We start from the raw sequence: 72,089 nt of genomic DNA on the forward strand, positions 1-72,089 counted from the left end.
TTTTGGGAGAATGTGCTATGGACAGATGAAACAAAATTACAGCTTTTTGGCAAAGCCCATCATTCTACTTGTTTCAGAAAAAGAAATGAGGCCTTTAAAGAAAAGAATACAGTCCCTACAGTCAAACTTGAAGGTTCACTGATGTAATGAGGTTGCTTTGCTACTTCAGGCACTGGATGTCTTGACCGTATGCATGGCATTATGAAATCTGAAGAATACCAAAGAATTCTGGGGTGCAATGTAGGGCCCAGTGTCAGAAAGTTGAGTCTCTGTCAGAGGTCATGGGTCTTACAGCAGGACACTGACCCAAAGCACACGTCAAAGAGCACCCAGAAATGCTTTCAGACAAAGCGCTGGAGACTACTGAACTGTCCAGCAATGATGCCAGATCTCAATCCCATAGTTCACCTGTAGAGAGATCTCAAAACAGAAGTTGGGAAAGGGCACCCTTCCAATCTGAGAGACCTGGAGTAGTTGCCAAAAAAAAGTGGTCCAAAATTCCAATAGAGAGGTGTAAGAAACTCATTGACAGTTACAGGAAGCGATTGATTTCAGTTACTTTTTTCAAGGGGTGTGCTACCAAATTTTAAATTGAGGGTGCAGATAATTTTGTTCAGTTCATTTTCGGGGTTTTGCGTGGAATGTGTCAGTTTTGTATTTTTGTTTCTCTACTTTTTTTGTGTCATACCAATACAAACATATGAAAAAAACATGAGAATGTCTAAACATTTGTCATTGCAACAATTTTCTGGGCAAAGTGGTGCATTATCTGACAGAAATGCAGGAGTGCCAATATTTTTGGCCATGGATGTATAGCAAATTTGTTTGCTGGTGGGCATGTGGGAGCAAGGTCTTCTATAAAAAAAACTATAAGCAAATTCTTAAGAATATATTATATGGTTTAATTAGATTGGGTCTGGCAGCTGTTGCATTCACTGTTATAAAAATAATTGAGACCTGGATGTCTCATTAAATAATGAAAATCCAGACGCACAGTGTATAATGAGATGCAAACTGGTAATGGTGTGGGGGGCCAAATGTGCTTTTGAATGTGGAGAACAACCTTATTCAATGGTGGAATAGCAGGAAATGAGCATGCCAACTAATCACTTTTTGTTCACTAAATATGCCCTTTAAATTGCTTCAGAATAGAAGGTTTTATGTAGTCTAACATCACCTTTAAAGTTTTGAACTTTTCAGCAAATTTTAAAATGTATCCTGAAAAACTGTCACTTAGTTATTACAAAAACAATAAGTAAAGGTTGCCTGACTAATTACTTGACATGATAATTAACCTGGCTGTGTTCAGACAAGGCTATATGAATATCCCGGTTATTCTGGTCCATGCTTCTCATCAAGTGCACAGCAGTCTGATTCTGAGTGATATTTCCAGAAATGATGGCAGGTCATCATCACTGTAAAATCCAATGACAACTCAGCTGAAGAGATTGGACTTTGTGGTGCAATCCTATCATTGTGTTAAATACCACTGAGCTTCATCTGTCATCTTTTCTAAGCTTTCTCTTTGGAGGTCTTGAACAGAACTGAAATTCACCTCATCTGACTCTGTTTACTGTAATATAAATGCTTTTTTTTATCCATGTATGTACTGCAAAATGGTATATCCTTAAAGTGTTACTAAACGCACAACAGTAAAATCAGTCTGTATATGCAGTAAAGCCTGCTTGTTATACTCACTGTGGAACCTAGGGGGTTAATCCTCTGCCTTGTGTAAAAATCCTGTTTGATCCTGACTTATCTGATCCTCCCCTTCTTCCAGTGTTCCCCTATTACTCCTTATAAGACATATTGTGTGGAGTTACTCTGCACACGCTCAATTTGGTGTGTATTGCTAGAGGGGTGTTTTTTTCTTTCTTGGGAGAGTGCATGTGATCGCACAGGGCCAATCAGCACTGTCCAGACAGAGGTCAGGGGTCCTGCATCCTTCTAGATCAGAAAGAAAACACCTCCTTCAAGCTTTAACCAGTGCTTTGCTGGACATTCAGTCACAAGACTGCTCTAACTTGCTGATGAGAAAAGGTATTTAGCAGTTTATATTTACTAAAATAATTTCACTTCCATGCTCTGCGTACTGTGGGAGATCAGATATAGTGAATGCAGGGTCCAGGGTTTAGTAACACTGTAAGTTTAATACACAACTGAAAATAACTGTATGCATTGATGTTAAGTCATATTTTTTACAACTCAGGTACACAGGCAAATTTACCTAAACAGAATAGTTCCTTTACAAAAGAGATTACATCTGTTACAAGAAACTTTGATCTCTACAGGAAGGACAATGATCCATATATATTACTGTACATGGTACACAGAAATACTCCCATGAAAGCCATTTACAGGCACAGGTGAACTTGGCAATCGTCCAGAGAACTCCAACTGAGAGGGAACCAGAGTAGAGTAGGAACACAGTAATTTTGGATGAAGGGGTTAGACCAGACCAGGGACCCACGGACTTTCTAAAGAAAGAGACAGTTTAAAGTCTTTAAGATTTTAGGAGGACCAGGATGTGGCCAGTGGGAATAGAAAAAATGCCCTAACATTAGTTGGAATAAACAATGCCCCAGACTTGGTCATCAGATTAAATACTTCCCCAAAATTGTTGGGCAATGCTAGTAAAAAATCCCCTGAGGTTGGTGGTCAGTGGGAGAGGAGTAATGCCCCATTGTCATTTTTAGTAGAAGGAATAGAGCCCCATTGTTGATAACAGCAGGAGAAATGGTGCTTTATTGTTGGTGTCAGTGGGTGATATTGTCCCTCATCATTTGTGTCAAAGGGAAGAATACTGCTCCATCAATGGTGTCAGAGGGAGGAATAGTGCTCCATCATTACAGGGAAGAATACTGCTCCATCAATGGTGTTAGAGGGAGGAATAGTGCTCCATCATTACAGGGAAGAATTCTGCTCTTATCAATGGTGCCAAAGTGAGGAATACTGCCCCATCATTTGTGTTAAAGGGAAGAATAGTGCTTCATCAATGGTGCCAGAAGGAAGAATAGCACCCCATTATTTGTATCACAGGGAAGAATAGAGTCCCATCAATGGTGTCAGAGGGGGAAATAGTGCTCCATAATTTTTATCACATGAAAGAACAGTGCTTCATCAATGGCATCAGAAGGAAGAATAGTGCCCCATCATTTTTGTCACAGGGAAGAATAGTGCTCCATCGATAGTGTCAGAGAGAGGAATAGTGCCCCATCATTTGCATCACAGGGAAAAATAATGCTCCATCAATGGTGTCAGAGAGAGGAATAGTGCCCCATCATTTGCATCACTGGGAAGAATAGTGCCCCATCACTGGTACCAGATGGAAGAATAGTGCCCCATCATTTGTGTCACAGGGAAGAATACTGTTCTATCAATGGTGTCAAAGAGAGGAATAGTGCCCCATCATTTGCGTCAAAGGGAATAATATTGCTCCATCAATGGTGTCAGAGAGAGGAATAGTGCCCCATCATTTGTGTCAAGGGGAAGAATACTGCTCCATAAATGGTGTCAAAGGGAGCAATACTGCCCCACCATTTGTGTCACAGGGAAGAATAGTGCCCCATCAATGGTGCCAGGTGGAGGAATAGTGCTCCATCATTTGTGTCACAGGGAACGATTGTACCTCATCAGTAGTGTCAGAGAGAGGAATAATGCCCCTTCAGTTGTGTCACAGGGAAGAATAGTGCCCCATCAATAGTGTCAAAAAGAGGAATAGTGCCCCATCATTTGCATTACAGGGAAGAATAATGCTCCATCAATGGTGTCAGAGAGAGGAATAGTGCCCCATCATTTGCATCGCTGGGAAGAATAGTGCCCCATCACTGGTGCCAGATGGAAGAATAGTGCCCCATCATTTGCATCACTAGGAAGAATAATGCTCCATCAATGGTGTCAGTGGGAGGAATAGTGCCCCAGCATTTGTGTCACAGGGAAGAATAGTGTCCCAGCAATGGTGTCAGTGGGAGGAATAGTACCTCAAGAGCCAATTTAAAAAGCATATACATTTGTTTAAAAATAAACATTTTAATAGCTATGTTAACCTTAGGTGTCAGAAATGAATGCGATTGGATAATTATATAGGTTATATATTGCAGATGAGAGGAATGAACAAAGCCTGCCAAAGGAAAACTATATTAAGCCTGCAATAACCTTGGCAAGATGGCTTGAAAATATAGGAAAGAAAAAGAAAATATTGCCAACTGTAAAAGTGTAATGTGTAGAGTAATGAGCTGTAAATCAAATAACTGACACATTCTGTACACCTATAAATCACTGAGTAAAGTGATGAAGCAATGATCTTCAAGTTGGAAAACTGGGGTCTAGAATATTCTCTTAGTAGACAAAGATTCAGAGATCTGAACTCAAGTCTGACCCGCATATTATCAGTAAGGGGCTTTCAGCATCTCCCCGTGTATCCTGACCCTGATGCTCACCACACACGTTACGATCTGACTGTACAATCTCCTTTAGATCTACCAGCAAAAATGTAGTGCAAGGGCTGACTGATTGGATACGGCTGATTGGATAGTGTAAGTAGATCCTCATTTTACATAGTTTTGGTTAATCTAAAATTGTTTGTACAAAGAGTGTAACCTGTATGTATAACCCTTAGGGCCATGCCACACTAGCAACTTTGTAGCAACTACAAATCTCTCTGCTTGCTTTCTCTAGAGATCTAGATGACTAGAGAGTTGCTGCTGTATCTCACTACAATGTGTATCTAAGCAGCTTTGAATCAATATGCCATGATCTTTACTAGCTGGATTGGAAAATATGAGTAGCTACTGAAATGCTGAAAAAAGTCAATCACTCTGCGACAGAGTTACAAGTCACTTGGAATTTCAGTGGTACAGACCTTTCATAGACTGCAATTCATTTTTTTCTAAAAACAATGCTGACATATTCACTTCCTATAGACAGAACCAGGGGCGGAGTGACCATTTGGGGTCTCCGGCACCGCCCAAGGGCCTAGGGTCAGTAGGGGGCCCTGTGAGATGCCCCTGGTACCTTTCATAGGCTTTTTTGGGTGTGGTTTGAGTGTGGGCGAGGATACAGGGGCCCCATGATTCCCTATTGCCCGGGGGCCCCATGAGTTGTCAGTCCGCCCCTGGACAGAGCAAAACTTCAATCATCATTGACAACATTGAAATTTGGAAAACTTTTCTTGATCAGCAGTGTTTGTCTAAATGGAGGAATCTGTTCTTATCTATGATCAGCTTTATACTTAACTTTCCCTTCAGCCTAGCCCTGTAACATAACCACTTAGAATTGGTGCTAGTAGTTATTTACACTTACTAGGAGGGAATGTGATGTCCTTATGATGCCATGGGAAGGTTGTGCATAGTTACATAGTAGGTAAGATTCAATAAAGACACCAGTCCATCCAGTTCAGCCTGTGTGGGTGTGTGTGCGCCCATATAAAAAACTTATATCCCATATCCTTTTATATTGTATTCACTAAGATGCCCATCCAAGAGGTTTTTTTTTAAACTATCGATACTTCCTGCTGACACCACCGATTGTGGAAGAGAGCGCCACATCCTTACCGCCCTGGCAGTGACCCCCTACACAGTTTAAGGCTAAACCATTTCTCCAGTTTTTTCATTGAGTGGCCCGTGTCTTTCCTGAGACAGAATAGTTTATTCCTTATGCTAGAATCACCACTGAAGTATTTGTATATCAATATCATATCTCATCTCAAGCATCCCTTCTCCAGGGAGAAAACATTTAATATTTGTAGTCTTTCCTTATAACTGAGGTCCCCCAGGCCGCTTATTAACTTTGTAACTGAGATTGGTCTATTTATACCAACCTCTATATCATTTATGAATACATTAAATAGAATTGGTCCCAGGACAGAGCCCTGGGGAACCCCATTTACCACTCTAGACCAGTCTGAATATACACTATTTATCACCACCTTTTGAACGCACCCTTGTAACCAGTTTTATATCCATGAACAAACCCTACGGGCCATGCCTATAGTCTTCAATTTATAAATTAAGCATTTATGGGGAACTGTGTCAAATTCTTTAGCAAAATCCAGGTATACCACATGCACAGGCCATCCTTTATCTAGATGGCAGCTTACATCCTCATAGAATGTTAACATATTGGTTTGGCAAGAACGACCCTTTGCAAAGCCATGCTGATTACTACTAATGATACTTTTTTTAACAGCAAAATCTTGGATATAGTCCCTTATCATCCCCTCCAATAGTTTACATACTATCGATGTTATACTGACTGGCCTATAGTTTCCAGGAATATATATCTGCCCTTTTTTAAATATTGGTACCACATTGGCCTTTTGCTAATCAGTTGGTATCATTCCTGTCAGTATGCTATCCTTAAAAATTAGGAATAGCGGTCTGCCTATAACCAGACTGAGTTCTTTGAGGACTCTGGGGTGTCAGTCATCTGGTCCTTGAGATTTATTTGTGTTAAGCTTTTGAAGTCTTTTTCAGACATCGGCTTCTTTAAGCCACAAGGGTACACTCTGTGATGTGCTACTAATGATACAGTCATGATTACAATACCTCTCCTTTTCCTTAGTAAAACTGAAGAGAAGAATTAATTAAGTGCAGTTGCCTTCTAATCCTTGTAATTTGTAACCAACTTCCCTTTAGCATCTTTTATGGGGCCAATATGTTCTGACCTCACTTTTTTACTATTATAACATTTAAAGAATTTTTGCGGGATTTATTTTACTCTCCTCTGCTCTATCTCTTGTAGTCTATCTTAGCTGTCCTGATTGCGTTCTTACGTGTCTTATTGCCTTCCCTGTAGTGTTGACATGCTGAGCATGACCTCTCTGCCTTATATTTTTAAAGGCCATTTTTTTCTCATTAAAATTTCTTTTAACAATAACGTTTAGCCACCCAGTTTTAACCTTTGCTGTTTTATATTTGTTGCCCATTGGAATACTTTGGATGATACCTCTATTTAGTATGTTCCTAAATTACTTCCATTTTTCCTCAGTGTTCAATGTTTCTAGGATTTGGTCCTATTTAATATCTTCTGTACTAAGCACAGTTTAGAAAAGTTGGCTCTTTTGAAATTCAGTGTTCTTGTACTACCCATGTGTCTCCTCTTCCTATGATTAATGCTGAATGTAATTATCCTGTGATCACTGGTTCCCAAGTTGTCCTGTATTTCCATATCTGCAATCAGATCAGAGCTATTTGCAATTAATAAGTCTAACAATGCATTCTTTCTAGTCGGGGCATCCACCAATTAACACCTGAAGTTGTCCTGTAAGACATTTAAAAAATTATGAACCTTAAGTGAGTGGGCTTTTCCTTCTGTCCAATCAATATCTGCATAGTAGAGGTCCCCCATTATGATGACGTTGCCCTGCCTAGCTGCCATGTCTAACTGTGATAGGAGATCCAACTCTTCCTCATCCTTCAGATTAGGGGGACTGTAACATACCCCCATTATTAATTTCCCACTTGCTTCTTCTCTTTGAAGTTCCACCCACAGGGAATCCATCTCCCCCCTTGCTTCATTTGTAATGTTGTCCCTCACATTCACTTGCAAATCATTCTTTATGTACAGGCATACCCCTCCTTCCCTTCTACCCTCCCTGTCCCTCTGATACAAGCAATATCCCTGGATAGTTGTGCATGATTAAGCCCTGTGGGTGGGGCAAAATGCATCAGAGGTGTGGCCTGGGTGGAGTCAGGTTGAAGCCATCTTGTTGATTCACCTTTTGGGGCTGGGTTGGTGTGTGGCATGTGGCGTTGATACTCATACTCGTGAAACTACTATCGTTACCTTAACCAATACTTTGTGGTGTGATTTGTGGATTTGTGTTATTTGACACAAATTGCACCACAAAGATTAGCATGCAATTTGAACAGGAATTTGATTCCTGTCCAAATTGCATGTGGTTTCCCCTCTGCTCCAGTGTGTACCCAGGCTTGTTCACACAGGAACCGTGCAAGAAACCTCCCTGCAGGCATCCCATGCTGAGTGTCAGTAGTAGGAGAGGAAAGAAAGCGGCCAGGACTATTGATGTCAGTGTCAGTTAGTGCACCCCCCAGCCAACGTCACCTAGTGTCAGATTGGCCGTCACACTAAGTTGCTAGTCACTGCCATTACTAGTATAAAAAAAAAATTCCAGTATACATACCATAGTTTGTAGATAGCTTTCACGCAAACCACATAAAATACACTTATTGAGATATTTTTTTTTACCAAAGACATGTAGCAGAATACATTTTGGCCTAAATTTATTAAGAAATTTGATTTTTTTTTTAATGGGTTATGTTTTATAGCAGAAAGTAAAAAATATGTTTTTTTTTTAAATTGTCTTTTTTCATTTATATAATAAAATATATAAAAAACCTGGTGGTGATCAAATACCACCAAAAGAAAGCTCTATTTGTGTGAAAAAAATGATATAAATGTCATTTACAGTGTTACACGACTGCGCAAATTGTCAGTTTAATTAGCACAGCAAAAAATGAACTTTTTACAAAGGGGGGTAAAATCTTCTAGAGGGCAAGCGGATATACAGTAAATGTGTAAGCTAAGCTATTTGAATTTGAGCATGGACATATCTTATTTCTGACTTTACAATAAGACACAGAAGTTGAATCCAATGCAATTTTAGGTGGCTAAATTGGGCCAATTTAGACAGGAGACCATTCACCTACCAGCATGTCTTTGGAGTGTGGGAGGAAACCAGAGTGCCCGGAGGAAACCCACGCAGGCACGGGGAGAACATGCAAACTCCAGGCAGGTGGTGCCGTGGTTAGGATTTGAACCAACTACCCTAGTACTGCCAGGCGGAAGTGCTAACCATTTAGCCACTGTGCTGCCACATTGCTTAGGCTCATTTAACATTTTAAAATGTTCCCTATAACATGGCAAATCCTCATTTTTTGAATTAAGTTCCACTTTAACTGTGAGATACAACAAGGCAATAAATTCTTTTTTTAATACTATATTTGTGTCAGTTTTATAGAAGCACTTAAAGTTGATGATCCAATAGAGGACACTCCAGTAGGTTCAGTGCCAGTCTGACACTGGATACTTGCCCAGTATGGTCACTTTCAACTGAAACGATCCCCATGCCATATTCAATTATTATTTTTTTAATTATTGTATCACAACATTTTCACTTAGCTGAGAAAGGGAGAGCATATACGACTGGCTATAAACAAATTAAGTACTTTGTTTAGATCTAAATAGTAAAAGTGACTCAGAAATGGAAAAAAATGCAATAAATGAAAATTTATATTAATTTAGTAATAGAATAAACATTAAGATTACAGAGTGCTTAAACTACTGTTAAGGAGTCTCATCATCAGTAAATTTCAAGTATACAATTCCCATGTATCCGTATCCGCAGCTGGGTTTACATTGCTGCTACAGTGACATACTGATAAATTATTAGATATTATCAGCTGCAGGGTTTTCACAGTGAGATAATACACATCTAAACCCAGTACAGAAAGACTTATTAAAAATTCAATGCCATCACTTCATCATGGCAATGGGTAGCGCCATGCAAGTCATTTCTTCATTGTCCTAGTAGCCAAAAATTGTTGCTGGGGAAAACTAACACATCTTTCCATTCTCCTTCATGTTTTTAATTAAGTGGTAATTAAGAAATGTTAAAACAAGATCAGCTTACAAAAGGGCTTTAACCTAGCCAAGAGACTTAGTGTCCCCTAGCATGATATTATGACACTTTCTTAAAGCTGAACTCCACCCTTCCCTCCTTCAGCCTTGCACAGTTATACAAGCTCCTCTCCTTTACCGAAAATACTTACTCTGATTTCATTGCACACAGTGAGCTTCTCACAGTGTACATTAGAAACTATAGCTAGTCAGGTGCAGCCTGCTTCATTTCCTGGCTGGAGGACATCCAGAATCATCTAGCCATTTCCTTCCTAGACTTACTGTCCATGGACCACTCCTTTTATTTGTTGGAGTTCAGTTCTTAGAGGCTCACCATCACAAGTGGGTATCACCTAGGGTGGTATGCATGCAAATACAACCCGCTTAGCAATGCCCACTGCTCTACATTTACACCTACTTATCAAAGAATTTTGATATTTGCATAAATTCTCCCACCAGCCACGATCTGCTTGCATTGCATAAAGAAGCAAAGAGACCCAGTAATAACATCACTGGGTCTACAATTAAGTATATAATGAAAACAGAAAGGTTTTATTTAAAAGATGTCATTAGCATGTTGATGAGGAAGGGGGGAAAAAGGAACCAGGGAAGGCAAATTATAGGCAGATTAAATGTCAGCTTTGTTAGTGGTAAATTATTTTATAGTAATGCAGATGCTTATTTATTCATGGATGTGGTCTTTTTATAAAATGTCTTCATTTATATTTTGCCATTTTTTGTGAAATATGAGCTCTGACATCTCCTATTTGTAAAGCTGCTTTGGGCAATTTCGCTGCTCATTTTCAACATATTTCAACAAGAGTGGAAATAATCTATTGAAAGTTCTTTTGTGAGCTGATTTCTAAAACCCCGGGAGAAAGAAACTTTTCTCAGTGTGACCATTTTCTATTGTTTTTTCGGCATTTTGCACTTGCACTTGGACACCGCAGCTTCTCGGTAAAAGCAATCCTAAATTTAAAGAACATTTGTAAACTTCTTTAAAAAGCAATTATTTTGCCATCCTTTATAAATAGGTATTCATTTTATGACTGTAGGAATCTAGTATGGGGTTAACTTGCAATTAGGTTAAGGTCAAGTTAAAGCGTATGTTACCCCAACATTTCATATTCCTGATATGTGCCTGTTGTATCATGTAAAAAGTCTTTGTATTGCTTCCTTTGTGTGAAATGCCTAGTGATCCTGCCTCTCCCGCAGATTTCCTATTTCAAACTGACCACGCTAGGCAAAGAACCACATTTCTCCCAGCGTGGTCAGTTTTCTGGCTGTGCTGGGAGAACAGCCTGTTTGTCCTCCAATGGTCAGACTTCTGCTGACACGCTCCCCTTACACAGCCATTCACTGGGAAGGTCAGTGTGCTGCTGCTTCTCCACCCCCACTCTCTAAGCCCCTTATGCAGCTGAGAACAGAGATTATGAGATATAAAAAAGGGTATTTGGAATGTTTATATATATATTTAATTTCTATTTCAACCTGAATGGTTGTTTTACAAGGTGAGGGTTTACATAGACTTTAAGTATTAAGAGTTTGCTTAAAGAGTAAGTGCTGGCTGATATAAAAGCTTCCCATTTTATCCAGTTCAATGGAGATTAGAAATGTTTTAATGGATTTTAAAATGTACTTTTGCATAGACTGTGGAGGGATTAGATCCACTGTCAAGTTTTAACTGCTGTCTGGGGCTCTGTCAGAGATATTGCCTTTCACTTACTGTTCTGATTGCAACAGACAGAAAGTGAAAAAAAAAAACAAAATAGGAACACAGTCATAAATAAAAAGGTAAGGGTCTTGAGACTTCCCCTACTATGCTAAAAACATTTGCTCTCCCTTCTGCTCTGATGAAACTGCTGTCACTGGCCCGGGACAGTAAGTTGTGGGAAATCTTTTTTTTTTTTTTTAAATCTTTTCCCACTGTATCGTAAACTGAAGCTATTCATAACACTGCCCCAAACTACATCACCGACCTGATATCCAAATACCACCCAAAACGTACTCTCCGCTCCTCGCAAGGCCTCCTACTCTCTGGTTCTCTGGTCTCCTCCTCCCATGCCCATCTCCAGGACTTCTCCAGGGCCTCCCCCATCCTCTGGAACTCCCTACCCCATCCATCAGACTATCACCTACCTTCATCTCCTTTAGGCACACCCTGAAAACCCATCTCTTCAGAGAAGCCTACCCCGCCCTCAGCTAATTGCTGATCTCCTCCACTCTTCCTACCACTCCATCCCCCACAACTATTTCCTCCTGTACCACTATCCCCTCCCTCCTAGATTGTAAGCTCCAAGGAGCAGGGCCCTCGAACCTCTCGTGTATCGAATTGTATTGTTACTGTACTGTCTCGTGTACTGTCTCCCATTGTAAGACAATGGGAGATGTTGAATGTCCCCACAGGGTCCTGCCCTCCATGCTGATTTATAGCAGACATTAGGCTGCTGCAGAAAATGCCTAATAGAGTTGGTCCAGAGGGTCCAGAATTCACTCATGGCTGACACCACCATCGGCAGAGTCCCAAAGCAAGGAACCCATGATAGCTGCAAGCATTGGTGTTGTCCCCATAACTTGTCTCTGTCAGAGCTGAATGATTAAAAGAAGACACTGCATAGGAAGTACAGTTGGCTGTGACAGTCCAAGAGGGATTGTGAGAGAATGCCCCAAGCTCCAGGGAGAAAGCTAAAATCGAGAATGGCTCTAAGGCTCTGGAGTACCAGGGAGGTGCACTTGGTGGACTTGATGCTCCTGGGAGACATCAGATAGGCTTTCAAAGGACCAAAAGCAATTGGACAGTTGAATCAAAAACTGTTTCATGGCCAGGTGTGGGCTACTCATTCATTTCTTCATCAATTAAGCAGGTAAAAGGTCTGGATTTGACTTTAAGTGGGGTATTTGGATTTGGAATCTATTGCTGTGAACCTACATCATGCTTTTAAAGGAGCTGTCCATGCAAGTGAAACAGGCCATTGTAAGGCTTCAAAAATGAAACAAATCCATCAGAGAGATAGCAGCAACATTACGAGTGCATAAAGCTCTACGGAATGAGCTTACTTGAAGGGGAAAGCCATGGCTTATGCCTAAATCCCCATGTACTTCAAGGTGCATTGAGCCCAGAGGATCTCAGCATGGTTAGTGGATCCACTGTCATGTCCAAGCACAAGTGAGTAAAGATTACATTTGCCGATCATGAAGCCCAGCATGTGGCCCCCCCCACCATTACACAACACTAGCAACAGCAAATGTTGGTTAAATTGTGAAGCCTCATGTTAGTTCCACAAAGTAACACTATAGCAGGTAATAGAGTTGCATTTCTCACTCTATATACCCAGTACTGCTTAGTATGGAGGAGCATGTGACTCATTCCTTTTTCCTTTCATGTGACAGCGCTGGGGCATTGTGATTGACCCAGCTCTCTCACAGTGGGTTGCATGGACAAAGACCCTGTGTAAGCTCTGATTAGACTGACTCTGTGCTTATTCAAAGCTTCTTTTCTTTACTGCCAGTGGCCCAACAGCAGTGGAGAGGGTGAAGGGTAAGTGAGTATGTGCTGCTGGAATAGGGAAACTGCTTGCTTTACCCTGTGCCTGCAAAATATAGGCTTACTTTAAGGTTAACATTTTTAAACACTAGCTTTATAGATAACAGAAACATTCCAAGAGAAGTCAGAGGTCAGGAATTGAAATGCTTCTTGAAATTATGTCTCTGTCACAAGGCTAACTAGTTAATTGAGGCCAGTTTCATTCACAGACATGACTCTGATTGTTATAATGTAAATTCTGAAAGCTGGCATAACCACAACACATTCTCAAGTTCACTCCATGATCTTTGGCACTATCTACTTAGTTATGATAATTTACAGATATTATTTTTAGAAGCCTGCCTGGTACACAGTGTAATACAATGCATAATTATAGAGTCCCAGCTCTAAAGAGGAGTCTTTATCATTTATTGTACCAAACAAGTGGAAAAAGGCTTAACTTACCAAGGACACATAGGGTAAGGTAGAATTTAAAATGCATCTACAACATACACAGTGGCTTTGTTGGCAGCACCACAAATCAGATTATGGTCTTCTAAACAGACTGCCAATAAATATATTACTTTGAATGGTGAGACTTCTTATTTAAACTAGCAATTAATGCATTCATAAATATACATGCTCAATACCTAATATATAGCCATTTTAATAAGCACTTAGATCTAATAATACACAAGCTGTCCAAACCAATATATGGACCATCAATCAAAGCTGAACTCCAGGCAGATGTAAAAGACAACATTGTTATCCACCTATGTATCTATTAAAGTTCAGCACTTTTACTGAGACAGAAACAATCCTGCTAAACTTCACCAAACATTCACTATAGGGGAAATGATCACTATAATTTAAAGAACATGCACCAGGAAAATTAATTTGCAGTAAATGTTGGTGAAAGTCACATTCTTTGCTTTATAAATAAACCTCATTATCTTTGCAAAGCCCTGCATGCTGCAGCTTGCGTGGGAACATTCCTTTTTTTCTACTTTAAGAAAATAATAGCCGGCTGTATTAATATATATATATATATATATATATACACACACACACGCTATATTGCCAAAAGTATTGGAACATCTTTACACGCACATAAACTTTGATGGCATCCCTGCCCTGGTCTGTAGGGTTCAATATTGAGTTGGCCCACCCTTTGCAGCTATAACAGCTTCATCTCTTCTGGGAAGGCTGTCCACAACGTTTACGAGTTTGTCTATGGGAATGTTTTACCATTCTTCTAGGAGCGCATTTGTGAGGTCAGGCACTGATGTCAGACAAGAAGGCCTGGCTCACAGTCTCCGCTATAATTCATCCCAAAGGTGTTCTTTTGGTTTGAAGTCAGGACTCTGTGCAGCCAGTCAAGTTCTTCCACCCCAAACTCGCTCATCCATGTCTTTATGGACCTTGCTTTGTGCACTGGTGTGCAGTCATGTTGGAACAGGAAGGGACCATCCCCAAACTGTTCCCACACAGTTGGGAGCAGGAAAGTGTCCAAAATGGCTTGGTATGCTGATGCCTTAAGAGTTCCTTTCACTGGAATAAGGAGCCAAGCCCAACCCCTGAAACACAACCCCACACCATAATCCTCTATCCACCAAACTTTACACTTGCCACAATGCAGTCAGGCAAGTACCGCTCTCCTGGCAACCGCTAAACCCAGACAGGTCCATTTAATTGTCAGACAGAAAAGTGTTATTCGTCACTCCAGTGAACACGTCTCCGGTGCTCTAGAGTCCAGTGGTGGCGTGCTTTACACCACTGCATCCATCGCTTTGCATTGTACTTGGTGATGTAAGGCTGGGAGGCAGCTGGGAGGCCATGGAAACCAATCCCATGAAGCCCTTTATGAACTGTTGTGTGAATTTGAAGGTTGCACGAAGTTTGGAGATCTTTAGCTATTTACTCTGCAGACAGTTGGCAACTTCTGTGCACTGTGCTCTTCAGCATGCGCTGATCCCGCTCTGTCATTTTCGTGGCCTACCACTTTGTGGCTAAGTTGTTGTTGCTCTCAGTTGCTTCCTCTTTGTTATAATACCACTAACAGTTTACCGTGGAATATTTAGTAGCAAGGTCTACTGCCTATGAGGAAGTCAATTTGATGACGAAATGTGTCAGTGTACGTGATGTCAGACGTAACCAGAAGTACCGTGGCAGCCATTTTTGAACAGGTTGTTTGTAATGCTGTTTCATGTAAGTGCAATTTTACCATTAAATTGACCATTTTATATTACTGCTACACTATGGGCTTGTATGTCTGCTTTCACATGGTCACTGAGAATTTTTGAAGAGTGGATGAGGAGAACACAGAGCGAAGAGTATATTGGGTATTGAAAAACGTTTATTGCAGCATGCAGGGTAAGGTGCATGCCTGAAGGGGAAGGGAACGAGCACATTTATCTCTTTGCACATTGGAGGTGGATAGAGCATCGTCACATTTGTATTTGGATGTCAATTTTGGAGATGGAGAGTTATATGCACATTTTCACTATGTGAGGGTAAGAGTATTTAGTATGGTGAGTGGTGGACATGTTTTGCATAGTGTTTCATATTGTGCACGGGTGTATCACGTACTATACTTTATGTGATAAAGAGAGGAGAGAGGAGACCATATGATATACAACGCACTTTGATTGAGGAGTTTCTGGTGACGATATATGAATATCTGTGTGGGATTGCTGTGCGCTGTTTATGTATATGTGAATTTGAAGGTTGCACGAAGTTTGGAAAACTAAAATAATATGGCTGCATAAGTGTGCACACCCTTAAACTAATACTTTGTTGAAGCACCTTTTGATGTGATTCCAGCACTCAGTCTTTTTGGGTATGAATCTATCAGCATGATACATCTTGACTTGGCAATATTTGCCCACTCTTCCTTGCAAAAACACTCCAAATCTGTCAGAAGTACATCTCCTGTGCACAGTCCACTTCAGATCACCCCACAGATTTTCCATCAGATTCAGGTCTGGGCTCTGGCTGGGCCATTTCATCTTCTTCTGGTGATGCCATTCCTTTCTTGATTTGGATGTATGCTTTGGGTCGTTGTCATGCTGAAAGATGAAGTTCCTCTTTATGTTCAGCTTTCTAGCAGAAGCCTGAAGGTTTTTTGTAAATATTGACTGGTATTTGGAACTGTTCAAAATTCCCTCTACCTTGACTAAGGCCCCAGTTCCAGCTGAAGAAAAACAGCTTGCTACCGTGCTACCACCACCATGCTTCACTGTGGGTATGGTTATCTTTTGGCGATCATTACACCTAACCCTGGTTTTATACTTGTTGTTATGATTTTCTTAAGAAATGCTCCTTTTTCCTCCTACTTATTTCTGTGTGGTTGGGTGCTGTATTGTACAGGCTTTTTCAGCATTGATACATATATTGTATTTATTTTTGGCCTTTGTCTGGGATAGATTCTTTGTGTAATTCTTCTGCGTGATTGTATTTTGTCATCCCGTGCATTCCTTTTGTAATGCTGTACAGTGCGGACACCTCATTTCTATTGCCTTGTCTTTTCTCTGTAATTATTTTTTCTTTTTTAAAATGAATAAACTTTTATTATACTAAAAAAATTATATATTGCGGAATAACAAACACATTCTGCTACTTTTCTCGAGTATGGGGAGGGTTTTGAAAAAGGAAACAAATTTAAAAAATACATTTTTGTGTTCCTTCTTCATTTTCCAAAAACTTGTGGCAACAAATGAGATCTGCAAAATACTCACCATGCCCCTTAGCAAATACCTTTCCAAAAAGGGGTCATTTGTTTTTGGTTATATTGACAAACAAGTATGAGTATGTGTATGGTGTAGGCGACCCACTTCAGTTATTTAGTATATATAGAAACTGGATCAATGAAAAATCAGCGAGCGCTTATAGAAAAAAAGCAACTGTACACTAAAAGGAAATGATAAAACCTTCAGAAAAACATATATAAAATTTGTGCAGCGCTAAAATAATAAAACAAATCATATAATGAAATGATGTCCTGATTTGTGTCAATTAAATAGCAATATATAATGTTAAATTTAATCAATGAATAAATTATACTCCTGATATATTAAAGTCTGTATAAAAAATATAACTTAATATAATTGAGGCCGAAGGTGACACAATTATTCCTGGTAGTGTATCGATCAGCAGAAGTGATGTGAGCGGCAACAAATAGATAAAATGCGCACTCACCAGATGCGCAAAGATAATGCGTAATGTATTAATCAATGGAGGTCTGCCCAGAATCCCTCTTTAAGGTGGTGCAGGAAAAACAACCCAGTTCCAGCTGAAGAAAAACAGCTTGCTACCGTGCTACCACCACCATGCTTCACTGTGGGTATGGTTATCTTTTGGCGATCATTACACCTAACCCTGGTTTTATACTTGTTGTTATGATTTTCTTAAGAAATGCTCCTTTTTCCTCCTACTTATTTCTGTGTGGTTGGGTGCTGTATTGTACAGGCTTTTTCAGCATTGATACATATATTGTATTTATTTTTGGCCTTTGTCTGGGATAGATTCTTTGTGTAATTCTTCTGCGTGATTGTATTTTGTCATCCCGTGCATTCCTTTTGTAATGCTGTACAGTGCGGACACCTCATTTCTATTGCCTTGTCTTTTCTCTGTAATTATTTTTTCTTTTTTAAAATGAATAAACTTTTATTATACTAAAAAAATTATATATTGCGGAATAACAAACACATTCTGCTACTTTTCTCGAGTATGGGGAGGGTTTTGAAAAAGGAAACAAATTTAAAAAATACATTTTTGTGTTCCTTCTTCATTTTCCAAAAACTTGTGGCAACAAATGAGATCTGCAAAATACTCACCATGCCCCTTAGCAAATACCTTTCCAAAAAGGGGTCATTTGTTTTTGGTTATATTGACAAACAAGTATGAGTATGTGTATGGTGTAGGCGACCCACTTCAGTTATTTAGTATATATAGAAACTGGATCAATGAAAAATCAGCGAGCGCTTATAGAAAAAAAGCAACTGTACACTAAAAGGAAATGATAAAACCTTCAGAAAAACATATATAAAATTTGTGCAGCGCTAAAATAATAAAACAAATCATATAATGAAATGATGTCCTGATTTGTGTCAATTAAATAGCAATATATAATGTTAAATTTAATCAATGAATAAATTATACTCCTGATATATTAAAGTCTGTATAAAAAATATAACTTAATATAATTGAGGCCGAAGGTGACACAATTATTCCTGGTAGTGTATCGATCAGCAGAAGTGATGTGAGCGGCAACAAATAGATAAAATGCGCACTCACCAGATGCGCAAAGATAATGCGTAATGTATTAATCAATGGAGGTCTGCCCAGAATCCCTCTTTAAGGTGGTGCAGGAAAAACAACCCAGGATAGGTGAATATCATCAAAGTGGCGTTATATCCGGAAGTCCTCTTTAAGGACGTGAGTGCAGCCTCTTTTGGATACAGGGATGGTCACCAGGGGAGCTCTGGGGGATTTAAAAGCTCACCAAAGAGCGACAAAGGGAAATGCCCATAGTGTAGTAAATTTATTATCCAAGTTTATTAAATGTATTGATGATGAAAAAGATAGGTTCATACATGTAACAATATCCTTCAAAAGCAAATCCTTGCAAAATAGCAAAGCAGCATAAAGCTGCTGTGAGTACTGACCAGCTGGTAGGAGATAATGGCCGCCGGACCTCCGTGATCCGGTGGCATGATGTCAAGGCATGCAGGCTCCTCCAAGACGCCTTTCGTACACAAGTACATCTTCAATAGGGGTATGGCATTGCAGCCTGACATCCACCTAATGTATTTATAGCCGAAAAAGGTGGGCCGCAACGAACGGACGCCATCTTGCCGGAGACCAAACAGACTGTGCATGCGCAAACTAGCAGGCGCCATTTTTAGTTAATCTGGTTCACAGTGTTGGTACGTCCAAATGTAAAGCTGGTAAATGCGCATGCGCCATTTTACCTTAGCCCAGCACAGACGAGGCAGGCAGCACATCTCTGTGGGTTAAATTGCCCACAAACGTCACCAAAAGCTATATATATGTAAAGATCTCCAATATATGATTATGAGATTGGACTATACTCAAAAATGAGGACGTGGCAAGTAAAAAATGAGGAAAAAAAGGGGGGCTGCCTGTCAATGTCAATATTGCCGGCATAAGATAAAAATGAATACAAATGAAGTATAGACACATACTATATAACATCAAACTAATAAAATGAAGGTGAGATATCAATATAATACGAATTCCATATGGAAATTTAAAAAGGTGATAATCATTGTGGAAGTAATGATGTAGCAAAAGTAAAAACAACAAATAGAATAGAATGTAATAAAATGAACTAAAATAAGGAATAAACATATAGATATATGTGATTGCATAGCAATCACATGATAACTGGGTTCTGTTCACCAGGATCGTCAGTCCTTGTGTTAGTATCCGTACGCTGTTTTGTCTGTAGTTGCTGCCTGTCCACAATACATTGTGGGCAGGCGCTCAGCAAGCCTTTAAAGACTTTGTCACCAGATCATTCAACAACAAACTTCCTATTTATATGCAGGTTCTGTTTCAAGATGTTGCTTTTTGCATTGAATACTTCCTTAGACCCAGTCTGTCTAGACAGTATGGCCACCGGCTAACTTGGCACTATCCACAGGTAGCTTAACTCTTCAGCAAGACACAGAAGTTGAATCCAGCACAATTTTATTTCAGCTAACTGCAGTACAGAGGGTGTTTGTTGAAGAGTAAGAAAATATTGAAATTCCCAAGCCCTCTCTCTGTGAATAACTAACACTGACTGACGGACGGTGGGATTGCCCTTGTATTTAACCTTTTTTGACGAATGTATCCTCCATTTATCGCCAAGTCACCTTGTGTGACATTCCACCACCCCCTATATTGCCCTTTTATTGATATTACAGGGATCTGTGACAAGGCCCACGATCTCCGGGTGGGATAAAGAGTTATGTCATATTATGAATATGGAAGACTTGATGGCCCAGTTGCATGAGAGAATGAAAATTAATTTTGCCAACTGGTGTCCATGGCTGTTATATATGGAATCCGACAGCTTTACACCATATTTATAGCATGGACCAAGTCAGTCTTGATCGCATATGGGATCTGTCATGGCCGGGGTTTGGCTGGTCATGAGCTCTTTCTCTTTCTTATGTCCCTCTTATCTTTTCATACTGTAATGGGCTACATATGTTTGGCATGTTCACGTTGACCACCTGCGCAACTTTGATTTGTCTATTTTGAAAACAAACATTTTTGAAATGTAAAAAACACTGACTGTGGGAACATGGAAGAAATGGGGAGGGTCTAACTAGGACTAAACTAACTAGCACTAAGCAGGAGGGGTAAACAGAGGGGAAAACCAAAATCACATTAGTAAACAAGTTGCAGAGGCCCCAAACCACCACTAGGTGTCAGCATACTACAGAAAAATTATAACATCATGCAGTTCAATGCAAGACGTAAAAAAATACATGAAAGAGGGTCAGAATAATGTGCTTTTAACCTATTTAAAATGTATTTTTTAATAAAAGTCTCTCATATATACAAACCGTGCTGCTAGTCATTGGTAACTTGGATGTGAGGTCAGCAGCACCAGCAGACTGAGAACTGTCACTCAATTACAATTCTATATTATTACCCTTCACTCCTCCCTTGCAGCTACTTAAAAGGCTATGTAAAGAGAGGGGTGGAAGAGCTGGGCCAGCACAGACAGTCAATAGACACTCTCAGAAGAGGAGAGCACTTTGATGTGCAACTAGAGAGGGGGTGTGCTAGGAAAATACTTTTTCTGGCGTGTCAATTCTGTAGCAAACTTAGAGGAAAATTGCAAGTCAATAGAATGTGTTTATGGAAAGCAAAAAAGTTGCAAACAAGCATTTAAAAACTTGATTTTTTTTCTCTGCTTTTATCTGCTTTTTTATGTTGGTGACATGGTCTATATAAGCAATGTGTAACTGTAACACTTACAGATGCTTATTATCTGTCACCAAGATGACAGTACTCCTATTTACAGTGCTATCACCTCCCTATGTTTGCTTAGTTATCTAGGGTAAGCATCTACAACCTACTTCCTGGACTAAAATGTGAGCCCAGAGTTGACACAATCATGTAGATCTCTGAGCTTAAGCTTTTTGTTTCTGAGTGCATATATACATGTCTCACACAGATCAGCCTCTGTTGCTGCCTCTCACCTTGACAACTGCCAAATAGATACATTATAAAGTCCATATTTTACTGGGAAAGAGAAGATTTAGACTAACATGGAAGAAATGAGGAGGGTCTAACTAGAACTAAACTAACTAGCAATAAATAGAAGGGGTAAACAGAGGGAAAAACAAAAATCACTTTAGTAAACAAGCTGCAATGGCCCAAAACAACCTCATATTTTACTGGAAAAGAGAAGATTTAGACTGACATTCTCCTAGATTGCACCTTTCAGCCTAGGTATGGTCACCTTGCTTGAGTTCAAGAACTGCATTTTATAACCAGTACCATTACCTTGTATTTATTAATGCAGACTGTTTTCATTCCACAAGCACAAATCCAGCTCCATGTTGAACGTCTACAAATATTCTAAAATCTTATGGCTCAAAAGTCTTACAATATATAAGGTATGTAGACAGCTTCAAACCTTGCTGATATTTTCAGAGAGGCAAAATATAATCTACACTGCAGCTCTGTAGCAGAAGATCTATAGCCTTGATACTGCCAAAATGTATGCAATGGACTCCAGAATAACACAGTCAGAGAGGCTCTAGGAACTTTTTACATGTGCATGTGTAGTCAGATGAAGGAAAACTTCATACAAGCTCAATAGCTCTGGCAAGGTGGCTCCTACGCAGCAAGGCTTCCCTCAATGGGTACCCATCAGTAGTTCAAAGTATAAAAATACAGAAAGGAACGCCAGACTACACTGGATAAAAGAGTCCAAGATAATGTTAATTATTGGTAAAAAAAAAATCATAGTAACAGTCAATGCGTTTCATGGGAACACCACTCCCCCTTCATCAGGGCTACAAGAATAAACATTAAACATAGTCATAATAACATATATAAACATCATTTTTCATCATTATGACTATTTTTTAATGTTTATGCATGTAGCCTTGATAAAGGGGAGTGGTGTTGTCCCAAAATCAGTTTTTAATCTGATTTTTTTTTACCAACAAATAAAATGATCTTGTACTCTGATCCCCATAGTAATCTGTGAGTGTGGCTTGGTATTTCAAATTGAATCTATGGAGAATACCTGCAAGTTGCTTTCTCCTTGGTATAGGACCAGGGTAAAAGTGGCCAAATTTGTCTCTTCCGCATCCCGTTTGTGCAATTGGGGTGCAGGGAACCAGCCACCCTTGTCTACATGGTAGTCTTGTCTGAAAGCCTTGTGATTTATTTACTGATCAGGTCAGTCTTAATTTTCACCCTAGCACACGACCCTTGGGAAGCCTTGCTGCACAAGTCTTTCTCATACCTGACTAAGGTCCAGAGGAAGCTGGTGGGGTTTGTGTTTCTGGCAGCCCAGCAGACATTGGCCTGGTGCCAGGCATTTCTTAATTTCTCTGAGGTCAAGCAGTGGATTATAGGAACTATGGTCCACGAGAAGTTCACCTCTATACTTACAGATGACCACACCAAATTCCTGAAGATTTTGGACCCATGGATAACCTATAATGACCACATAAACCTAAACCGTTATCTACTTTCCATATGACTGCCGGTATTGTCCACTCTAGTGCTGCGTAATAGGCTAGACCGCACAGGAAACTTCCCCCAGTCCCCTCCCTTCCCTCAGGCTTTTCCAATCCAAGTGCCTACATCATCTGGTTTTTAGCCCTGATGAAGGGAGAGTGCTGATCTTCCAAAACATGCTGGCTGTTAGAAAATAAAAATATTTTAAAAGGTATATACTAGCTGGCATGGTGGTTCCATCCCTTCAAAATTTCAACAACCCTCCCTTCCCCTAGGCAAACTTCTTTTCCCTTCTACTTTCTTCTCTACCCTACTGCCCGCCAAGGTGTCCAGGTGGTTATTCTACACCCCTCTTTTCCTCCCCTTTAGCATCATGCTCTTCTTTGGGCTTCAGAGCCATTTCCCCTCTTGTCCACCTTTGCTGAGATGAGTGTCTTCGCTGGCAAAATAAGTCCCCATTGGCCTGTTTTCTGAGTTACACTGATGTTGGAAGTGTGTATTTATCTGTACCTTTCACAATTTGTGACAACAGATGAGGCAGGCCCCCTATGTACTTGCCAACATCCCTATTATAGGAATATATACGATAGAATTCCCCCCATGAGATGGGACTTTTTAGGAAAATTAGAAACAAATTTAAACCATACAGAATATTCTTTATTATAATTATATCCTATAAACTGTAAGACATTACACATTGCAATATATCCATACAGTATTGTTACATAATAGACTAGTATCAAAAATTACAGTACAGAAGAATATTTTGTGTTTATAGAGGATCTATATGAGTACTGACATGTTTCCGAGACAATAGCTCCTTCTTCAGGGTTGACTCTGCAGACAATATGGTATGATCTGTAGCAAAGTAAAAATATATTTTTAGAACATACATAAAGTAATATGTATATTGACAATTCATATATAAGGTCATATAATACTCACATATCAATGAAACACAAAAGATTAAGATATGTTGTAAAGATTTTTCATTATTTGTTTATGTATTGCATGGTTTTCACCACAAGATGGCACTGTCCTTAGGTGCTGTTTATATAAGATTTAATACATCCATTTTTTGGTGATGTTAATTGTTTTAATTCCCCCTTTTTTTAATTTCATTGGTCATCTGGCATTAATAGTGTTTCCATTTGTTTATTCCGTGTGTCGGTTTAAATGTTCCCATACTCGTTTTTTTAGCCCTTTAGGCTTGTGGTCTCGCTTCCAGTATTTGGAGCGCAACTAATGGCTTGTTAACCAGTTAAACCCAGGCCGATGGATTAGATTTCCTGGTCATTAATGTTATTTCCGATGTGTGGAGCACAATTGAGGTAAGGCATGGTTGACTCCCATTTCTACTTATTAGGCGTGATGTTGCGCATTGACCACGCCTCTGAAGACGTCCTTTAAGTGATGAAACGCGTAGGATGGAGCTACAATGTGTGACATCACCGCACACCGCCACGGACCGCGACCAACTTGTTGGTTGGAAACCTTATTCATACCTGCTGATTTCAACTCATGCTGTTGTAAGTGCATTACTCAAATATATTATATCTTTTATTCAATTACTACACTGTGAGCGGTTATACTTTTTCCCTATGCGGTGTTCGCTATGTAGAGAGGTATTTGCCATCCTAGGTCGCATTGTTCAGTGAGAAGTTCCTAACCCATCTTGGTATCTGGGGAGATCCTTCTGGGAATCCAGGTCTTATATGTTGTGCTCGATATCTGCTTTGTTTGACCAGTCCTTCGAGTAGTTGAACTTTCCGGTAAGAGGCCAAATGATTGGGTGAAAGGTGAAGGATTCTTTTTTCTGGTTTTGGTTTCACTCGGCACCCTTTTCACTTGATCAGAAGAGCTTTGTAGAGACTTTATTATATGTACTGTATTGTTTCACCAATATCCTTTTCTTGTGGTGATTTGGACAGCATTATATATATATTTATTTTTATTTTTTTTTTAATCACAAGTGCTACACTGTGTTTTTTATTTGTTTATTTTTACATATATTGTGTCAGCTGCTAATTTTATTTGTAAATTCCCAAGCGCATGTTTTCTATTCTAATATAATATAGTTAATAACAATAACGTTACAGGTCAGAAAGTATTCATATATTGAGTCCAACTCAAAACAAAAATCCCCCAATATACTGCCACATAGAGTACTGCTGCGTACCTAAGTACTCAGTGTCATCAGAACAAAAGCAAATATTGCGTTCACCAACCAAGAAATGCACCATCTGAATGAATAGAGAATTTTTTAGAAGAACAGAATGTGGACTTTTTAGGCACGTACACTTACCACCATTGTCTGATAAAAAGTATCTTTTTATTGACAAAACCTTTAAAACATATTACATCATGTAATTAAAACTTCAACCATTTCACAGGTGAAATGATAATATATTTTCCAAATATATAGTTGAGATTTTTGGTGTTATACAATCTTGCACATTGTCATTTGATATGATTACTCCAACTATAGCGGGTTTCCACCTTGAGCAGTAATACCCTACATGTTTCGTGACCAGAACCGCTTCCTCAGGGGCTTGTGTTACTTTAATAAGTAAAGATATATACAGTATTCAAGGCGATGGCTGGGGATACTCACCAACCGTGTATGCGGGGGCACACAAAGAACAATAGATTTTCACATATGGCTCTCAGGCCTTGCTCAGTACTTTCAGACCCTCCACGTAAAAGAATTATGGCAGAAAACAATGTTCTCATTTATCCTATATCCTTTAATAAGCCAATATTCCAGTGGTCAGTCTTATGTCTGTGTCTCCCACAGTATATCCATTTGTTTGTCCATATATACCCTGCTAGGGGAATGTACTTCTCAATAATGGCCGAAAAGCAATTGCTATTAAACAAGGGCTTGATTGCCAAGTTCGCCACCAGGTAAATAGTCCGTTGTTTGGGCTGGTCCCCTCAATGTCCAGAGTGCCATCTCTGATTTATCAATCCTTTTATATAGGGCAAATGCTGATGAGTCAATGCAACCAAACAGGTGCCTCTCATTAGGTGGGTGGATGGAAGTCAGCTCTCTCCTCCCTGGTTGGCATTAACTGAGGTTTCCCAGATGATCGGTGGTGGTGGTGGGGGGTCATTTTATGTGTTACCTCCACATTTTCTTGGACTTGTTAGGTTGGACTTTTCTGTATATGATGTTTTATACAACTTTGAAACAAAACTTTAAAATCCCAATAAGCCTTTTGTGAAATACAATTGAATCTATGATGAGTTAAGTATCCTAGTATCAGCAAGAACCATCTGACAATCAAACTTTGTGCCAACAAACATTTATTAGTGCAAGTGATATCCAAGTATTCAAAAATGTTGACTTCCTTTTTTCGCATATCATTATTATTATTATTATTATTATTATAATACAGGATTTATATAGCACCAACAGTTTGCACGTCACTTTACAAAATTAAAGTACACGTTACAGTTACAATACAATTTGGTACAAGAGGAAACAGAGGGCCCTGCTCACTAGAGCTTACAATCTGGTAAAAACAAATTGAGTTAAATCATGTATCTTTAAAAAATTGTCTATAGGATTTTGACAATGACATTTTATTTTAAAGCTGGATTCTCTTAAAAAAAAAAAACCCTGCCACTGAAGGGAATTTAAAAGAAGGTCTGTCTGTCTATGACTTCAGCATTTAGTGCAGGAAAAGATGAAACAGCTTTGTTGACCTAGACCAGAGGTAATTGCTCAATTAGACAGCACTGTTTTCCTGCTTGATATGGAAGAACAAAAAAAAGATGACAGACAAAACAGACTGACTTTTGTGTCAGCGGTGTCAAAGCTAAGCAGGCAGCAATCTTTAGCAGGGAAAGCACTTTGTGACAAAAAATATATTTAACAATCAATTCTGACAGTAATGTTCAACCCTGCTAAGCACCCGATACCAGTCATTTGTCCCATCTAACAAATAGCAATCATCCTGCATATACAATTGAAAACTTTAATATTTATAACAGAGTTGCAGTACAGAATCCTATTTTCAACTTATTTGAAAAAGACAAAAAATATATTTGTGTAGGAATGGAATTATCGCCATCCTGATGATGTAACTAAACTGGTAGTGGTTACAGATCAAACTGTTCACGCTTTCCATTTTCCCTTGTTCCTACTGCATCTAGAATTTAGAATATACTGTCCTTAAACAACTATGGCTTCATTTAGAAGTGCAGTTGGGGGAGTGGCAAAAATGTGCTGTAGAGATACTTTTTTGCTGCCCACCAACCACCCCCCTTAAGCTGCAATAGGCAGCAGATGGGGGTATTTACATGCCGTGGTTGCAATGCAATCCAACAAATAGTGGGAGGCCAGCCCGCCAAATGCTACACATTTAAGCAAATGGGGAAGCGCTGCAAACGCCCCAGCAGCTACATGCAATGATCAAGGTTGAGGCGCATTTGTCAACAAAAATGGGGTTAAAACAGGCAATGAGGAGGCGTCACATTGCTTCCCCACCACCTGTCAGTAGCCTCTGAAGCATGATTCAAAGATGGATGGGGCTTCAGAAGAAAGGGACATTTAGACGCAAGTCTAAATCTACCCTTAAAGTACAACTCCATCTCTCTGACAAATTTGATAATGCCAGGGCAGGACATTAATATTGTGCATCTTTGTTGCCCATCCTGTTCCCTTATGGTTACAGGCCATGTACTATCCATTGTACCACTGTATTGGATGAATAATCTAACTTTAATCAAATGTTTTGCCAGTATAAAGATAATATATTATGTTGAATGGCAGCAATATATCTTACACTTAAAAGAGAAGTTCAGGGGAAAAAAATTGTACTCACTTATGTGGATGCAGCATCAGTCCAATGCTGCATTTGTCCCCTGCCACTTCTAAGGCCAAGAACTGAGCGATCATATACCATTGATCACTCAGTTACATAGCTACAGTACATAGTTAGTCTGGCTGAAAAAAGACAAAAGTCCATCCAGTTCTACCATTCAAAAAAAATTATAATCCTATACCCACAGTTGATCCAGAGGAAGGCAAAAAAAAACAGCAAAGTATGATACAATTTGCTTCTGCAAGGAAAAAAATTCCTTCCTGATCCTCCGAGAGGCAATCGGATATTCCCTGGATCAACTTTACCTATAAATATTAGTATCCAGTTATATTCTGTGTATCTAAGAAACAATCCAGGCCTTTTTTAAAGCAATCCACTGAGCTGGCCAGAACCAACTCTTGAGGAAGTCTATTCCACATTTTCACAGCTCTCACCGTGAAGAAACCTTTCCGTGTTTGGAGATTACATTTCTTTTCCTCCAGATGTAAAGAGTGCCCCCTTGTCCTCTGTGATGACCTCAAGGTGAATAGCTCTACACCGAGTTCACTATATGAACCACTGATGTATTTATACATGTTGATCATATCCCCCCTTAATCTCCTCTTCTCAAGAGAGAATAAATTCAGTTCCTCTTTCCTCATAGCTGAGCTCCTCCATACCTCTTATCAGTTTGGTTGCCCTTCTCTGTACTTTCTCCAGTTCCCCAGTGTTTTTTTTGTGAATTGGTGCCCAAAACTGAACTGCATATTCCAGATGAGGTATTACTAACGATTTATACTTCTATATCACAACACTTAAACCTATAATATCCCAGAGAAGTGATCTACCTTCACCCTTGAAGGCCAGCTTAACAATATATATGTGACTTTTCTATGAGCAGATACATCAAATTAAATGAAATAAAACCAAAAATTATAAAAATTATATATAAAAAATTATATATAAAAATTATGTCCAAAGTCCCACCGTGTCCAAAAATAAAATCAAAAAAACCCAAAAATAATCCTCACAAGTGAAACACAAAAACTTAAACTTTTTCTTCTTCTTTCATCACCAAAACCTTCTTAATACCCGCACATCCTGATATTCGTGCACCTCAAAAAGGAAAAAAAACTCGACATAGTGTCATACCTTAAATAATAAAACACACGTGCCACTCACTGTGCAGCATGCAAAATAAACGTGTATACTCAAACCAAGTGTCAAAACACCTAAGTGAAATGACAATATGAGTGAAAGCACATTCACATAGGAAAAGCAATGCAATGTGTGAAAACCACTCCACAGATAATACTGCCACTGTATAACACCACACCCAAAAATATATATAAAAAGTGATAACCAAAGCCCAGATCACCACTCTCCAACTCTAATAAGGATGGGTAATTACCCTAAAGCAGAAACAGCAGGGCAGATTAACCACTCTGGGTTACACTCTCCTCTCATCAATTTTCTCCAAAGACTAGGGTCATTTCCTCCACTTTTCTCCAGAAAACCAGTCACAATATAAAAGATATTCTTCTTTATTGGTAACTCACATAAAAATTCCGTGGTAACAGCTCCTCCTCACAAGCAGTGTACACATGGACAGGTTCAGGGAAACATAAACCGCATGTTCCCACTTCCAAGATGGCCGCGATCGCACTTCCGGTCAACGTCGATGCGTATGACGTCACGTGTACTGACGCGTTTCGTCACTTCCTTTGACTTTTTCAGACCCTTCTGACCCTAGTCTTTGGAGAAAATTGATGAGAGGAGAGTGTAACCCAGAGTGGTTAATCTGCCCTGCTGTTTCTGCTTTAGGGTAATTACCCATCCTTATTAGAGTTGGAGAGTGGTGATCTGGGCTTTGGTTATCACTTTTTATATATATTTTTGGGTGTGGTGTTATACAGTGGCAGTATTATCTGTGGAGTGGTTTTCACACATTGCATTGCTTTTCCTATGTGAATGTGCTTTCACTCATATTGTCATTTCACTTAGGTGTTTTGACACTTGGTTTGAGTATACACGTTTATTTTGCATGCTGCACAGTGAGTGGCACGTGTGTTTTATTATTTAAGGTATGACACTATGTCGAGTTTTTTTTCCTTTTTGAGGTGCACGAATATCAGGATGTGCGGGTATTAAGAAGGTTTTGGTGATGAAAGAAGAAGAAAAAGTTTAAGTTTTTGTGTTTCACTTGTGAGGATTATTTTTGGGATTTTTTTGATTTTATTTTTGGACACGGTGGGACTTTGGACATAATTTTTATATATAATTTTTTATATATAATTTTTATAATTTTTGGTTTTATTTCATTTAATTTGATGTATCTGCTCATAGAAAAGTCACATATATATTATTACTAACGATTTGTACAGGGGTAATATGATATCTCTCTCTCTGGAGTCTATACCTCTTTTGGGTCCGCTCTGAACATGGAGTGATGACTGTCAGTTCAAAACTGTCTGTGCACAAACTAGTAAATATAACATGTTTGTTGTTTTATTTAAAATAAATATTTTCATCTAGAATCACCTTAAAGTTTAACTTAAACCCTATTAAAGCGCTGTGGCCAAAACGTTAACGCATTTATATGCCTGGTTTTTTTTATTATTATATTTGTTGTTTGGGGTGGGGTAATAGTGGTCATGTATGATCCCACCTCTCCATTTCTACATTTACTTCTCCATCTATGTGCCATCTATGAAAGGCACCTTGGTGGTCACACAGGTTGGACTTCAAACATGTCTGCTTTGTTCATTTCCATTACACAGTGAATTTATAGAAAGAACAAAGGAGAAAAAACGTTTTTGTTGTCTTTCGGCTTCCAGAAAGTCAAAAGGACACTACATTTCGGGAAAGATAGACAGGCATTTTCTGTACATGCCAAAAAGGTTCTTAGCTTGAAAAAAAGAAACTAATGCAAACACCACTTTAGGGACTGGTTTGTTGCAATATTATTATGTTTTTCACCTTTAGTACAAACGTCTGTTGGCTACAAATAATTTGATATGCTTTTAGTATTTTAAAATGATCATGTATTGGAGATAAAGATCTGAACAATCAAATTACATAAAAACATTTCTACTATGCATGAGAAACCGGGAAAATCAAGATGCATTTGGCTGTGTTCCCTTTATTAGACTGACAAATCTCTTCTTAAATGTAGCCTCTGCATCCTTTATATGAAGAGCTTGTTTGCCCAAAGCTTATTACATCTAGGTTAATAGGTATTCATAATCCTGCAACTCAGCTGTGAGAGCATGTAGTTATTAGTACTTCAAGACCAAACCTTATTCATGCCTAAGAGCTCCAATACTTGCATGTAAGAGGCAAAAGACAAACATCATTGGAAGCCTTACCTCATGTTATTCCTATCTATACCTTAACATTTAAAAAAATGTCCAAATGGGGACAAATGATATCATGTCCCCAATATAGTATAGCATACACCACAGCGTAGCTCCCATTGTACTGTTATCTTTTGCTACACACTATGGGGTTTACTTATTAAAAAAATAGCTTTGCAAATGTTTCAACAAAAAGTGTAGCAAATATTTGTAATGTTTGTAATAGTTTCCTTGTTGCCTTCACTGGTGAATATAACATTCCCTAATATTTGGTCCTAAGAGAAAAATAGCTAGAAGAACATTCAACCATAAGAGTTAACGGTCACCAGTTGAACAGCATAACATTACACTATGGGCTAATATCATTCGATCAGCAGGGGAAATAAAATGAGGGAGGCTTTTGCACTGTGTACAGTTGGGTTTCTTAATCAGGGTTCCATGGTTGCTAGGGGTTCATTGAGCAATGAGCAATTTCTGCCTCTCAGATAAGTTTCCACTGACACAATTGATCTTTTTAGCTATCCAAAAAGGGTTCAATTCCTTCCAATATCCAACTGTAAGGAGCATTCTTCCCACTGAAAACCATACTAATGTATCATGATTTGTAGATATAGTCATTTTTAGCAGGGGTTCCTCGAGACTGGAAAGATATTTCAAGGGTTCCGCTGTGTTGAAAAGGTTGAGAAACGCTGGTGTAGTCTATGGAGAACTCTGTGCAAGCAGTCGAATGAAGGGGTCTTCCTGGTTGTAAGGGATTCGGCACCCACCAGAATCCTAGGAACCAGTGAATCATCCTGCCCAGCACATTCAGCTGTCAACCTGACTAACAGGTGAATGTAAACCAACGGCAGAGATAGTGTAAAAAAAAGTGTGAGGTCCCCCCAAAATTCATACCAGAACCTTTAGGTCTGATATGGATTTTAATGAGGTCCCCATAAAAAACCCTAACAAAAATGCCAAGGGGGTCCCCCAAATTCCATAAATACATTGTTGTTATTATTATTATTTTAATAAAGCCCTATACCTCTTAGTTATGTACACACACATGGATTGCAATTCTTACATGACTACTACTTATATAAACAAAATCTGCACTAGAAAATACAACTAAACCCCACTCACCAGCAACTGTAAAATTATCTTATATACTATTCATTAACCCCTTCCCGCCGGTGCCTCCCGGCCCTTTAAGTGTTTCAGATGCCGGGAGGCGGGGCAGGTGGGGCGTGGTTTATGGATCATGTGACCGCCGTGACGCGGTCACATGATCGGGAAAGGTCCTGATCGAAAGAGCAGACCGGGACCTTTCCGTGAGTACCGGACATGTGCGCAGGGCACGTGATCTCAGCACATATGTTTTTTCTTACCTGAACGCAAATGTGCGCCCGCTCGGCGTCTAGGCCCATAAGCCGGGAGGCCGCACATTTGTGTGCGGCCAGCATAAAGGGGTTATGTAAAAAAAATTAAACAACAGTGCTATAAATAACTCAGTTAATAATAAATATTCCCCATGTGAAATTCAAAAATACATATAAATACACCAGAGTAGTATATTGATAAGATTTTTTTAATTTCACATGTGAGGGGGTATTTACTTTTAGTTGTATTATTTATAGCGCTTTTTTTTTTTTTTTAATAGCTACTACTTAGCGGTAGCATTTCTCTATCTAAAAGTATAGCCCCATGATTAGCTAGCCTTCTTTGTGTTGTTACGGTCTGTGTGTCAGGACCCAGATCTGAACCTGCAAACTCTGCTGTGGCCAGTAATGTCTCTTCTTGCTAAGCCACCTGGAATCCTGGACAGCTTCCAGGACAATTCCTCTATTGATCTTGCCTGTGTTCTGGATCACACTGACATAGTGCAGTAAATGCAAGCATAAAATCATTTTATAGATACTCGTTTGTCACACCATCTGTTTTTTCAGGGATTCTGTCAATTTTTTTTACAGCCTCTGTCAGGTTTATATTGGTGTCTCAGCCCCAACAGGGGAAAATTGGCCCTACTTCCTGTCCCAGAAACATAAACCAAAAGTGATAGAAAATGTCACTTTTGACAGCTGTCACTGGAACAGGGCGTTGCTATCAAAGGATGTCCTCTCTACTCCCTCTTGAGAGGCAACTGTAACACTTTAGATTTCCCCTTACTAAAAACATGAAATATTCCCAGCCTCAAACACAGGCAGGAATAAAAACCTTACAGAATTCTTTAGCTCTACCATTCTTTAGCTTCTCCATCAAAAATGAAAAAGGTGTTTTGGCTGGAGTTTAACTTTAAGGAGAGAAACAATGCTCAGGATAAGAATAACAAAGCAAGAGAATAAATTATCTTCCACAGATATAATTTGATAGACATGTAGCACTACCCCCTTAGGAGTCACTGAGTTTTGTGTCCCCCTAAAGTCCTACACAGCCAGGCAATACGCATTTTCTTCCTCAATTTGCAAGATGGAGACAGTAAACTGTCCTTGAGCTTGGTTTTGTTGTTTTATTACAGGGTTTATTACAGGTCTGGGGGTATACAGGATGCCCAAGAAAACTGTAAACTTGGGGGCAAAGAGCAACTATGTAAACAAATGTGGACAAAAATAGTCTCATGTCTAAGAGCATCCAAAGTTCTTTGGTGTACCTCCTCAGACCCCAGATGAATCCTCCTCTTCACCCAGCTGTACTGAGGGTATTCCCTAGGCAAAGGGTCCCAGAAGCTGCCAATATAGAACAGTCCCAGATGAGAAGCACATTGGGTTTTCCAACTGACTTCCCTTTCTCCTTATCCAGCCCAGATGAGAAGCTCATTGGGTTTTCCACCTGACTGCCCTCTCCCCTTATCCGGCCCATAGGGTGTAACAGTACTCACACTGTCCTTCCCATGAGCTTGTTGGGTTGGTGGCTGCCTTTAGGCCTTCCACTGGGCTGACTTCTTCCCTGCTGCTCAGGATGTCCCTCTTAGAAGACGGAGGTGCAGTAGACATTCCCTTTTCCAGCACCTGCCTGTAGGCAGGCTCCTTCCCTTGGCCCCCTCTCAGGTTTTATACTAAAGGCCTTCACTCTATCTTCCACCCGACACTAACCAACTCACTCCCCAGGTTCTGTCCTACTTAAGGATTGCCTTGGTTACCATGCCCAGCCTCCTGCCAGAGGATTGGCCAAGGTTCCTAAAGTATGCAGATCTGAGCCTCTTCCCTCCCCCATCCCTCCTCCAGAAAGCTCTCAGGATTCTGAAGAGGTGGAAGGGCTCCAGTAGCTCTGACCTTCAGAACCTCCCTAGCCTGTCCTGAGGGGAACTCCTGCCTCACTCACAGGCTGACTCATCCCAGGTTGCTACTCAGCCTCTGCCTAAAAAGAAAAAAGCCAAACAGCTATCCAGCTAACCTGAAGGGCGTTACAGACATTTTTTTAATAATGTGTGCTGCAATCTAATAAAGAGAAGATCAGCAAAGGTAGACACATACTCCAATGTTATTTTGCCATTGTGTTCTTCCCACTTGCCTTATGTCATTTCATCTACAACAGATGCAAAGTAGTTGTACAGAGTATTGCCTTCAGCTTCCCTCCTCTCTGCTATTATTCTGTATAATGGACCCATTGTGCATCCACCCTCACATTTACTTCTTACATAACAATAGAAGGCCCTTTGGCTTCTTGATCTCTTGCACTAATTTAATTTTCAAACACACTGTTGCTGCATTTGAGCACCTATTCCTGTAACTAGTTTAACAAATTATATCCTTTAATGTTTATTCCATTGTTTCCTGCAATTTTCTTAAATGCTTGTGTAAGCGTGCTGGTTGTGTCTCATTTTTCATTTGGTTGCTAGGATATAGGCAGTTATGATACAGCGACATCCTAATATTGGCTTCAAGAAATCTGACGCTGTGATCACATAACAGTTGCTCTAGGGTCAATTGACATATGCAGGGACATCGAATAAACCGAGGTAGGAGTGCCCTATGAAAGCTGCTATTTGCTTCTAATGACAAAGGAAAGCTTTTTATGGAATTTCCAGTGCTTGTCTTTAATACCAGGCAATAAGGAAATGCTTGCAAGCAGCGGTCAGCAAAATGATTTGCATATTTATTTAAACAACTCATTCTGTGTTACAGATCTATACAGTAGATCGGTTTGTTACAAATACAAATGAGCGAATGGTAAAACTGACCTATTCTGAAGACTGAACTAAATGTCAATATTCTGCTTGCACACTATTAATAAAGGTTAGGGAAACATTGAAAAATGGACCTTTTGTTATCATTTGAATCATGGACCAGATGGTGCTAGTGCTTGTTATACCTGTGGCAGAGCTACCTAAATAGTGCCTCTGCCTGAAAAGTCTAACATCACTTCCCCCATGAACTTTCCATATTGATATTACAATTCCTCTAAACAGATCACCTGAAATGACCCCAGCTGGTCCAGGTATTTTATTATTACATTTTCATCTGTTTCAATAAAGACAAGCTGTAGGGCAAAGTAACAGGTTCTCTTGAAAGCCTTCATGCCCAGTACTCACCTTCAAAACTTATCAGTTAGAGCTATAGAAAATACATGGTGCTTCTAAAAAAGCAAGAGCATGTGACATTCGCATTTTCTTCCCAGGGTGCAATGCTCCAGTCTGAATGGCCAATCCCGAAGCATAAACACCAGCACTTGAGGGAGGAGAGCAGATCAGTAACCCTGTGTAAGCTCCAACACTGACCAGCCTTTCTCAACCAGGGTGCCCAGGCACCCTGGGGTGCCTTGAGGCTTCTTTATGGGTGCCTTGACAAAATGTCTACAAATTGCCCAAAACTTGTATACAAGCCAGCGGGTGGAACACGCCTGCCTTTTAGTTACACAAAGCCACAGGTTTTCATTGTGCCCCATTACAACCTTGTCGTAAGTATGCCACCAGCATACTGACAACCAATGAAGTCTTCAATGAAGTATTCAGTTGATAAGGAGGATGTCAGCTGCCTGCACAGCATCCTAGTTAGACCCTCTCCTGCCCCTCTCCACCAGTGCTGGGGTCACATTAGCTCAGTGATGGCTAAAGAAAACACTGGAATATTATTCAGTACCAGTGTGCAAAAGTGTATTTGTTCTGGAAGAATAAATCCCCTCTAATGTTGGGTGTCCTACATGTGTGGATGTTGCTGCATTACATAAAACTATTAGAATAGTTTTTCACATTTTAGAATGGGGTGCCTCAAGACTGTCCATAATTTTAAAGGGTGCCTCAGGACTGTCCAAAATTTTAAAGGGTGCTTCGGAACTGTCCAAAATTTTAAAGGGTGACTCGGGACTGTCCAAAATTTTAAAGGGTGCCTCAGGACTGTCCAAAATTTTAAAGGGTGCCTGGACTGAAAAAAGGTTGAGAAACACTGGCTTAGACTCATCTCTGAAAGACAAATGGAGTAGTGGGGGAACACAGAGAAGTAAATTATCAGCAGGTGTTGGCAAGGGGTTATCTTTTAGGAGAACCTGTCACTTTGCCTGGAATGGCTGAGAACTCATAACTGATGGTTGATAAATTTAAGTGAGGAGAGACATGCTGTGCTTACTGGGACACCTCAGAATATACCTTCAAATACCTCATGCTGTACACATCAAGAACTAAAATGCAAAATAGAGGAGTCTTTTTTGTTTTTTTTGCAAAACTGAGGACTCACCAAAAATATATAATCTTTTTATTATGTATAAAATAATACAAAACATTCAAAAGTTTCATTTAAAACTAGTTATACATAAGTATATTGCAATGCATGCAGCACTTATATTATTTCTAAGTGCTGTATGCACTCTTCGTCCTGTCAACCAAAGGAGTAATGTCTGCTTTGGCAATCAGAAAATATTCATGAGCTTGATCTTATTGGCCTCAATGTAATCCCAACAGCAAAGCTGGATTAGAGACCTTTTGTTGAGGCATCCACATCAATTTACTAGATTTAGAGTTCCATTTGGTTTGAGTACAATATTTTTGGTACTGATGCAGAGCCATAGCAAAATCATTCCATTGGTATGCACATCTGTGGCAGCAGAAAAGGACCTACCTTTAATTCAGAAGCAGGGCTGGTGCTACCATTAGGTGAACTAGGCAGCCGCCTAGGGTGCAATGCAGTCTAGGGCACAGCCAACTTTCGGCTCAGTTCGCCATGAAGTGGGATCAGCTGTCAAAACGAGGTACCTACTCCCCCCCAAAAGGTGCCAAATTTGGCAGCAGAAGGGTGGGGGTGAAGCAGATAAGCGGAGCTTCCACTTCACTTTAATTTCCTAACCCCAGTCCATGCTATTTCTTGTATTCTTGTTTTTCTTTTAACAGACTTCAGCTTGTATCTCTCTACTCTTGTTCACCACCCACCCTGACCTTTTGTTCTGTTTCAGTTGTTACCTCCCAGCTTTGTACCATCCTGCTGTTGTTCTGTTCCTGTTTAACTGCCATCTGCAGGGGTGTCTGAGGGCCACAGTAAAGTCCATCAATCATTGCAGGTCACTCTGGTGAAGATCTGTTTTGTGTACTTTGGTTCTGTGCCTGGGCCATTTAATGGCTCAAACCTTCTCCAACATGCAGATACCACAGAATGTCCACTATCCATTTTTTTATGTGACAGTCTGGTTCTCCTTGCACTTCAGAAACTGCCTTTTAACCTATAAAGACATTTCCCTCTCTACTCTCACCTAAAACATGGCATTCTTTGTAGCTAATGCAGCTCTGCCAGTTGAGTGTCCTTTGTTTTTTTTTCTGCAAGGCAAAGGACTAGGCACTGTTTCATTGTATTCATCTGACTTTGACATGTTGCTGCATACTAGCAGTTTCTACATCAGCTGATCTTTCAGTCGGTTAATCGTTTTCTTGATTGGCTGCCATTAAATCATCCACATTTTGAATATGTATTGATCCACTCTACAATATTCTTTCAGAATTAACCATTGTATAAATACTTTGATTTGACAGTTTCAATAAAAACAAATCTCTTTATTGATCTGCTACAAATCTGATGTATGTGTTTATTATTTCCTCTTCTCTTTCATCAGGTTCTTTGAGCGTCATTTCCAGCTCCTTAGAAATGTCATTGTACATCTTTTCTATTATGCTTTCAATACCTTCCACATTGTCTGAAGTGTCCAGGGATGCAGTTAAGGCCAAAGCAAAAAGCTGTTTTACAACAGAGAAACGTGCAAATAATGCCAAAAAAACATCTCATAGCTATCATCACCTCAGCAATGTCTGTGTCTGAGCTGGTGATGTTATATCGCAAGAAAATTCTTTTTTCATTTTTCCATAGAGTGGGCTTTCTTTTTTTTAAGCCTAGGTTTACACATTACAGTCCATTTAACATGTTTTTCGACGGGGGGCACAGTCATAGACGGGGGTGCAGTTTTCTGTGTGAGTGTGTTTTATGCTGGAGTGTGAAGCAGCAGTTGAACACAGCCGCCTGATCATGTCTGCTCTGCTTTTTCACAAGTAAATGCTGCTGTTTCATCTCCACCCTAATCTGTCTATCTGCAACGCATTGACTTTCTGTTAGCTTAGGGTAAATGCTGCTGTTTCATCTATGGATCTGGTTCAAATCTGTGCATATTGAGCCAGTGCATTTTTTTGGAAGGGGCAGAGACTTTTTTTTTTTACATGTAGAAGATTGTGTTTTTGTGCAATAGACTTCAATGGAACCACATGTGCTGTGTTGTTGATGTGTTTGCTGTTTTGCATTTTTTTTTTCTGCTAATAGGAAAGTATGACAGTTCTGTTCATGTTTTGCACCTTTAATGCAACTTTACATTTTCTGGCACTGAAGTAGCATCACAGTCACATCAAAGTTGCACTCAATACTTTCCTATTGGCAAAAAACCCGGAAAATGCACCAAAAGCTCATTTTCAAAAATGCAAAGTGCGCCAAAAAAGCATAAATTGCAAAGTGAAGGGGTGTGAACCTAGCCTAAAGGTAATAAACAGGCTGCATTGCCATCTCTTTCTGCATTTGCTTTAACAGAGTTGAGAGTTTGACATGTAGAGAAGGCCTTAAAATAAAAAAATAAATAAAACAAAATGTAAAATCTGTAAATACAAAATGCTGTTTAAAAATAAATAAATAAAGTAGAACTACTACCTCGCATGCAGAGCCTCTTCCTCTCACTTTAGGCTTGCTCAACCCCATTAAATAAAGGGAATTTTTTAATGATGGCAGCTATGACAATGGGGTGAGGGATAAATATGTGCTGCTTTGGTGCTCACAACTGTGCCACACAAATATGTGGTGATTTGCTGCAAACAAGGGACACCTTTGCCTGTTTCAGCGACAACTGTTCATTGCCATTGTAGAAAGGCAGGTAGCCTTTGGCCACAGGTTCCCCACCCCCGCAACTATGCTCAAAATATGGGGGATCCAGCCAACATCAGGGAATGTGGGAAAGATTTTCTTTGTACTGCATCTTCAAAGTGAGGATTGCAGGCCCACTCTTAGAAGGTGGAGGTATATCCCCCAGATATAAATCTGTGAGGGGTGAAACGCCCACCTTGAAGCCCCCCTGCAAAAAATGTCCTCCTCTTCACTTCCAGGACCCTAAAACACCTAACCATCACGCCAACACTCCTCTTCCATATATTCCTCCTTTTTCCCCTGCTTCCCCTTTCATTCAGTTGGTTAAATTAAAAAAAAAAAACTCTGTGTATACCCTGCTTTAGAATTTCTCCATTTCCCATTTGTTACTGCCTGCCATTCCCCCTGCATTGTGGAATAGCAGCTTTTCCTATTTTTACATAGAAACAAGGTACTGTAGAGATCTTTCTTTTTTGTTAAGGGAGTACCCAGATTGCATTGCAATTCTTGCTTTACTATGGCAGGAATGGCATAACAAGGTAAAAAAAAATTAAAAAAACATTATTAAAGGTACTTATAAAAAAATGAAATCTGTAACTACTGTTAAAAATCCTGGAAAAAAACATGCTACCTTTACATGCAGAAACTATACCTCTGACTTCAAGTCTTCCTGTTTTTTTTAAATACAGTCAGGTCCATAAATATTGGGACATCGACACAATTCTAACATTTTTGGCTCTATACACCCAATATTTATGGACCTGACTGTACATTTATTGAAAGCTATGAAAATGGGAGGTATAAATATGTGGAACTTTGATGTACACAACTTTGGCATATGAGTATGTGCTGGCAAGCTGCAAAAAAGAGCAGCTTTTCCTGTGAGTTCGGGATAGCACCCTATGGCTGTGGGGTTGTACACCTAATTTTTTCTGCTGCCTACCCTTTCTCATGGTTGTTGGATTGGGATATTGACAGTAAATCCTCCAGATTTTCTTTCATGGGGAGGGGCGAAACATTCCTCTTGAAACCTCCCAACATTTTCTTCCTCACCTCCAATCCTCCTCTTCCCCACTAAACCCCAATGCCCCTCCTCACCACCAGCACCCCGACCTTCCTCTTCCCCATATTCCTCCTGTACTTTCTCCAGTGCCTCATGTAATTCCACATACTGGTGGAGGATAGGGATGGTTTCCTGTACAAAGTAATGGTGGCCAAAGTATGGCCTTCTGGGCAAAATAATGGTGGCAGATAACCTTACATTGTGGTGTAGAAGCACAATAGGGCACAATAAAAGCATTAATGGGGTGTTTGGCAAAGCTAGTATGAAGACACTGGGCATGAGAGTGATTTGGGAAACTGTTTATCGTTCACTTCTGCAGCAGCATTGCAAAGCTCTGTGAATTGGCCCTAGGGATAGTCCAAAGAAAAAAGTTGACTTCTAGCCAGTTGGGATTAGCTGAAGAGTAGGTGGAAAGGGGACATGCACACACCCTGAACCTGGAAGAAGGTGCTGATGTACAGATATGTGATTGTGCTTGTACAAGCCGCCCGCCCGCAATAAAATTACTGTGGGCAGTTGGCAAGTGATTAACTAAAAATTATGAGACAAATGTGGATGACTGTACATACAGTAAATAGTGTGCACCCTTGGATGATCACTTGTGGAGAAAATTTCTATCTCAACGAAGGGAATGGAATGACCACTCTCAATGCTCATTCCTAGGTCTACTTGAGTGACATCAAGAAGGTTGGATGAACTCAATAACAGTGGAAAAGCCTACCATTGTTGTCTAAAAAATATATATTTTTACCAAGAAAGTAATTCTTCTAATGATTTTTTTCCTAATACCACATGGTGTATTCAACTGAATTATAACATTAAATCAACGGACACCTCTGTGACAATCAAAACTCTCAGGCTTTTTCCATTGCTATGGATTTTATTTAGAAATATTTTAATTATTTATATAACACATTGCTTTAGCAAATTAAATGTCATTAAGTTAGGGTTCACATCTACTCTAAATAGTTTGCTATGCTTCTCTGTCTTCAAGTTGACATATTTGGGAAACCTTGCGAAGAACAGATCTTTCTAAAAGGACAGCAAAGTTAATCATGTCCGAACATGGCAATTTAAGATAGTACACTGCTCAAAAAAATTAGAGGAACACTTTGAAAGTCAATCATATCTCAATGAAGAAAAATATCATGCTGTATATCTATACTGATATGGACTGAGTAATGCGTTAGGAAAGTAAGGATGCCCCATCATTTGATGGAAATTAAAGTTATCAACATACAGAGGACTGAATTCAAAGACACCCTGAAAATCAAAGTGAAAAAATGATGCAGCAGGCTAGTCCAATTTGCTGAAATTTCATTGCAGCAACTCAAAATGGTACTCAGTAGTTTGTATGGGCCCCACGTGCTTGTATGCATGCCTAACAATGTTGGGGCATGATCCTAACGAGATGATGGATGGTGTCCTGGGGTATTTCCTCCTAGATCTGGACCAGGGCATCATTGAGCTCCTGGACAGTCTGAGGAGCAACCTGGTGGCTTCAGATGGACCAAAACACGATATCCCAGAAGGGATTTAGGTCAGTCGAGTGTGGGGGCCATTCATTGGTATAATTTCCTTCATCCTCCAGGAACTGCCTGCATAGTCTTGCCACATGAGGCTGGGTATTGTCATGCAACAGGAGGAACCCAGGACCAACTGTACCAATGTAGGGTTTAACAATGGGCCCAAGAATTTCATCCCGATACCTAATGGCAGTCAGGGTGCCATTGTCTAGCCTGTAGAGGTCTGTGTGTCCCTCCATTGATATGCCTCACCAGACCATCATTAACCCACCACCAAAACAGTCACTCTGAACAATGTTACAGGCATCATAACATTGTCCATGGCTTCTCCAGACCCTTTCACATTGGTCGCGTGTGCTCAGGGTGAACTTGCTCTTATCTGTGAAAAGCACAGGGCGCCAGTGGCGGACCTACCAATTTTAGTGTTCAATGGCAAATGTCAATCGAGCTCTGTGGTGCTGGGCAGTGAGCACATGGACCACTAGAGGAAGTCGGACCACAGGCCACCCTCATGAAGTCTGTTTCTGAATGTTTGGTCAGAGACTTTCACACCAGTGACCTGCTGGAGGTCATTTTGTGGGGCTCTGGCAGCGCTCATCCTGTTGCTCCTTGCACAAAGGAGCAGATACCACTCCTGCTGATGGGTTAAGCACCTTCTTACGGCCCTATCCAGCTCTCCTAGAGTAACTGTCTGTCTCCTGGAATCTCCTCCATGCTCTTGAGACTGTGCTGGGATACACAGCAAATGTTCTAGCAATGGCACATATTGATGTGCCATTCTGGAGGAGTTGGACTGCCTGTGCAACCTCTGTAGGGTCTAGGTATCGCCTCATGCTACCAGTAGTGACACTGACCCTAGCCAAATGCAAAACTAGTGAAAAACAGACAGAAAAGATGAGTAGGGAAAAAATTGTCAATGGCCTCCACTTGTAAAACCATTCCTGTTTTGGGGGTCATCTCATTGTTGCATATATAATACACCTTTTGGTAATTTCATTACCACCAAAGCAGCTGAAACTGATTCCTCTGCTACTTAACTGGCCATATCAATATCCCAGGAGTTTAATTGCCTTGATCCTATACTCTGATTAAAAAGTGTTCCTTTAATTTTTTTGAGCAGTGCATATACTTCTCCATAATGTATTTTAGCCTGTTGATAGATGGCAGTAGTTCAACACAGAATGGCTGTATAGTCATAAAGGAAAAGGCAACAATAGCAGCAGACAGTAAGGATAGATGTAGATGAATCAGCCCTGAAAGCAAAATGATCACTTTGGTAAAGGTGCTCAGAGTTTGCCTACACATCCATTTAATCTGAAGAACTAGTTTAACCACTTGCCCTCCAGAAGACTTACCCCCCTTCCTGATCAGGCTATTATTTGCTATATGGTGCTGCGTTACTTTAACTGACAATTGCGTGGTCATGCAACGCTGTATCCAAATGAAATTTAGGTCCTTTTTACCCACAAATAGAGCCTTCTTTTGGTAGTATTTGATCACTTGTGCGGTTTTTACTTTTTGTGCTATAAAGAAAAAAAGACTGACATTTCGAAAAGAAAATACAATTTTTTTTATTTTCTGCTATAAAACATATCCAATAAAAATGTTAAAAATCAAATTTCTTCTTAAATTTAGGCCAAAATGTATTCTGCTACATATTTTTGGTTACAAAAATTCCAATAATTGTATATTGATTAGTTTGCACAAAAGTTATAGTGCCTACAAACTATGGTACATATACTGGAATTTTGTTTTTTTACTAGTAATGGCAGCGATCAGCGACTTATAGCGGGACTGCGATATTGCAGTGGACATTTTTACACTAAATGACAATTTGCGGGAACCAGTGCTAAAAATATACACTAATCACTGTACTAATGACACTGGTTGGGAAAGAGTTAACATCTAGGCTGATCAAAGGGTTAAGTGTGTGCCTAGCTATGTGTTTAGCGCTTTTACTATGGGAAGTGATGGATCCTGTTTTGAGCTCTGCAGAGACACAGGATTCATGACTCCCCCTGTCACAACAGAACTGTATCTATATAAACACAGCCCTGATCTTCCTCCCTGACAGATTATCTGCAGGTGCCGGTGAGCAACTGCTCCTGGAGACTTGTAGATTGGTTTGTGCTGTGACATTTCACAGCAGAAGCGATCCTCCGATGGCATGCACGCCCCCCATGTGGTGGAATTGCAAAATAACATATATGTACATGATTTTGCAGTAAACCTGCTGTAGGGCGGAGGGAAAGTGGTTAAATAAAAATGTGCACTTTTGATATAAAAATAGAAAAGGGAAGGGATATAATACACAAGGTGCCAACATCCCTAAAGAAAACAAGGGGGGGGGGGATCCTCTTTTGGATGGGACTTTAACGGCACTAAAATTTGAACAGTTCAATAAGAATTTTTTTTTTAAAAACAATATGCAATTTTATTTTTACAATCTAGAAAAACAAACATGTATTTTGATATAAAAATAAAAATTGTTTCCGTCTTATTTAACCACCTCCCGCCCGCCATATAGTAATATGAGGGTCGCAAGGCGGTTCTCTCGTTATGGGAGGACATCATATGACGTCCTCCCATTCTAACCGAGCATGCGCAGCTCCCGAAGCATGCAGTGTGGCAATTGGCGGTGAGCTGTGTCCCTCGGACATAGCGGATCACCGATCCACAGAAAGAGCCTAAGATGCCGGTTCGGTCATGTGATCAGCTGTGTCGAATCACAGCTGATCACATGTAAACAGGGAAATGCCGGTCACGCTGACAGCTCAAGAGGAGAGGAGAGCCGGTAGTCGACTTTCCTCAAAGGGGACATGTACACAGATCATCAGAGCACTGATGATCAGTGTGCCCTGATGATCTGTGTAGCCCCAGCAGCGTCACCTGTTAGTGTCCATCAGTGCCAGCTCTCAGTGCTCATCCATGCCACCTGCCAGTGCCCATCAGTGCCACATCAATGCCACATATCAGTGCCTATCTGAGCTGCTTTTCAGTGTCACCCATCAGTGCCAGTCAGTACCACCTATCAATGCCAATCAGTGCCACCTATCAGTGCTGCCAGTCAGTGCCGCCTATCAGTGCCAGTCAGTGCTGCCTATCAGTGCCAGTCAGTGCTGCCGATCAGTGTGCATCAGTGCCATCTATCAGTGCCCATCAGTGCTGACTATAAATGCCGCCTAACAGTGCCAGTCAGTGCCACCTAACAGTGCCAGTCAGTGCTGCCTATCAGTGACAGTCAGTGCCGCTATCAGTGCCATCTTTCAGTGCTGCCTATCAGTGCCATATTTGAGTGCTGCCTTTCAGTGCCCATCACTGATGCCTGTCAATGCCCATTAGTGCCACCTACCAGTGCCTCCTCATCAGTGCCACCTATCAGTGTCCATCAGTGCAGCCTATCAGTGCCCATCATTGCAGCCTCATTAGCGCACATCAGTGAAGGAGAAAAATCACTTATTTACAAAATTTTATAACAAAAACTACGAAAAAACTTTTTTTTTTTCAAATTTTCAGTGATTTTTGTTTTTTTTAAGAAAAAATAAAAAACCCAGAGTTGATTAAATACCACCAAAATAAAGCTCTATCTGTCACAAAAAAATGATAAAAATTTCATATGGGTACAGTGTTGCATGACCGCGCAATTGTCATTCAAAATGCAACAGCGCTGAAAGCGTGAAATTGGCCTGGGCAGGAAGGGGGTATAAGTGCCCTGTAGGCTAGTGGTCAATCAATGTATGGCCAGCAGTGATAACCATGGCATCTACTGTACATTGCTCAGACAGAGTACCAAGTAAAAGTAAGAAGAATTGCATCACATAATAGTCATGCCCGATACCATATTAGGGGGGATACATGTAAAATGTGACTCGGGGGGGGGGGTTAGGGGACTTATCAAAATGAGGCCTTACGATACCATGGAGCCAGCATCCTAAGAGGGGAGACAAAACAAGCAGTAATCATAGTTAGGGGTATACTTCATTAAGCAGCTGTCAGAACTGAATGAACCCAGACATCACAGATTTTGTTAAACTTCTTTGAATGCTCTCTAGAATGGTAAGTTGCTTTGTATAAGGAAACGACTGAGTGGATACGTGATTTCCATATAGCTAAAGTGGGACCAGTAGGGGATTTCAAGTGCAGAACTATTGACTTCCTGGCATAAAATAATAGTAGACCAAGTAAGGTTCTCACAGCTCTCGTATGTGCCAAAGCATCAACCAACCCATTATACAGGACTCAACCAAGGAAGGAACACAAATTGTAGTCAGTTTGAAGATAAAATCAAGCACTCCTTCCCAGTAAAACTGTATAGTAACACATGACCACAGCATCTGCATAAAATCGACCAAGGCCAACAAACACTGCCAACAATCAGAACAGCATTGAGGGTATATTTAAAAGCAATTTAAATTGTAATATTCTATCCCTGCTGGAGACTAGTTGTATACAGGACCTTCCCAGATGTCCTCCCAGTCCTCCCCATGAGTACCCTAAGTCCACGGTCTTTGAACCAACAAAATACTGACCTGAGGTGGACCAGTACCCCATAGCAATCCAGAGATGTGAAAATTAAGTCGTTTGAAAAAGACAACTGATGCAGTTATTAAGAGCATCTTGAAAATAATTGAATGGGATTGTTCTGTATATCGTATATCATCATTGTGTTTAGTAGGGAACCATCCATTGGGCATTCACTGCAACTGCACCTGTTTTTATTATTGCACCCCTATCAATAAATAACAGGAAGTGTTTGTTAAACATAAAGATTTCCCATAAACCATTGTGGCCATTCAGATTCTAAAAGAACACCAGTGAAGGCCTCCATTCTCTCTTTAATATACATATGCCTGTAATTTTTTTCATTGTGTTTATTAAAGTCACATACATAGCTAGATCACATTTCAATGTATTCAATGTGATTTGTAAGTAGCTGTTTGCAAGAAATGTGTTCTTTGTATGCATTTGTAATAGACGTGTACAAGCATATTGTAACTTCAGTTTATGTGATTGTATTGCAGTTTTACAGAACTATTCACAGAAGTATATTCAAGTTTTGGAATGAAACACAACACTGCTTCTGTCAGTTTTGTTATCTAGCTGTAGGTTAATTGTTAGTAGGACAGCATAGAAAAGGGCATCTGTATACAAGCAAAGATAGGAACTTCAAAGTAAAAAGGCATCTGTATACAGGCGAAGATGTGAAAGCTTCACAGTAAAAAGGCATTTGTATACAGATGAAGATAGAGGAGATTCACAGTGAAAATGCATCTGTATACAGAAGCGTCACAGTAGAAAAGCATACGTATACAGGTGATGATAAGGAGCTTCATTATAAAAATGAAAGAATCCACTCGGAAACTGTACTTGGGCCTGTACTCCACTTCAATGCATACATCATGGAACCAAATAGGAGTATGAAAATTCCGCACCATCTTCAGAGACCAGGTCTTACATGTCTGGCTCCATATATTCAGTGCGTTACAGCAGATCATCAGTCAGTTCTGCAGGCCTCAGAGCAAAAGCAAAGGCAGAAGCAGCAAGTACAGAGTTCTTATACATTCAAAAATAAGTTGACTTGATGAGGCAGAAAGCAGAGTTAGAAGCCAACTCCTTGAAGCAGAAAACAGAACTAGATGCTAGTATGCACCCCTATCAATAAATAACAGGAAATGTTTGTTAAAAATAAAGATTTCCCATAAACCACTGCAGCCATTCAGCTTCTAGAAGAACACCAGTGAAGGCCTCCATTCTCCATTTGACAGACATTTGCCTGTAAGTTCTTTCATTGTGTTTATTAAAGTCACATACATAGCTAGATCACATTAAAAAATGTTCAATGTGATTTATAGGTAGCCATTTGCAAGAAATGTGTTCTTTGTATTCATTTGTAATAGACATGTACAAGCATATTGTAACTTCAGTGTATGTGATTATGTTTACAGAACTATTCACAGAAGTAAATTCAGTTTTGTAATAAAACACAGTGCTGATTCTGTCAGTTTTGTTAGCTAGCTGTCGGCTAACCGTTAGTAGGACAGCATAGGGATAATTATTTTATATGGAATACATGTTTTCTTTATATCATATCCAGTCTCCATAGACATCAACTTCTTCAATCACTTCCTTTTATTTTTTAAACCCAGTAACACACTGAGACAGATGCTTGTACATCCAAAAGACCCATCAGGCAGACACAAGTGATATAAGCAGATACTTGGCATAAGCAGTCCAGTGTAGTGAGCAACTCAAAGACCTGATACGAAACAACTCAATAAAATATCTGGCCCAACATAGGAGGGTGAATGCTGCAGCAGTAGTCTTATAGATTAAAAGATAAGTCAGTTTTCCAGAAAATGATCTATGTAGTGAAGCGGCCCAACAAGGTAATAAAAACAGCCCATCTCAGGAAGCCTGGCCAAAAGAAACATTGGTTTTCACTCCTGTAATGCTAGGATTCAGTGTTCAATGGTTTTCATGTCCTAGTAACAAGGCAGAATGTTGGAATCCAGGGGGGCACAAATGGCCTACAAATATGACAATAAAATGAATGAACATTTTACAAAGCTGCACAGTTTTTTTTATTTCTACTGGAGTCCCTTGACTGCATAGGCTCTTTTCTGGAAAAGGTGAAGCAGCCTTTAGAGCAGTATTAAACCCAAAAAGCAAAAATGTAATATATTGCAGCTTACCAATCATTAGATGTGGTGGCTACATTAGTTTTGTTTTATAGGCTTTTTCTCTTCGTTTTTACCTGGTAACACACCTGTATTTGATTGCCTCCACTCTGGATGAAAGAGCACAGGGGGCACAGCAGACATCAGCATTGTCAGTCGGGGGGGTATTGTTAAATGTACTAGCAGATTTAAATACACTGACAAATTGAAGCCAAACTTCAGCTAACACTTTATAAGCAATTACAGCAAACTGTTTTTTATTCCTTTTTAGGACAGAGGTTTTACAGAAATAAAGTTGATCATTGTAAGCACCCCAGTCAGTGTTCAGTGACTAGCCCCATTCCTGTAAACTGATACATCTTGAAGAGAGCTTGTTCTTTTGAAAAATAGACTTACTGACCAGATTGCCAGGAAAAAATAGAAGAAAGAAAGTCTAAAAAAGAAAACTAATGCAGACATTGCATCTAAGAATTGGTAGGCTGCAATATAATAAATGTTTGCTTGGATTTCATGCTGCTTTAAGGAAAAGAAACATGTTTTCAATGACAGTAAGGTACATCATACACCTCTGTCACTCTAATATAATGTCGTTTTAGCATCTCTATCCTGACAATTAAACAGTTCGCACCTTCTGACATGTAACTCAAACACTTAACATCCAAATCAAGACTTCGTGGTATCATGGTGATTGTAAATTAGAACTCAGAGGTCATTTCAGAAACCTTCACACCTCCGATTTTGTTCTTGATCAATAAATATCTGCTTTGACACATGCAATCGTTAATAAAGTAACATGACTGAGTTATCCATCTGGGTGTTAACTGCTTCCCCTCCACCCTATAGCAGAAATACTGCTACAGGGCAGCAGGGGTGCGCGTATATATACATAATTTTACAGTTCCGGGCAGGGGGCGTGCGCGTTCCGCCATCCGTGACCTCGGCTGTCAATCACCAGATCCCAGCCAGTGATTACTCGCTGGCACCCGGTGGTAGCCGAGTATTACTGACGGGGAAGAGAACTGTATGCAAACAATACAGTTATCGCCCCTGTCAGCTCCTGCATACTGCTTTGTAAAGCAGTGTGCTTACAGTGGAATGCACACATAGCATAAATTGAAATTTGATTTTTTAAATGTTTTTATTGGACATGTTTAATAGCAAAAAGTCAAAATTATTGTTTTTTTCTCAAAATTGTCAGTCTTTTGTTTATAGTGCAGAAAATAAAAAACGCAGAGGCAATCAAATACCACCGAAAGCTGTATTTGTGGGGAACAAAGGACATAAATTTAATTTAGGTGCAGCGTTGCATGACCGCTCAATTGCCAGTTAAAGTGATGCAAATAAATGGCTTGGTCAGGAAGGGGGGTAAATCCTTTGGAGGGCAAGTGGTTAATGCTGGAGTATGATCTTGACACTCTGAGGAAGCTACGTTGATGAGTAGGGAACATCTTCAACATTAAAGAACAAGCCAATATAAAGGTGCATAACTACCTCTAGGTAGACTATGACCTGGAAAAAAAAAGAACCTTCACAGACATATTTCTTCTATCGATATTGCCACACACACTATAAACAATTTCAAAACCAAAAAGAAATCAATAGAAAATGCCTGATGCATTTGTAAATTATTTGTCATTACATTTATACTCTGCATTAAAAGTTTTTAGCATCGAGCATCTTTTTCCCAGGACTAACGGTCCAAGATGAAACATTGTGGATATCATAGTGTAAGTGATGGTGGCGTGTATGGCAGCTTACAACTGCCAGCTTTGACATGACCTTTATAAATGTCATTGCTCAGAGACATCCTAACAAATATGGCATTTGCAAACGTCATGCAAAGAGAAAAAGGTAAAAAAGAAAGGCAAAATCTTGAAAATATTTTTTTTTAAAAGTGCTGACACTGATAAGATTGCACAGTATGCTGCAAAGCAGTATGCTTACAGTGGAATGCACACACACAGCATACTGTGAAACAACACACAGAACACAGTTAACCCTTTGATCGCCCCAGATGTTAACCCCTTCCTGCCCTGTGCCATTAGTACAGTGTAAGTGCTTTTTAATAGCACTGATCACTGTATTGGTGTCACTGGGGATGTCAGTGACACCAAGTCAGTTCCCCCCCGTGTCAGAATGCCTGCTGCAGTCCCGCTATAAGTTGCTGATCACTGCCATTACTAGTAAAAAAAAAAAAAAGTCCAGTATATATACCGCCATTTGTAAACGCTGTAACTTTCACGTAAACCAATTAATTTACACATATTGGGATTTTTGCACTGTATGCTGTTTGCAAATGTACTCAACCATTTGATGGGGAACTTTTGGTGAGGTTTTGTAAGCCTGGCATATCATAAATACAGTAGGTACGCAAATGGTATTTTTAATCTACACTAAGAAAAAATAGAGACTTTTATTACTGACCAGTTCTCCTCAAAATTGTAGTTGCACAACCCTCATGTTAATTTATTACACTATATTGCCAAAAGTATTAGGACACATGCCTTTACACGCACATGAACGTTTATGGCATCCCAGTCTTAGTCCGTAGGGTTCAATATTGAGTTGGCCCACCCTTTGCAGCTATAACAGCTTCAACTCTTCTGGGAAGGCTGTCCACAAGGTTTAGGAGTGTGTCTATGGGAATGTTTGACCACTCTTCCAGAAGCGCATTTGTAAGGTCAGGCACTGATGTCGGACGAGAAGGCCTGGCTCATAGTCTACACTTTAATTCATCCCAAAGGTATTCTATCAGGTTGAGGCCAGGACTCTGAGGAGGCCAGTCAAGTTCCTCCACCCCAAACTTGCTCAACCATGTCTTTAAGGACCTTGCTTTGTGCACTGGTGCGCAGTCATGTTGGAACAGGAAGGGGCCATTCCCAAACTGTTCCCACAAAGTTGGGAGCATGAAATTGGCCAAAATGTCTTGGTATGCTGACACCTTAAGAGTTCCCGTCACTGGAACTAAGGGGCCAAACCCAAACCCTGAAAAACAATCCCACACCATAATCCTCCCTCCACCAAACTTTACACTTGGCACAATGCAGTCAGGCAAGTACCGTTCTCCTGGCAACCACCAAACCTAGATACGTCCATTGGCTTGCCAGACGGAGAAGCGTGATTCTTCACTCCAGAGATTACGTCTCCATTGCTCTACAGTCCATTAGCAGCATGATTTACACCACTGCCCCTGACGCTTTGCATTGCACTTTGTGATGTAAGTCTTGGATGCAGCTGCTCATGGAATCCCATTCTATGAAGCTCTCTATGCAGTATTGTTGTGCTAATCTGAAGGCCACACGAAGTTTGGAGGTCTTTAGCTATTGACTCAGCAGACAGTTGGTGACTTCTGCGTACTGTGCACTTCAGCATGCGCTGACCCCGCTCTGTCATGTTACGTGGCCTACCAATTCGTGGCTGAGTTGCTGTTGTTTCCAGTTGCTTCCACTTTGTTACAATATCACTAACAGTTGACCGTGGAATATTTAGTAGTGTAGCACCCTCCTAGTTAGGTGCTAGGATGTGTATAGTTAGGTTAAGCATAGCTATGTTTCACTGCTTAGCAGAGCGGCTGTCAGGTAAATTTAGTGTGATATTCGGCTTAACAGAGTGCTGTGATTGATTAGTTAGGTTTACTCATGCGGCTGTGGTGATTTTGGAGTTTGTCTGAGTTCTGCTCCACCTTCAGAAAGTCATGAGAGCTATCCAGAACATGGGTAGGGGCTAGGCAAATGAACAGCATGCATATGGATACAGCCCTGGCCAGTTGCAGGGGAAGGCAGTCTCATTGCATGCTGGAAGTAGTATTTATATTCTGGGAGAACAGTCTTTTCCAGGAGTGGACTGCACCAACCTAGCCCGGAGGCAAGCTGCCTTGCCTGGCACTTGGTGGGTCGACCTGAGGGCCTGCAGTTAGAGAGAGTGACCCTGGTTCTTTAGTAAGCTGACTGAGGGAAGCTGCCTGCCAAAGATCTGTCTGTTATCACAGAAGAGAGTCACTTGGAAGATTGGAAGGAGGCAACCATTCTGTCCTGGGATTTGTGAGTACAGACACTGAGAGATCTTGGGGACTCTGTGTGTGTGCTACCCCTCTGGTGCTTGATAAAAGGAAAAGGGAACACTGGCTAGTGTTCTGAAGAGCTTGTCCAAGTGTTGCTACTGCAAAGGACTTTGCTCAGCTACATTACCTTTGGGCTGTCACAGTTTGTCATAACTGGCTTATACCTGAGGAGCTCAGCCCTGTAACTACTACTACTGCAAAGAGGGACTTTGCTTACTCCTAAAACTACTTGCTGCTATATGTTACAAGAGAAGTCTGTTATCTACTGTCAACCAGGACTTCATAAGTGTTCAACTAAGAAATCAGCTAGATGTCCTCAGTGTGACTAGTTCTAATTTTGGAGTATCCTACTACAATTCCCCATCCCTATCCCCAGTTCTTCAATAAACTCCAAAAACAAAACATCCCCTAGACTGGTCATTGAAGACAACGAGTGGAAGTGTGAGTGAGTGTATTTGGCTGGAGAAATACACTATGCCTGGCTGTGAGGTGCAGCAAGGGGAGCCTGTGGAAAACTTTTAAGCAGCTCCTTCAGGGGTAGCGCTACAGTAGCAAGGAAATTTCACGGATGGACTTGTTGCACAGGTGACAACCTATCACGGTACCACACTTGAATTCACTGAGCTCCTGAGAGCGACCCATTCTTTCACAAATGTTTGTAGAAGCAGTCTGCATGCCTAGGTGCTTGATTTTATACAACTGCAGCCATGGAGGTGATTGGAACACCTGAATCCAATTATTTGGAGGGGTGTCCCAATACTTTTGGCAATAGCGTGTATGTACAGCAAGGTGGGAGCTCTAATCCTCTAATCCAATGTAGAGGGAAAAAGCTTGAGTGCTCATTTACAATTAAGCGTTAGAGTAAAATGCATGTTTTACCATAACACACGGTAACGCACAAACTGTAGTCGTTCTTAATGCCACCCCAATGCACTATTATCATAGGAGCCAATGATCCACACTGCAGACATTGTTATTTCAGAGGTCATAACCTAGTATTCCAGCATAAGCTATCCTAACCCGACACAGGGATAAGTAAAATATGTATCATTGCAAAGAGTATGAATTGTTTGTTCACTTAATGTAAACAAATACACTAACAAAACTTGGGATGAATAGAAAGGATGGATATAAAATAGATGATGGAAAGTTTCCTTTTTCTTCTTTTCTAGATCAGGCTAGTGAGAACATAAGCATTAGCGTGATATTAAATGTTTGTTTTTTAAAAATAAATATGTTATACTTACCTGCTCTGTGTAATGGTTTTGCACAGAGCAGCCTTGATCCTTTTCTCGGGTTCCCAGTCGGTGCTCCTGACTACTCCCCTTTGACCAGTGCCTCCAATAGCAAGCTGCTTGCTATGGGAACACTGGTGTGGGCTTGCTCCTGAGCCCCACTTTATGCATCCATAAGACACATAGAGCCTCTCTTCTCATTGGCTGTGATTGGCAGCATTGGGAGCCAGTGGCTCAGCCAATGAGGAGAGGGAGTCGCAGGACAGCTGAGGCTCCTGTGCACATTGCTGGATCGAGAGGTATTAGTGGGCTGTAGAGGGAGCAGCACACAGAAGGTTTTTTACCTTCATGCATAGAATGCATGAAGGTAAAAAAGCTTCAGCCTTTATAACCACATTAAATTGAATATTAGTTATGGATATTTTTGCATAGTTAAATCGGTCCAGCTTGTACCATAGCTGTGGGCTCCCCATAGAAGATGGAAATCACTGTAGTAGGCACTGTTATTACAGTGAAGGCCGGTGGCGGCTGTTCTGCTGCATTGTGAACACGGAGAGGCTCACTCGGCACAGATGCCATTTAGGGAGCACTTTGCATCTCAAAGTAGATTTAAACCCAATTACTAAATTCCCTTTAAACATTTTATTGCCAAATTAAAACTTGTTTTCAATGTAGTGCTACCCCCACAGGGGTCACTGGTAATAGCTGGTTCTTCCTAATAGTACAGAGGCCCACCACCACAAGCACCAGTCCATAAACTTCGGCTCCAGTAACATAGTCTAGGCATTAAACACAAGTAAAGCACTCAAATGAACTCCCCCAAATATTGACAACATGTAATGGGCTGTGGATAATCCATGTGTGAAGATAGTTTAGGTGTGTGTCTCTGTCATTCACACAAGGCAGCAGCTTCCACGGTAAAACAAGTTTATTGAATAAAATAACAAGAAAAATATTCCATGTAATGGTATCTTACATGGTGCACGATGTCCACAGCCAACAATGAATTAGAGGAAAATGGCACTGTACCAATGACAAAAAAGAAGCTATCAACGTGCTAAGACATCTAGTGTGCCGATTCTCAGTGCAACAGGTGGGGAAGCACTGTTGAGGGCACCTGGAAGAGGAGCAGAAGATGTTCCTTACCAAGATGACATGTTTTGGGGGTGTACTCCCTTTCTCAAGTCCAGAGGCAGAAACCGTCTCTAGGAAAGGGCACATAAACAAAGGCATGCACACAACAATATACCATAAATACATACCTCCCTAAAAAACATGCTGTGCAAAGGGAAAAAAGAGTACTGAAACAGTGAAAACTCAGATTATGCAATATGTTAAAAAATAAAATTAAAAACAATAAAAAGTGGCCATAAGTTTAAAAAGTCATAAAAGACTACTGCAGACAAATAATAATGCAAAAAAAATCCCTATTTTTAAAAATTTACTATTTTTTGTGATTTCATACACAAAAAATTATAATTAAATGGAGTTAAAATTACAGTACTTACCAACTAAATTGCAAAATAAAGATTCCAAGCTAACAATAAATAAATAAGAAAGAAAAATGCATGAGAACTACAACCTATTCTTATGATTCTTCATATTGAGCAATGCATATAAAATAAATATAAATGACACAAGGAGATGGAAATATTTACATTAAACTGTGACCTTCCAGATTCCTATGAAGTCTATAGGGCAACATAGTATCTAGTTTGTAGATCAAAAATGTCTCTTGTTTGCATAGGGTAGAAAATCTTTCATTCACAGTGAGAGACATATCAGACATACCAGGGGTATTGAATTAATATTCACAGAAGTCCAGTCATTAACATTTTCATCCAGCAGAGGTCCGAATCTCATGTGTGTCCTATGACTCGGATTCTTAATAGCCCCTCTCACTTACATTACAGTTTCCCCTTTACATCAGTGTCATTGGCCCTTCCCTTTACATCACAGCCCTCTTCATGTCACAGTCCTCCCTTTACACCATGGTGCCCCCTTTTACATTGCAGAACCCCCTCTTTACCTTACAGCACCCCCCTTACATTACAGTTCCCCCTTTACATCAGAGCACCCCCTTTAAAATACAGCCCCCTCTTTACATCACAGCACCTCCCTTTACAGTATACCTCCCCTTTACATTACAGCACCCTCTATACATCACAGCACCCCGCTTTGCAATACATCCCCCCTTTACATCACAGCCCCTACTTTACTTCAGTGTCATCTGTAATCCTATCATAACCCCCCTCCTTACATCACAGACCTTCCTCTTTTACATAAGTGTTCTCAGCCCCCACCTCACAACACAGTCCCCCTCCCCTTCACATCAGTGTCTTCTGTTACCCCTTCACATCACAGCCCCCCTTCCTTGCACCCCTGGCTCCTTCACAGCCCCCCTTACTTGAATCTGAGTCCTTACAGCCCCTCTTACTTGCACCCCAGTCCCCTTTACAGCCCCCTCTTACTTGTATCCCAGTCCCCTTCACAGCCCACCATTACTTTCACCACAGTCCTCTTCAGAGCCCCCTTACTTACACCCTGTCCCCTTTAAACCCCCCTATTTGCATTTTAATCCTCTTTACAGTCCCCACTTGCACCACAGTCCCCTTTACGTCAATTTCCCTTCCATTACATTATATGTCCCACTGTCAATCACAACACCCCTCTCCTTTTCAATCTTACCTTGCACAGCACTTCTTCCCCCACCGCTGGCACAGTACTCATCCTTTTCCAGCAGATAGAAGGCAGAAGGTGCAGAATGTCTGGGCAGAGGGCGGGAACTGGACAACTTTTCATGTTATATTGTAAAGCACTGAGCAAACTGTTGGCGCTATATAAATCCTGAATAATAATAATAATAATGTTAGCAGACAGGTGATTGGTTGCTAGGACTACTCCGCTCTGCATCCTAGCACCAAATCACTGGATTGTTAACATCCAAAATTCAGGCAGCTCCCACTCTCTGCCCGGACATGCTGCACCTTCTGCCTTTTATCTGCTGGAAAGGAATGAGTGCTGTGCCAGTGGCGGAGAAAGGAGGATACCACCTAAGAGATGACACCCAGGCTGCTAAATAGCGGAGCCATGCTTTGGATATGACTGTTCTTCAGTCCGGCCAACGCTGTCAGGACCTTGGTGTCTTTACCATGGCACATGGTAAAATGGCACAGAACACTATGTTTTTCAATAAATCTGCGATGCTCACCGACCCTCTTGCAGAGCTTGCGTTAAGAGCTGATTCACACATGTGCAGTGCGAATTGAAGCTGAGGTTTCACAGCTAATTGATACAGGAGTTCTTCACAGGTTCATGTCAGGTTTACGTTGGGTTCAGGACAAGATTAGGTCAGGATCTCATCTTATACACACATATGCAGTTCCCATAGAAGTCAATAGCCTGTAATCCACACCTGAACTGGACTGCATTGCTCAGAAATCGGACATGACTCTTTTTAAAACCGCACTGAATCCGCACCACCAGTACACTGGACATATGTGAACAGGCAACACTGGAAGCAATGTTTTTTCACATGTCATGTGGATTGGATGCAGTTCAATCTGCATATATGTGAACAGGCACTTAGTATGCCCCACATACAGAAGGTCGCATGAACTTTGTAAGACATAAATGACATCCTCGGTAGAGTGTGTCATGAATTGTTTACCATTATACACATTACCTGGCCTATCTTTAAAACTGAGCTGTGCCTGGGGAAAAAATTGACACATAGGGCAGCCATGCTTCCCACATTGTCCTGTTGTCAAAATATGATTTAATATCTTCCGATTTCTTTTAGTACTTAATAACTGCCTGGGTGCAGTAATATTCTTTTAGGTACGTGCCCTCCTGAAAGGGAATTTGTGGTGCTTTAGGTAAGACATAACCCAATTTGGAGCCAAGACATGAAATGTGCCAGTGCTTATGGGTGATTTTAGAAATAGCATGATAGTCACCATTAAAGCCTATAGTATAACAAATATTACTACATTCAGGTATTTTCTCCTTAGACTTTTTGGGCAGACTATCTAGAAACTTAGTAAAAGCAGACTGTACAAGTTCTTCAGGACAGCTCTTCTCAGTGAACTTCTTTATGAGCACCGAACTCTGTTCCCTGTATTCCTCAACCTTTTTGCAATTTCTTCTTAACCTATAAAACTGTTCTTTTTCCAGGGGGGATGGTGGCAACTCACATAATGTAAGTACGAGTCGCCTCCAATGGGTTTCAAAAGTTCCTAGTAAGAATAGTTCCCTCTGCATGGGTCAGTTCCAAATCTAAAAAGATTAAGCTGACAGGATCAATGACATAAGTGAACTGTATACCAAACTCATTGTTGTTGCAGTGGGAAACAAAAGCATCAAAAGTGTTAATAGCCCACTCCAAATGTATATTTAATATACATTATCATCTATATACCTGCCAAAGAAAACTATATACCTTGCAAAAGGAAAGTTGTTCCGGATGAGCAACTCTTCCAAGTACCGCATTGTTATATTAGCATAGCAGGGGGCAACATTGTGCCATGGGTCTGTAGGTAGAATTTATCTAAGAACATAAAATAGTTATGTTCCAAACAGAGTCAAGTAAAATTGAGCTTGCCAATAATGAAGATTAGGGTCCCTAAATGAAAAATGTTGAAACGCACTCAGATCCACCTGATGAAGGATTGAAGTATATAACTTGCTGACGTCCATTGAGGCCCATACGTAGCCAGGTTCTCAACAGTAATTACTGAGGATGTTAATGACATGACCCAAGTCCTGAATGTAAGATAGCAATTGAGATACTACCTGTTGTAACAAAAAATCAATGTACTGGGACATGCCAGTCAGGAACTACAAAATATTCTTATAATTTTTCCTATTGGGCGATGCATATAAAAAATTACACAAGGAGAGGGAAACACTTGTATAGTAGAGGATGTCTTTTAAGGAATTATTGCCTGAAGAAACGTTAACAGGAGAGGCGTTAGGGTCACAGGATACTCCAAAATGATCAATAGCAATAATGGGAGGACAAACTTCTCTCTAATCTTCTTACAGCAGCCTTTCCTGGAGGTAACAGAAGATGGTCAGTCTCATGATCGTAAGATCGCTGCCACCAACATGCGACGATCCCACAATCGCAACGTCCAATATGTGACGAAGGCGGCGTCAGACCCCAGCCCTCCTCACCAAACTCGTGACCGTAGGACTAGCCAATCTAAAACCGCGATGTCACGTGCGTAACAATGCCACACCCAGCTGCACCCTGCACAATGATTTTCCAGCTAATGGACCACAAATCGATATACCGGCAGCCTGAGCGATTGTTACTGGGTCAGCTTAATTACGCAATTAACCCTTCACACTGCCACCACCTCCTTTTTGTCAGAAAAGGAGGAAACTCGGCAATATCAGCTATAACACTATAATGATTGAAATAACACATACCGGTCATAACACAGGCCAGATATACAGAGGGTTAAACAAACAGTAGCATTCTCTTTAGAGGCAGGGATTCGTAAATTGCAATACAGAGCTATAGAAACAGTTCAACACTTTAAGAAAGAAAGATTTATTACTAAAAGGTCAAACGGGTGCAATAAAAAATATTTACAGAAAAAAGATGTAATTAAGATATATATATATATATATATATATATATATATATATATATACAGTTGCAAGAAAAAGTATGTGAACCCCTTGGGATTACGTGGAGTTTTGCATGAATTGGGCATAAAATGTGCTCTGAACGTCATCTAAGTCGCAACAATAGAAGAACACAGTCTGCTGAACATAATACTACACAAACATTAGATGTTGCCATGGTTTAATTGCACATAACATGTAAACATTCACAGTGCAGGGAGGAAAAATATGTGAACCTTTGGATTTAATAACTGGTTGACCCTCCTTTGGCAGCAATAACCTCAACCAAACGTTTCCTGTAGTTGCAGATCAGATCTGCACAACGATCTGGAGTAATTTTGGACCACTCTTCACAAAACTGTTTCAGTGTAGCAATATTCTTGGGATGTCTGGTGTAAATCGCTCTCTTAAGGTCATGCCACAGCATTTCAATCGGGTTGAGGTCAGGACTCTGACTGGGCCACTCCAGAAGGCGTATTCTGTGCTGTTGCAGACATTGTTTTGTTGAATTACTTGTATGCTTTGGGTCATTGTCCTGTTGCATCACCCATCCTCTGCGGAGCTTCAGTTGGCGGACAGATGGTCGTACGTTTTCCTGCAAAATGTCTTGATAAACTCTGGAATTCATTTTCCCATCAATGACAACAATCCGTCCAGGCCCTGAGGCAGCAAAGCAGCCCCAAAACATGATGCTCCCTCCGCCATGTTTTACAGTTGGGATGAGGTTTTGATGTTGGTGTGCTGTGCCTTTTTTTCTCCACACATATTGTTGTGTGTTCTTCCCAAACAACTCAATCTTGGTTTCATCTGTCCACAGTATATTTTGCCAGTAGTGCTGTGGAACATCCAGGTGCTCTTTTACAAACTTCAAACGTGCTGCAATATTCTTTTTGGACAGCAATGGCTTCCTCCGTGGTGTCCTCCCATGTACTCCATTCTTGTTTAATGTTTTCCTTATTGTAGATGTGTCAACAAAAATGTTAGCATGTGCCAGAGATTTCTGTAGGTCTTTAGCTGACACTGTGGGATTCTTCTTTACCTCATGCAGCATTCTGCGCTGTACTCTTGCAGTCATTTTTACAGGACGACTTCACCTAGGGAGAGTAGCAACAGTGCTAAACTTTCTCCATTTTTAGACAGTCTGTCTTACTGTGGACACATGAACATCAAGGCTTTTGGAGATACTTTTGTAACCCTTTCCAGCTTCATGCAAGTCAACAATTCTCGATCATAGGTCTTCTGAGAGCTCTTTTCTGCGAGGCATGGTTCACATCAGACAGTGCTTCTTGAAACCAGTAAATCCAAAACAGGTGTGTGTTTTTTAAGGGCAGGACAGCTGTCAGCAACACATCCAATATCATCACACTGATTGGAGTCAAGGTTGGCTCACTCCTGGCTCCAATTAGCTCTGGGAGAAGTCATTAAGCTAGGGCCTCACATACTTTTTCCTCCCTGCACTGTGAATGTTTACATTTTATGTGCAATTAAACCATGGCAACATCTAATGTTTGTGTAGTATTATGTTCAGCAGACTGTGTTCTTCTATTGTTGCGACTTAGATGACGTTCAGAGCACATTTTATGCCCAATTCATGCAAAACTCCACGTAATCCCAAGGGGTTCACAAACTTTTTCTTGCAACTGTATATATATATATATTTATACAGAGAATAACAGCACAGCAAAGAGATAACAGAGAGAGTTTAAAGGGTTAATGTACTTGCCAATAAGCCTTTGATGTAGGCAGATCAAGTTTCAGAGCGAAAGGGCACTGGTCTCCCCCAGGTGGTGTTGATGTTAAAATTGGAGACATCTTCAACTTCCCTTTCTTATGCCTGACAGCCTATTTTGTTGTCCCCAGCAGGGGGTGGCTCTGAAGTCAAGGACCAATCTCCGCTTAGGGTGTGGAGCAAAAATCTCCCGTAACTCATATTTTGGCCTATAATTTTCCATCTGCACAAGTGACATTCTACCTGCGGGTAGATTACTATGCAGACAAGTCTGAGGATTGGTTAGATATGAATTATGAAAGTGTACACTGAACGGTTCACGAGATCTATTTTTCTGCTTTCCTGTGTGTCCGAGACAAGGCGAATGACCCATCAAACTGTTTACCTGCTCATCGTTGTATGTAAGTCTCTCATATTCCAAGATATGAGACATAGGGGAGAAATGGATTTTGAGAAGTGTTATCTGATTCTGTCAGCTACGCTGAGTTGGGTTTATGAGGTCGGAATCTCTTTCAACTCTTGGGAAAGCTTGCCTTATCTCTTCTGAGGTGTGAAATGGCACAGGTTCTAGGACAGCTAGGCCCCAGCTCCCTGGGGGGGCCTTGATAGCTCCTATGACCTTCCTGTGACATTTTTTAACACACATACACTGTCACTGTGCCTCTCAGAGTGAGAGGGGAGGGAGAATGAGGGGAGAAAATGGAGATTCTTAACAAAATGGCGGACTGCGTCAGTCTCTGGTGCGCACATTTGTGACAGTATATCTAGGACTCCATCAGAGATCCCTTCTAGCGCAAGCATACAAACGGTCTGCAGCAAGGTCTTTGTTTACAATGTCCTTGGAGCTCAGTGTCACCTAGCCTTCACAGGTAGATCCTCAGATCCACTGGCCTTCAGACCAGCTTCTGCTGAGACCCAAACTGCAATCTCCTGTTTCAGAAACTCTCTCCTTCAATAGCACTCCTCCCTTCCTCAGGAGACTCTACCTGAAGAGGAAGGACACTCACCAAGAGCTTCCCAAAAATGTGCTTACCTTCCCAGGCACCTTCTGGATGCCTCCTACCAGAAATTGGCACAATAAATATTCATACTGGTCATCTGCATCTCCTTGACTCTTTGAAGTGTCTTCCAAAGACAGGTGAGGAAAATCAAACACCCAGCTTAGAAAACCGTGAACAGATAAAAACAATCACTGCTCCACCCACTACAACAAATTTAAAAACAAAATTTACCTGGCAGCCTAAATAGGAGGATGCTACATCAATTAATTGTGGTGGTTTATGTTATCCTGTGGTGGTTTATGTAAGGATATATTTTACTTATAAAGGGCGTGTCCCTTTCCCTTAGATGAAATATTACAGTGCCTCCAGCCGTTAAAATACGGCAAATATTTAGTGAACCAATAATTTGGACACCTTGATAATTTGATCACCACTTATTATTATACCTTGAATTCTTTTAGCCAATATGATTTCGTACCATACACACAAAATTTGCCTTATAATAGATAAATATAAAAATTTATTTATGTACAAAAATTATATATATATTAACACAAAACGCAAAAGACTGGTGATAAATGAATATTGATACACACAATCAAAAATATATCCTACCAATGTAAGACACAATAATAAGGTTTCTAACTAATTACATCAATATCACAATTTTAAATGATCTGATTATTTATTAAATTTATTAATAATTAATAATTTCGAGTATCTCAAAGGTTATATTCTCACAAGCCGTGGCCATAGGATTGCAAGAAGCTAGCCCTTGATATTTTATACTCTTGATTATTAATATTCAATAAATTATGAAATATGAAAAAAAATTATAATATGGCAACAAACAATTTTTAACAGTAAAACAGGATCTCTCTACATATATCTAACTACCCAATATTGTTGTGATACACTAAGGTAATTTTATGATTCCACACAACAGAGAAAATAGGTAATACAAAATCAAATAAACAATCTCACCGCACCCGGCATTCAGACTAGGCAACTCTCCCGTGGATTTAGCTGGCAGTGGAACGCCTTTAGACTGATATTATAGGGCAAGTGATAGATATTCAGTATGGGAGAATGTAGGAAGTTATAAGGATAGAGGTTTAGAAATTTAGTAAAAGTTTTAGGAAGTTTGAAAGTATGGAAGAGTAGTTATTCAGAATCAGGTCTTTCTTCAGTCAGGTTTTCTTTTGCTGAGGTCTTTTCTTTTGATGAGTTTTTTCTTGATGAGGTTTTTTTTTTTTTTTAAAGGTGCATGGGCTTTTTATATCCACTAATCCATTGTTCTAAGATACCTTCCCACCAGGCTTCCTGATTGGCTAGTTGAGAAATGTGTGTACATAAGCTATTTCTCACCTGCCCGCCAGGTGGCGGTCATGTATCATAGAACAATTTGAGTATTTGAGATGACTCATACCTCGGGTGGAATCTTAAGGTAATTTCAGGGATCAAATATACGTCTTTTTCCAGATATAAGTGATCATACCTATAATATTCTAAATAGGGACCATGGAATATAGGTGTATATTCAGTTATTCCTTCTTAAAATACCATCCTGTTTGTTTCCTGATAAGACATGTAACTAATGCTAGTTTATAATACATCTTACTTTCCATCATCTCAATACTCAAGTTAGTGATATATAGTTCCCATTGCTGAATATTTAGTGGTGTGTAAAACCTATCCTTTATAACATCTCATTTATAATATGTTTTTGTAGTATATCTTTGTAATTATATACAGTCAATTTTTAGACTTAAATGTCCTGAATTTCACTTCTTTGTTTTAGAACCAACATTTTCTATTTGTAGGGAAAAAACTCTCTGTTTGCCTGGCTCTTGTATTGGAATCACAGTAAACAACTGTTAATGCTTTCACCCTTGGTGGACAATAGTATATTGTGATAGTTTCAGAGGTCTGTTGGTTTATCACACTCTACAAGGTTTGGGTAAGCTCTCAGACAATCAGTTTGGTTCCTCTATTGTCATGTCCAGACCTTGTATATGTTTATCTGCTTATTGAAGTCTGAATAATGGTGTTTGACCACCTGTAGAACTTCAAAATAGTATTGTCTCTAGGAGGAAAAAAAAATCCCTTCACCCACCGTCTACATCTCTCCAGCCAGATGGTCATTCGACTTTCCAACCAAGACAAATTAACCCTTAACATCCGGCTATGCTGACTTGATGTTATATAGGATTATGTCCTGATAAAATCATGTTTTTGAGACATAATTTCAAAAGCCCACAACATAATTTAATTCCACAGTACCATTTAAATAATACCTGGTGATCCCACCATAAAGGTTCTCTTTCAGAAACTTACTGTTGTAGGGTAAAAACAGTGTCCTACATAGGCTCATAGTATTGTCACCCTGCATCCGCTGATGGAGACTACAAGAAGCTGTGTTGACACACATTGTGCAGGCATGGCCCATGGTTGTCACTATCAGAAAGACTATCTGGAACAATGGCATACAGCCGAAGTAGACAGAAAGTGGCTGAAAAAGGCTGGAGGAGTTACGGACACTAAAAATTTTTTTTTTTTTAACGGTGAAATCACTATTTTGGAGGGAAAAAACCATGACAATTCATTATGATACTCAATACTTTAACAAACTAAGTGTCATCCAGTTAGGTCTTACATCTTCTTGAACAGACCATACGCAAATATGCTGGGCTTTGCCACCAAGCGGCCGCATATTTGTGTATCATTTTAAAACTCATATGTGCTGAGAGTGCACACCCTGAGCACTCCCAGCAGATGTCGGTGTCTCACGGAAAGGTCCCGATCTCCCCTTGTGATTGGGACCTTTTCCGATCATATGACAGCGAATCATGGCAGTCACATGACCCTAAAGCCCCGCCCCCCCAGCATCTAAAACCCCTTAAAGGGCCGGGAGGTGCCAGCGTGAAGATGTTAAAGAATGCATGTCTATAAAACAATAACAGGATGCACTCTAGCATGTACGGATTACAGGGAATCTCTTTCACAGAGACTCAGACAAAAACACATGTTTAAGTTTTTGGTGTTTTTTGCTGCGCCTTCCTGTCCCAGTCACACTAATACCTCCTATTTCCCATCACATAGTAATAGAAAGTTAGTTAACTCCAAAAAATGGAGTTACAGACAGAGAACCTAACATATACATTATTTTAACTATTCCTCACTCTCCAAAATACATTTGGCAGGATTGGTGTGATTTGTTGTATAATTCAACCTATGTTCTATTGGATGTGTGGCAGAATTGTATGTTTCTCTGTAATTTATTTATTTTTTTTACATAATTTGTCTGTTATACATTTTTTTAGTTTTCATGAGAGTGTGAAGACAATCTATAATGGCACAGATTGGATTACTGCGGGATTAGCATTAATGCATTCATTTTTTTACTACTGTCGGCTCATTTAGGCAAAGAGTATGCAAATTGCAGCAGTCAATAAGCAATGAATCAGGCATCATCGTTCACCGACAAGACTAATGCAACAAAGCATAAAATAAGATGACAGTTTATCCATGGCATACAGTTATGCTATGAAATGCTGTGCTGGGCGCAAGTTTGTAGTTCCTTCACGTTATGCACAAAGGATTCCAAGTGATCAGCACTTCCAGGCCCAGACTGCTTAGTATAAATTGAAAATCCTTATTGTATACCATTTCAACCAGTAACACAGTCTTATTAATAGCCCCTAAAACGTATATTAGGTTATGATCATCTATAGTACTAAAGCAAGGAATAGAATTCACAGAGCAAATGAAGTGACACACAATGATAAAATGTATTTTATTACACCCATCAGTAAACCGTCCTTAACAATCACCCCAAGCAAGGTTTGGAGCTGTTCTGTTGACTACATTTTATTATTGTTTGTCACTTCATTGTACTATTAAACTTTTCTTCTTGGATTGAAATGTCACCAGTTTATTAAGTGGTCTTGTACCATAAGCGCTGTACACTTTTATTGCTACCCATTTACACACTACTCCTGATGGTTGTTAGAGCAGCTGTGGAACTAGTCCTTGATTTTATATATGCTAACTTCACTTATGAATTCAGCGCTCAAAAGTTTGCTATTTCTTTCTTTGGACTTTTTTGGAGTATATGGAGTAATAGCTATTTCCTACTGTTGTGTTCACAACATTTCAACTCTTAACCTCCCTGGCGGTATTCCCGAGTGTAGCTCGGGGTAACATTTCAGTACCAAAAGCGGTAACCCCGAGCTACACTCGGGCTTACCCTGCGGCGCTGCTCCGGCATGTGTTCTTCACTTACCTTACCCTGCGCTCCCACGATGTGTCCCCTGCAGCGTCCCCGGCCATCTCCTCCGTCCGATGCCGGCATCCGGCTTCTGTGTCCTGTCCCTGTGACGTCGGGACGTACGGGCGCCGCCGCCGCCGGCGGCGGGAAATTTAAAAATTTTAAAAAATGTCATTTTTTTTCATTTTACACAGTAAAACATTGCTGTTTCAACCTATTTCACATACATATTGTCCCTAGTGCTTTGTCCTGCGCCCTGCCTGCATTTTGTCTGTTCTTTCTGCCTGGAAACTGAGAAATGTCCATGGCGTCCAAAAAGTGTCCCTTTAGGTCAAAAGCGGTTTAGATCAGCTAGAGAACAGCGATAGTAAATCAGAACCACTTGCAGAATTGAGTGATAATGATTCGTGGGGGAAATTCGTCATCAGAAACTGAAAACGATTTTGCGACTGAGCTCAGCAATGTGCGAACTTGGCGCTATATTTCAAATTTCAGTGTTTTTGGTTTGATTATATTATTGAATTAAATTTTTTATTATTTTTATATTATTTTTATGATTATTTATTAAATTATAATTTATGATTTTGTGTTTCAAATTTTATCATACCCGGGATGTTTACTAGACTCTTGTTCGGACAGATTTCAGTGAGTTTTTCCTAAAAATTACAGCCTACAATAAAAAAATACATATTTCCATGCAAAAAAATGGTACCGCTTTCAGCACCAAAAATCTGAAATAATCATACCGCCAGGGAGGTTAATATAAGACCGAGTACAGGAAGGGGAGTGGTTGAATCCCACTCCTGGTCTCTATGTAGCTATGTTATCGTATAGTTGACTAGCCAACTATACATTATATTATATTTGTATACACTATATTGTTATATATTTTTATATCAAAGGTCATATGGCCCCATTGGTTTATGTTGCTTATCCATTTTTATTGACATTTTATTGAAATTGCTTTATGGTTTTAGAAACATAGAATCATAGAAAAGTGATGGCAGAAAAAGACCAAGTGGTCCATCGAGTCTGCCTGTTTTTTGTGTGTATGTTTTTTGTGTTTTCTTTTTTTGTTTTTGTCTGGGGGGGTTGTGTTTTTTTTACTTTTTTGTCTGAGTATAGATCTATGCATGTCCCAAGCATGTTTGAAGCTATTTATTGGCTCACTACCTCTGCTGCAAGTTTATTCCAAGCAGTAACTACACTTTCAGTAAAATAGTACTTTCTGAGATTAGTATTGAACTTTCCTCCAGTTAGTTTAAGGTCATGTCCCCATGTTCGTGATATTGATTTTGTGTTGAAAATACTGCACTCCTGAACTTTATTCACCATGTTGATGTATGTAATGGTTCCAATCATGTCTCCCATTTCCCTTCTTTCCTCCAGATTGTACATGTTAAGTTCATGAAATCACTCTTGATATGTTTTATCCCCCAGTCCTTTCACCATTTTTGTTACCCCTCTTTGGACTCGTTCTATCTTATCAATATCTTTTTGTAAGTGAGGTCTCCAGAACTGGACACAGTATTCTAAATGAGGTCTAACTAAAGATTTATATAGGGGAATCAGGACCTCCTTCCTCTTGCTGGTGACACATCCTAAATCAGCAATGGGCAAACTACGGCCTGCGGGCCGTATACGACCCGGCGGACCTTTTAATCCGGCCCGCAGAGCTAGGCTCCTCTCACAGTCCGCCCTGAAGACCGGTGTAGCATGAAAATCTGTCTCCTATGAGGATCTGTCCCCCTCGACGTATCTGCGCATGTGCCGGAGATCGCCGATTGGCTGCTAATGCCTGAAACTGGCACATGCGCAGATACATCGAGGGGGACAGATCCTCATAGGAGACAGATTTTCATGCTACACCGGAACGGCGTGGGAACACGGCGAGAGGAACGCGCGGAGCAAAGGTAAGTGAATTGACACAGGGGGGACTTGGGGACTTAATATGGGGGATGAATTAATATGGGGGATGAATTACTATAGGGGGGGATGAATTACTATATGGGGGATGAATTACTATGGGCGATGAATTACTATGGGGGGATGAATTACTATGGGGGATGAATTACTATATGGGGGATGAATTACTATATGGGGGATGAATTAATATGGGGGATGAATTAATATGGGGAATGAATTACTATAGGGGGGATGAATTACTATATGGGGGATGAATTACTATGGGGGATGAATTACTATATGGGGGATGAATTACTATGGGGGATGAATTACTATGGGGGGTGAATTACTATGGGGGGATGAATTACTATATGGGGGATGAATTACTATGGTGGATGAATTACTATATGGGGGATGAATTACTATATGGGGGATGAATTACTATGGGGGATGAATTACTATGGGGGGGTGAATTACTATGGGGGGATGAATTACTATATGGGGGATGAATTACTATGGGGGATGAATTACTATATGGGGGAATATTACTATACTTACTATGGATGACACATACACATAATTCATCTACTCTTGGTCCGGCCCCCGGGTCCAATATATGAACCCATTGCGGCCCTCAAGTCAAAAAGTTTGCCCACCCCTGTCCTAGATGCATCCTAGAATTCTATTCGCTTTCCCCACTACCTGACCACACTGTGTGCTCATTTTGCAATCATGTGAAATAAGTACCCCCAAGTTCTTTTCCTCTGAAGCTGGCCAACACTGTTCCCCCAATGTTGTACTCTCTCATGGGATTCTTTTTCCCTAGGTGCATTATTTTACATTAAAAACATTGAACTACAATTTCCACTTTTTTGGCCAATCTTCCAGCAATGCCAAATCATGTTCCATGTTACAGACACCTCCAGGGATATCAACCCTATTACATACTTTCGTGTCATCATCAAAAAGACATACCTTACCCAACAAACCTTTAGTTATATCACTTACATATTGATTAAACAGAACACGACCTAGTACAGAGCCTTGTGGTACACCACTAGTGACTGGTCTCTGTTCCGAGTGAACCTCATTTACAACCACACTCTGGTATCTTTCCTTTAGCCAGCTGCATATCCACTGAACCACCCAAGGGCTAAGTTCTAGCTTGTACAACTTTTGTATTAGATCATTATGTGGAGCTGTATCAAATGCCTTGCTGAATTAAAGATATGCTATGTCCACAGCACCACCCTGGTCCAAAACATTGCTAATATAGTCAAAAAATCCAATCAGATTAGTCTGACATGATCTGCCCTCAGTAAAGCCATGCTGCGTTGGACCCAGCAAGTTGTGTATTTTTAAGTGATCAATGATCCTTCTTTTCAGGAGTGATTCCATTAACTTGACTACAACCGATATTAAACTCACTGGCCTGTAATTGCCAACTTCTACCTTGCTGCCCTTTGTGTGGATAGGTACAATATTAGCTGTCGCCAGTCATGGGGAACTTCTCCTGTTAGAAGAAATTGATTAAAAAGATCAGTTAATGGTCCAACAACTATATTTCGAAGTTCCCTTAGAACTCTGAGATGAATACAATCAGGCCCCATTGCTTTATTAATCTTTAACCGAGCCAGTTCCTCTGCTACCTCTGTCTCCAGAAATCCTAAATATGAACCATCATTACTAGAGCTAATATGATTTCCTAACTTATTTTAGTTTGTATTATTTATTTCTGAGAAGACCGAACAAAAGTAATTGTTTTGCTACATCCAGGTCTCCCTTAACATAGGTGTTGCTCTGAGTTTTCATTTTAGTGATCCCATCGTATTTTTTCTTTCTATCACTATTGTATCTAAAAAAAGGCTTTATCTTTATCTCCTTTATCTTAATAGATTTAGCAATTTCCTCCTCTTTCTGTGCTTTGGCAGCACTGATAATGTGTTTGGACTCCTTTTATCTATTCTTATACTTTTCTCTGTCAGCTACACCTACTATTTCCTAGAATCTCCTATATGCTGATTTGTTTTCCTTTACTGTCCTACTTATCTCTTTAGTGAACCATATTGGCTTTTTCTTCTGTTTATTCTTACTAACTTGCCTGACATATAATCTAGTTGCCTCCAGGATGGTAGACAACCTTTCAACTCATTTTTATAAATTCACCATTTTCAGAAAAATTTGTCTTTTTGCAATCTAAAACTTTTGTTTTTGTATATGATTTTTCAGTTCTTATTTTAATATCAAACTATTGACCAAACCATGTTTGTACTGTAGTTGATTTATAATTAGAATTTGTACATAACATTAGTGCATACTGTACATTATCTTTATTTAAATTTTTTTTATAATGGATATAACAGGTTACAATTAATTTTTTATCTCATTTTCCCAAAATGAGGATAATAATAAAAAAACATATTCTGCAAATGCCCAAAGAAGGAGGAGCTATTTATCATCCTCGACATACCGAAGAATTTGAAATTAAGATGAGAAAAGCATTCTCCCAATTACAGCATGCAAAAATATATGAGAATACACAATGTTGGGATCTTTGGGATCTTTCTTTTCTTCATAAACACTTAGCAATGAAAGTGGCCCCAAGGGGATTAAAGATTAATAAACAGTGCTTTTGTTTAGATAATTATTTAAAAATGAGTGGGAGCTCATATCAGAGTTTTTTTTACTACCAAATGGATTAATATATGTATCCAACAGAGAGAGACATTTAGAACTAGCCCAAAAATGAGTTTCAGAAAAAAGTCACTAGTACAAAGGTATAGTACCTCCTGTCTATATTGTTCTTGGCGTGAAGTACTGGATAAAAACATATACAAACATAAGGATAACACTGTTAGTTAAAAAAATTGGCAAGTTTGATTGTGACATTGAGGACTATAAAAATGGGTGTATTTTCAATTGGAAACACCCAGGAGCCTCAAAAAATGCCACTTCCATGTCAAATAAGACTACACAGGCCCACAAAGGGCCCCATAAACCTAATAAAACTCAGAATGCAAATTTTAGAAGGAAGAATAGTTATAAACTCACACAAGAAAGGCAGAACCCCAGTTCATCTAAATATTCTAATCTCCCTGAGATCAGGCCTATTAACACCAACATTGATGATGACTCACACAATGAAAATATAAAGCCATCAGGCAAAGAGGAAGGGGAGAGAAGACAGAGACATACCTCACCTACTTCCCTTCTAAACACACCCTCCTCTAGATCAAATACTGATAGTACCAGGTTGAGGACTTCTACTGATCCACTCAAATTACCCACCTATAGGGTCACTATCCATAACAAGTATAGGCTATTATCACGTGACCTGGAAAGTTATGTTAAAGAGGGTGCATGCCTGAAACTCCCCAGAGTAGATAAACCACTCACTTCTGTTGAAAAGTCACTTAATAGCATTGCCCACACAACATCACCTAAATCTTTTTTAGAGCTGTCCCTCCATAAGCACAACAAAAGAAACATATACTATTATTACAACATATACTATTATTATCATTACTGAGCATGACAATACTCTTCTATAGGTCAAAATGCAATCTGTTAAGGGATTTACATAGGTTTATTCAATCTTTGACATTAAATGGCATTATGTTACTCATGACTTAGTGGAAGTCCAGCC

This window comes from Staurois parvus, unplaced genomic scaffold (genome assembly GCF_062004578.1).
Source record: "Staurois parvus isolate SC_StPar_1 unplaced genomic scaffold, SC_StPar_1.0 ptg000147l, whole genome shotgun sequence".
Lineage (NCBI taxonomy): Eukaryota > Metazoa > Chordata > Amphibia > Anura > Ranidae > Staurois > Staurois parvus.